We start from the raw sequence: 72,089 nt of genomic DNA on the forward strand, positions 1-72,089 counted from the left end.
TAAAGTAACTGTGTTCAAGAATCAACATACTGAACTAGGAGAATTAATAACACTATCTAAATTCTGAGTTCCTATAGATGCCAATCATTCTAAACTTCAAAGGATAAAGTGAGATGCCAAAACTGTTCAGAAGCAAAAAGCTAATAGCCCCGCTCATCTAATTAAGACTGATCTTCAAAGATATTTTTGGAATTCATTGTATATGCTCTTCTTTTTATCCTATTTGATTTTCAATTGCTTGGGGACAAGCAATAATTTAATTTTGGTGTTGTGATGAGCGGATAATATATACGCTTTTTGGCATTATTTTTAGGTAGTTTTTAGTATGTTTTAGTTAGTTTTTATTATATTTTTATTAGTTTTTAAATAAAAATTACATTTCTGGACTTTACTATGAGTTTATGTGTTTTTTTCTCATTTCAGGTATTTTCTGGCTGAAATTGAGGGACCTGAGCAAAAATCTGATTCAGAGGCTGAAAAAGGACTGCAGATGCTGTTGGATTCTGACCTCCCTGCACTCGAAGTAAATTTTCTGGAGCTACAGAAGCCCAATTGGCGCGCTCTCAATTGCGTTAGAAAGTAGACATCCTGGGCTTTCCAGCAATATATAATAGTCCATACTTTGCCCAAGATTTGATGGCCCAAACCGGCGTTCCAAGTCAGCATAAAAATTCTGGCGTCAAAACGCCAGAACTGGCATAAAAGCTGGAGTTAAACGCCCAAACTGGCACAAAAGCTGGCGTTTAACTCCAAGAAAAGTCTCTACATGTGAAAGCTTCAATGCTCAGCCCAAGCATACACCAAGTGGGCCCGGAAGAAGATTTCTGCATTAATTACCTATTTCTGTAAACCCTAGGCTACTAGTTTTCTATAAATAGGACCTTTTGCTATTGTATTTTCATACTTTTTTAGATACTTTTGATCTTGGAAAACTTTTCATCTTTGGGGAGGCTGGCCATTCGGCCATGGCTAGACCTATTGTTCTTATGTATTTTCAACGGTGGAGTTTCTACACACCATAAATTAAGGTGTGGAGCTCTGCTGTTCCTCATGGATTAATGCAAAGCACTACTGTTTTCTATTCTATTCACGCCTACTTCTTCTCTAAGATATACACTCGTTCTTCACCTTGATGAATGTGATGATCCGTGACACTCATCATTATTCTCAACTATGAACGCGTGCCTGACAACCACTTCCGTTCTACATGAAAACAAGCTTGAATGTGTATCTCTTGGGTTTCTAATCTCATATTAGAACCTTCGTGGTATAGGCTAGAACTATTGGCGGCCATTCCTGAGATCCGAAAAGTCTAAACCTTGTCTGTGGTATTCCAAGTAGGATTTGGGAAGGGATGACTGTGATGAGCTTCAAACTCGCGAGTGTTGGGCGTAGTGACAGACGCAAAAGGATCAATAGATCATATTCCAACATGATCGAGAACCGACAGATGATTAGCCATGCGGTGACAGTGCATTTGGACCATTTTCACTGAGAGGACGGGAGGTAGCCATTGACAACGGTGAAACCCAACATACAGCTTGCCATGGAAAGGAGTATGAATGATTGGATGAAGACAATAAGAAAGCAGAAGTTCAGGAGGAACAAAGCATCTTCATACGCTTATCTGAAATTCTCACCAATGAACTACATAAGTATCTCTATCTTATTTTCTGTTTTATTCATATTTTAATTATCAATTCTCCATAACCATTTGAATCCGCCTGACTGAGATTTACAAGATGACCATAGCTTGCTTCAAGCTGACAATCTCCGTGGGATCGACCCTTACTCACGTAAGGTTTATTACTTGGACGACCCAGTACACTTGCTGGTTAGTTATGCGGAGTTATGATAAAGAGTTGAGATTACAATTGTGCGTACCAAGTTGTTGGCGCCATTGATGATCACAATTTCGTGCACCAACAGGTGAGGAGCATACAAAGTTATCTTGAATATTTCCTTTTTTTTTTTTTGTAAAGATAATCCTGTGGGGATTACCTGAACGGCTAATAGGTGTGCCCAACTTCGATTGGCAAGTTCACTTGCTTCATTTGAGTTTGGAAAAAGCAAATGATCTAACTAGGCAAGGCCTCGGTTGTGGCGTAAAAAAGGAGTGAAATTCAGTTGTTCATTCTCAAAATTTTTACAAGAATGAAAAATGGTGAAAACAGTCCAAAACCTATCCTCGTCTGATTGTACATTTGGGAAATTGGGTTTGTATGTAGATAATTAAAACCCTTCAATATACTGCTTGTCAGTATGACCACTCTCGGGTTTGGTCATAAAATTCTCAAAGATGGCATTGAGCTAAAATTGAAGAAGCCATAGAGGGCCTCCTGCACTTATTATTTTGTTATCTCGTAGGTCACAAACAAATTGGCCAAGTTCTTCGAAGATGTGCCCCAAAAGAAGCTTAGCCAGGTTGAAAGTTTTACCTTCGTGGAGAAGTATAGCCAAAGAGAGGTAAAGTTTTGACATTTGGACGCTATGAGAACAAAATAGAATTGCATTTAACCAGTAGAATAAGAAAGCTACATGTTCATTATTGGTGATTCTTATACCTTCTCTACCATGTTATGGGTGATGAAATCACTGTAAGAACTACTCAGAACGACGTTGTATTGACGTTCAGGTCGCATTTCAGAAGTATAATCTGGTGAATTGATGGGAAGTCCAGTGATTGCGGCTACATCGAGAAGAGACATTCCAATCATTCCATAAGGAAGGTAGAAATTATTGGTGGTTCTGTTCCAGAAGCATGTAACAGCCCCGGTCATCCAAGGATGTGTAGTCAAAGAAAAATGAGAGAGTCTCAGCAGTTCATGAATCCCTAGAGCTCCCCAACTGGCACTTTTGGTGGGTTCGAGACGTCGGTACCAGGCTGTAAAGTCATATCCCCGTGGATTGATTTTTGGGTTATTTCTGAACGTCTTTTGGTTGATAAAATGTGAAATATTGAAAGATTAGTTTATTAGCAAATCTTCCCCTTCAGCATTGGGAAAAGAAAGAGATTTTCTGTTCACCTTTTCCAGAGATTCAATTGGTCCGAGGAAGCAATGTGTGTCAGTTTCGATTGTGAAAGGAATTAAAATCCTATTATCACTAGACTGAATGTGAGGATCATCAATGATTTCATCATCAATCTGATTGAGAATGCGAAGAGCTGGTGGAGGTGGTGGTGTTGATGCATGGCCTTTACCTTTGTCAGAAGATGTGATTTGTGAGGAAGAGCCAGCCATTCTCAGATTGAAAAGTTTTGTGAAGAGATTCAAGGTTGTAAAGAAAGCTTAGAGAATGATGGAATTCAAGAAAATTGAATGAAGGTAAGAATGGTGGATCTAAAGTGTTATTGTAACCGTTACTATAGAAGAAAATGCAAAAAGAGGTAACTTCTTGAGGAAGATGGAATGGTGGAGAGAGAAGGCGTGACTCTTGGGAGACGTGTCGAGTGGACTGGTGATAATGGAAGGTTTAAACGATAATTATTATTAATTTGAAAACTGACGTTTTTGGATTAAGTGCTTTGCTTTTCGATAATGATTCCAAAGGAAACCACATTAATCCAAGGGGGCAATTTGTTAATCGAAAAATTAATTTCGATCGGAAAGAGTCAAATCGAGAAATGTTAAGTATAGGTTTTTCGAGAAAATGTGCTTAGGAGGCTAAGTTTGGGAGTTGCTGACGTTGGAATTGTTTCCAATTGCTTTGTCGAATCGAAGAAGCTAAGTCGAGAGGGAGATTCGATTTGAAGGAGGACTTTCAGAGATTTAGTCGAGTGGTCAACGAAGTGAGAAGGTTAATGGATAATTAGTCACATAGGGAATATCTATAATCGTGTAGCGAAAACAGTTACCAAGGGCGGTTGTGTTTCAAAGTTGTAATTTATTTTAATTATAATTAATTGTAATTAATGTGATCCAATTAACCGTTATGTAAGGTTAGCCTATAAATACTAGGAAATTTCAGTGAAAAGGTGTTGGAACTTTTACTCGGAAAAACACTCAAGCACACTCACATCTCAGGGAATTCCTAAGTCTGCAATCGAGTAACTTTTCTGTAGGGTTCCTTCTACCTTCTTTATTCTTTCAAATTATTTTCCTGTAAATTTAACATTTCAATTGATTTTATCTATTAAGTGTTCTTTGCTTTTATTGTTGAATTTATCTTTCTACGTTTAAATTTTACATGTTGAAGTCCTTTGATTCAAACGAAGGCAATTTATTGTTTTTTCTTTAATTTCTTTAAAAATTGTTGTTTTAGTTTTCAAAACTTTAATTTCTGAGTTTTATTTGTCAATTCATAAATTTATTTTATTTTAATTTTCAAATTTAGTCTGATCGAAGATGCTTTGATACGCTTCTAGAAAATTGGTACTTGCACAGAGTAGTAGGTTTCGCTCCTAGATCATTAGATATCGAACCACCATCGATTTGCTAAAAATCGACAAAACACACTCAATCCAGCTTCTCTAAACTCCAAACACACCCTTACTTTTTTGGTTTTTTTTTTTTTTTTTTAATTTCCTTTCATTTTACGTCCTCTTCTGTTTTTAGGGATGTTGTTTCCCTTATTATTAACTGCCGAGAGCACTGAACAAACCGCGACGAAACAATACATTTAGCTGCTGTGGGAGTGTGGGCCGGGTCATGTATACCGTCGTAGCAATTGTCAGTAATTGATAAATCGCAACGCTTTCGAAACAGCCGCTAATAAACTGCTGCCATAGGATTTCTTGGAGTGAATCTAGTTTCCATGTATGCACCGATTTAAAAGATGCCTTTCTATTACCCGAGTCATTCCAAGGTAAGAAGTGAAGCGATTACAATGCGCATATATGTCATTTCTTTATTATTCTATTTGAAACTTATATTATTTCGTTTGCGGGGGGAGATACTAGGTTTTCTTCAAATGGATAAAGGTCAAAATGGGATTGTAAATCACAAGATTCGAGAGCCATTCGTCTATAGTATATTGGTTACTCTCTTCTATCCTATCTGATATAAAAAAAAAAAGTAAAAGAAATAAATTAGGATAAGAATTGACTAAACATTTTTCTATTTGGATTAGGTTATTGACACGAATGTCGTTTATATTTGGTGAAGGCATTTACATTGTTGTCGCCATCACCACCGTTCACCAAACGTAATATTTGTATGTTAAATCCAAATGTCTTAATAACCCAAACGTAATATGTGTTTGTTAATGATTATCTTCTTGGATGATAATAACCCAAATGTTTTAGTCACCCAAAAAAAAAAAAACCTAATGTTTGATCAACTTGCTTCTACTTCGTAGTAGGCTTAAAAATAAACAATCCACCAATCATATATACATTGGACTCAAATTATTTGTTTAAAATTTTAGCACGCATGTAATATAAAATATTGAACTAAATAAAATCCATTTATCATTTTGATAGAAAGTCATTCTTTACACAATTGATTGAAAATTTAAAGAAATTATAAAGATAAGAAAAATACTACGGTGCTCTATAAAATTACAGGATCGAGTATTTTTATGGTATATCAGTATATGTGATTTATAAATAATTATTACATATTTTATTAATTAAATTTAATTCACTTTCAAAGTTTAAATTTATTAAAAATGAATATTAAAATATTGATTAGATCAAAGAACTTAACTTTAAAAAACAAGCATTGCCTCCTGATTCTAACAATTTTAAATGGCTACAAAAATCTCAGAAGAATAATATATAAAGAAGTATTGAAATCACAATTAAGAACATTAAAACAACATATACATTCTTCAGTTTAATTTGTCTAAGACCGAACACATCATAGTTACATATACCTTTTGGTAACAAGATTAACACAAGCTTTTTTTTTTATTTATTTTTTTGGAGCATCATAAACCAATATTTACACTTTGCACAAATTTATACCACTAACCAAAAAGCATGAATTGAGGACCCCTTTACTTTCTTCCCCAACATTTCTATCTTAAGAAACAAACTTGGAACACTTGAATTAAGCCTTCATCTTCATCTTCATCTTCATATTTACGCGGCGATTCGACGGTGTGTCAATCCTTGATGAGAAGATTGGACACTAGAAGAAGAAATGACCTGGGTAACACTAGAAGTAGAAGCAGAAGTAGGGTTTTGAAACCTACCCGAATCACCCGGTAGCCTCATGTATGAATACGAAGGTGAATCACAAATCCATGTTCCTGAAGCAACACCTTCATTACCATACTTGTATTGCATTATAGCCTTGTAAACAAAAGGAATAAGACCCTCCATTTTGAAAAATGTGATGTGTCAGGTAGTTTGAATAGAAATCAAAGAGAATTTGAAAGGTTTATTCTTTGATTTGGAGTGTGTATGAGTTAATTGGAGAATGAGAACATTTATTCTAGTATATATAAATGGATTAGAGAGTGACGATGACGTGGCATAATAGAGTTTTTTTAATTTTTTATTTATATATATTAGATAATTAGAGTCCACGTTTTCACGCAAGGGATGGAAGCAAGAAATTTTCAACGCGAACTCACCATAGATGACCTTTGAAAGCTATGTGCAAACCAACAACGCCTATCTTCATAGAAGCACATACCACTAATTGGAAACAAATTAATTATCATGTTTTCATTTATTTATTAATTCTTTAAACTACTTTTGGAATAGATATACAATTTCATATTATTACTAATATTATCACATGGTTTCAAAAACGAATTTTCCCCTATATTTTCTTCTAAGATAATTGGGAATAAATAGTTACAATTTTTTTAAAGCTAGTTAGGAATAAATTACAGATGAGGCAAATTTCAGAAAGTAAATTCTATTTTTTGTTTTTTTCTTTATTATAGGTTAGCTGGTTTTGTTTGATGGGTTTGAGCTTTCGAAACAAGATTGGATGGTTTGGGATTTGATAAGTCATCCTTTATTATTTTTATTTATTTTATTCCTCCCTATCCTATGAGTCTAGACAGTCCACTGGTATCTCTTGAAACCTGGGTATTAATTTTTTAATTCTAATATTCTTCTTGGGTTCTAGCTGTTTGTTTACATGTTGTTTTTAAGTAGGTAGATTTTATGGTGTTTATAATTTAATGTTTAATTTTTATTTAATTTATATTTTACGATAAAATTTAAAAAATTAATAATTATTTGTTTTTATATTTTTAAAATTAAATATTAATTTTTAATTTTTTTAATAAATTAAACAAATACTTTTAAACATCATAATAATCACTTCGCTCTTAATAAGGTGCCTGATAATAAATGAATAATGGTGGCCGCCACCTAGCTATATGTATCTCTGTGCTTGATGGCTGATATAAAATCTTTTATAATTTATATATTAATCATCATGTTTTGCATATTGCTTATAGGGCCACACGGCTACACCTAACTCAGAGAATTATTTTATTAAGAGCTGATTTAGTTGTACTATCATCACTAGATGTGATACAATTTTTCTTTTTATTGCTTGTGACTCACTTTTGAGTTTTCTTCCCCTAATGGTGTATATGCTTTTTCTGTCCATGATATGATGCCCTTTATTTTATTTTATTTTATTTTTTCTATTTTATTTTTTCTAATGCGATCTTTAATTTATTTTCCTATTGCATCGAGTCTTATCTTCTTTAAGTTGTATCACTTGTAACTAGGGTTAGGAAGCGAGAAAGTCCATCCCATTTCATTTTATTTCGCTTACATTTTGTTTGGATAGATAATAGAAAATGGAAGAAAAGAAAATGAAAGAAAAAAAATGAGAGGAATGAAAATAGAAGAAAAAATGGATTATTTTATGTGTTGTTTGGATAAAGAGAAAATAAATGAAAAGAAAATAGAGAAAAAAATTTTTTTTGTTTGGATAGAAAAAAAAGTGAGAGGAGAAAAAATTATAATAGAAGAAATTACATTAATACTCTTATATCTTTTATTTTTTTAATTAATCAAAGGATAAATTGGTAATTTTATACTTATTACATATTTTTCTTCCATTTTCATCTCATCCTTGAGAAGAAAACATTTTTATGGGTCCCACATCAATTTTTTTCTTTCCACTCTATTTTCCTTCCTCATCCAAACAACAAAAAACTCACATTTCCATCCATTTTCTTTCTTCACATTTTCTTTCCTTCCATATTCACCCCATCCAAACAATGTGTTAAAGTCTATTTTATAGAGGATTGACCTATTTCATTTTGTTTAGTGAGCCGATTTTAAAATTCTATCCCATCATGTTTAATTGTGGAATAGCAGACTAAACCTACCAAATTTTCTTTTTTTTTTATTATTATTAATTATTAAATAATATATATAATTTTATAATTATTTTAATAAATTTATAACTTCTAAAACATAAAAAAAATTATAATTTTTATATTCAAAAATATTAAAGTGTTTGTAATTATAAATACCTAATAAATATAATTATAAATATTGTCTCTAAAACAAAATAAATATAATTATAAATATTGTCTTTAAAGCAAAATAAATATAATTCAAAACACTCAATTTTCATCTTCATTTTTTTTGTAAGTTGGGTCGGAAGAAGTTGGGTTTTGGCAAAAAATTGCAAAAGTACCCCCTTACCAAAAAAATAATAAACCCGGCGGAAAAGTCCGCTCTACCCTGTCAAAGCCCGCCAAAATCCGCGGTTTAAGTGGTACGAGTTAGGCGTGATTTTGCTATTTGGCAGTCTCAATCTTTTAGTTCGACCAGTCTTTTTTGGCGGGTTACGCAGGCCGACTCGGCAAGTTTAGACTTGTTTGCCATCCCTACTTCTAAGCTATGATAAAAAAAATTAAGATTTATTTTTATAAATAATTAAATATCTTTTTATAAAAATGTTTAAGATAAATCATATATATTATTTTTTATTTTTTTTACACAAATATCTCTTCATCATAAAATTATTCTTTAATTGTTTTGCTACCAAATTCAGCATGTCAAGTAAAGAAGATTAAAAAAAAAAACACGCATACACATACTTTACGACGATCCTTATCAATTCTCTCTCACTCTAATAATAACCAAAGATATCAATTTCATATGAGAGAAGATTTGCAAAGGAGGTTATTAGGAGTCAACCACAAAATTATGTACACTTGAATAAACCATATTTGAATTAATAATTAGATTGTAAAATGTAAACTCAAATATGAAACACCATCTATCTCTCTACACCAAACATTAGAAACAAAGGAAATATTTTAATGTTGGACCATCTCTTAATATTTTTTTTTTTGTAAATAATCATGAAATTAAATAATCGCATATTGCTGACTTTTTAAGATTGAATAACTTTATAATTAGAAGTTATACTCATTTGAAAAATACGGAGTCACTCTTTAATTTGATAATTTAAAGAAATAATTTTTTTTTTTGGAAAAGTCTAGGGGCCAGCAATTTTTGTGTTTTCTGGCCAGCACTTAACCATCAAAACAAAAGTGAGTGATTTCCCACCATTAGATGTAATCTCACACCATTAGAAACGTTATTGATGGCCAATTGATGGTTACAAAACACCAAAATTACTGGCTCCCTAGCATTCCTCTTTTTTTTTTTCATGATTGATTACCATGGATGTATTCCCTTCTTGAAAAGGATAGTGTGATTAGTGAGGAGATTTCGAGAACTTCAAACTTAATTATGCAAGACTAGTTAGTTATTTGCTAGGTCAGTTAGTTACTTTTGGTGGTTAATTTTCTGTCAAGGATTGACCGAGTCTGAGACTTGCTATGTATATATATGTGCTGTGCATAGAGGTTAAGAGTTCAGTTTTCGTTTTTTGATGAGTTACTTTGCACTGCAAGCAATTCTTTTTTTCTCAGTTTTTAAACTCTGCTTTTCTTTCCTTTTCTGTTTCATTTTCTTTTCTATTTATTCCTTTATTCAATTCTATTAGAAAGTTTGCATGATATCAAGAGCTTAAGGCAAAAGATTCATAGCTTCTTCTAATGAAGATTCTAACAATTCAGTTGTCAATAATAATCTCTTTACAAATATTCAACCAACCATTCTTGCTCAATTTCTGCAAATTTCTTTTAAATAAAGACCTTTCAATCCAATTGGTGATAAACTTGAAGAAAACAATCAGAAGACATGGCAATAATAAGCAATTTTGGCCATAAAAGGCCAGAAATTTGAAGACTACTTGTATTTTGATCGTGTTCCACCTCAATTTGACTCTCCTGAAAATCAAGCAGTTAGGATTGAGACTCAGTAGTACAAAAATTGGGACAGGATGATTACAATCTGGTTTCTTGGCTTCTTGCTTCAATAGATCCGGTCTTCAAATACAAGATGGTGAGATGCAATTACAGCTATAAAATTTGGGGAAGGATTGAATATTACTTCTCAAAATCAATAAAGTGCAAAATCAAACAATTGAAAGTACAATTAAAAATCATAAAAAAGAATGGTAATACAACTACGGATTATATTTTCAAGATGAAAGCTGTAGCAGACTTTTTGGCTGCATTAGGTAATCCTCTTACTCATGATAAACACATTGATGCAATTTTAGAAGGTCTTAGTGAGGACTATCAAGTGATGCTAACCACTGTCACTTCAAAGCCTGAGCTATATAGTCTATCTGAGGTTAAAACCATGGTACTTACTCATGATGATATGGTTCAAAAATTTTGAAAGCCTGAGAGAATTTTTCGTTCTGGCCAATTATACTCACACTTCTTTTCCCTTTATGCCAAATTCAATATGAGGCACTAATTCTCAAAGAAGAGGTAGGTCTGGAGGTCGATTTGCAGAGGAGGGAGATCTTTTTATCAGTCTCCAAGGCCACAATGTCAAGTTTGTGGTCGCATTGACCATATAGCTTGGCATTGCTTCCATATATTCAACTACAAAATCCCTCATCTATCAGTGAATCAAGATACTCGAGGAACTCATACCTCTTTTACAGCATCTGGTTCCACTTCATCTACTCAATCAACCTCCATCCACTTCATCCACACCTCCTCTAGCAACATCCATTTTCATAATCCTACTGCCTACATTGTTGTTCCGTCTACCGTCTCTGATCCGTATTGGTATCCAGACACTGGTGCATCTCACCATGTTACACTTTATTAGTCAAATCTAATTGCATCTTCTGAATATTCAGGTCTTGGATCAGTTTAAAATTGGGAATGGTACAAGTATTCTTATTAAACACATTGGTCATTCTTTTCTTTGTGCTTTAAAAGATGGTTTTCATACAAAAGCTTGTTCATACTCCGCACATCATTCAAAATCTGATAAGTGTTTATAAATTTGCATAAGATAACTATGTTTTCTTCGAATTTCATGCTCATTACTGTGTTGTTAAATGTCAATTCACTAAAGAAGTTCTTTTGCAGGGTTTTAGATGTAGTACCCTACCACACAAACCTTTACGCCTAGGATGTAAATCAAAGACTGTGAGGTGCTACGACATCTAAAAATAAAATACATACATATATAACAAGGATAATATAGCTAGGAGCCTTGAAAGAAAAGGATGAGATCAAAATAAAACTGAAGATGCATCGCTCACGAAAAACGATAAGACTAAAAGCTTATACAGAAAACCAAAAGACAAATATATAGAGTTCAAACGGATAAGTATAATCAAGTTCTAAACTCGACCTGTGAAGCAAAGGCCGGCCAAAGGATACGTATACATATATACACGCCAAAATGTTTCCCAAAAGACAAAAATATAAATCCTATTTCTCCAAGTCAACCTCTAAGAGGGACAAAATACAATATATATACTGTGGAGAATATATATATATATATATACACATAACCTAAGTACAAAATATAACAGCCCAAGATGAAATCTTCACTTGCACGGAGAGTCTCCAGACGCTCAACGAGGTGCCTCTCGACCAGCATATGGAATGAGAACCGGGGGTTCTCAGTATGGTAAAGGTGCCCAGATAGATAATATATAAGGTTTCGGAAAAGGCTGAGGCATTCTTAGAAATTTGACACTCAGATTTTGACTTAAAGATTATACTAAACCAAAAATTTTTTGGTAATCTATATAAGGGATTCCAGTTCTAAGCTAACTATTCACTTTCTGTCTCCTTCAAATCTTCCAACCACTATGTATAGAACAACCCTCATCACACCTCCACCACATGAGGAGTCTCCAGAATACAGACACATACAAAACAGACAAAGAAAGCACAGGTATAGATAGCAGTTACAGCAAATAGATCAGGTAGCAGTTAACTACAGATAAGCAATTAGGCAAGCCAAAACAAAGGCAAACTCATACAAAATATACAAATGCATATGATGAATGTCTAATCCTACTTGCTGTAAGCTCACGTTCGGTTGAACTGCCAGAACTCGACACATCTGGTAGCTAATCTGGATATGGTCTCTTGGTTGCGCATCCCCAGAAAAATCATAAACGAAGGAGAGTGCCTTTTCACCTTCTCCTGGAGGTACCTCGAAGGAGTGTGTCTTTCCACATCAAAGGAGTGTGCCTTTCCACCTTGCAACCAGAGAAAAATATGGAAAAAATAATACGAAGGAGAGTGTCTTTCCACCTTTCCCACATCCATACCATGATAAGAAAGGGAATCCTTTATCCTCAACTTGCCAAACTCGTGAGCGGGACAAAACCACCGTCCTCACTACGGACAGGATAAAACCTCTGTCCCCATAACGACACCACAACCACGAGCAAGCGGGATGGAACCTCCGTCCTTGCCTGGTGCAAGCGCCAACACAATTTTTTAGGTAACGCACAAGCGGGATCACACCCAGACCTCGCCATGTCAGCCAATCCGGCCATACTCAGTCATCGCCAATCATAACATTCACATATCAGCCAATCCGGCCATACTCAGTCATCGCTAAACTCAACATTCAAGTCTTATCTCAATTTAGTATTTCGTAAACTCATTACTCATAGGCTTTCATCAAAATTCATTAGCTGAAGTCTACAATCTCACCCAAAATGTCAATCTAATTTGATCCATAAGTTCTCACTCATTTCCATGCCTAAAAACAGGTTGTCGGACCTTAAACAAGGGTTACGGAAGTTTACAAGTTTGCCGAGAAGGTCAAATAATTAAAAACAGTGTTTTAGTGCAAAACAGGGAATCATGCATACGCATCATTGCTGTGCGTATACACGCACTAGATGAGCTTCCCTTTGTGTGCATAGACATCATGGTGTGTGTACGCACAACTTGTAAAATCCCCAAGGTGTACGTGCGCACACCCCTCGTGCGTATGCACGAGTCTTTCCAAATGCCCTGATCTGTGCGTGTGCATGATAGTGTGCGTATGCACACATACCAGAATTCCTGGTTTTCTACAAAATTTTGTTTTTATACCAAAAATTCATATACACATAACTTTTTCGTTAAAAATAATTTTTAACCCGTTTTTCAAACGTTATAAGCTTCTCGGACCCAATTTTCATTTAAAATAAGCTTCACAAAATTTGGGAGTCCGAAAGCCAGGTTTTGACTCATTGAAGTTGGTCAAAAACAAGTTTTCACCAAAAGTTGCTAAGAACCCCCCAACTTCAAAACACTCAAACTAAACCAAATCAATCATACCAAATTTCAATACTTATACACTCCTACACATTGTGCATCATTCCTCACTTCTCAATTATTCCAACACTCAAACCATTAGACCTGAAATTTACCAACCCATTCCAAAAATTCTCAATTCTCAATAACCATTAACCTAAGTTTTCACGCAACATTATATATTAACTACGAGAAACCAAAACTATACCTTGGTCGATTCCTCCCTAGTCACAAAACACCTCAAGACCTCTTGTCACACAAGCCTCCAAGTTCCAATGTCACCAATTCAACTAGTTCAGCCACCAAAGCTACTTCCAAGCACACCGCTTCATCAATTTGACTTCAATTTCGCATATATTCAACCTAATTTTATATAATTTCATATGCATACATGGTACACGAAATTGTGATGTCCAGGCTCAAACAATCCCTAGCAACGTGAGTAACTTAGTACGCGTAATCGTGATTACACTTTAATGATGTAAAATTCTTGGCTCTTTCTTTCCCTAGCAATGGCGCCAAGAACATGGTGCCAATACCATGGTTCACAACTTCGATACAACTAACCAGCAAGTGCACTGGGTCGTCCAAGTAATACCTTACGTGAGTAAGGGTCGAATCCCACGGAGATTGTTGGTATGAAGCAAGCTATGGTCACCTTGTAAATCTCAGTCAGGCAGATATAAAGTGATAATGGTGTTTTCGAATATGATATAATAAAATAGGGATAGAGATACTTATGTAATTCATTGGTAGGAATTTCAGATAAGCGAATGGAGGTGCTTCCGTTCCTCTGGACCTCTGCTTTCCTGCTATCTTCATCCAATCAGTCTTACTCCTTTCCATGGCTGGCTTTATGCAAGGGCATCACCCTTGTCAGTGGCTACATCCCCTCCTCTCAGTGAATAATATGCTCACGCACCCTGTCACGGCACGGCTATTCATCTGTCGGTTCTCGATCATGCTGGAATAGGATTCACCCTTCTTTTGCGTCTGTCACTAACGCCCAGCACTCGCGAGTTTGAAGCTCGTCACAGTCATTCAATCATTGAATCCTACTTGAAATACCACAGACAAGGTTTAGAATTTCCGGATTCTCTTGAATGCCGCCATCATTCTAGCTTACGCCACGAAGATTCCGGTTAAGAGATCTAAGAGATATTCATTCTAGCTTATTTCATGTAGAACGGAAGTGTTTGTCAGGCATGTGTTCATAGGGGAGAATGGTGATGAGCGTCACACATAATCATCACCTTCATCACGTTCTTGGGTGCGAATAGATATCTTAGAAGCGAAATAAGATGAATTGAATAGAAAACAGTAGTACTTGCATTAATCTTTGAGGAACAGCAGAGCTCCACACCTTAATCTATGGAGTGTAGAAACTCTACCGTTAAAAGTACATAAGTGAAGGTCCAGGCATGGCCGAGATGGCCAGCCCCTTATTGTGATCTAAGATAGCATACAACTGATCAAAGATACCTAATACAATAGTAAAAGGTCCTATTTATAATAAACTAGCTACTAGGGTTTACATGAGTAAGTAATTGATGCATAAATCCACTTCCTGGGCCCACTTGGTGTGTGTTTGGGCTGAGCCTGAGTGTTTCACGTGTAGAGGTCTTTCTTGGAGTTGAACGCCAGCTTTTGTGCCAGTTTGGGCGTTCAACTCTGGTTTTGGCTCCTTTTCTGGCGTTGGATGCCAGGTTTGGGTAGAAGGCTGGCGTTGAACGCCAGTTTACGTCATTTATTCTTGGCCAAAGTATGGACTATTATATATTGCTGAAAAGCTCTGGATGTCTACTTTCCAACGCAATTAGAAGCGCGCCATTTCGAGTTCTGTAGCTCCAGACAATCTACTTTGAGTGCAGGGAGGGCAGAATCCAACAGCATCAGCAGTCCTTCTTCAACCTCTGAATCTGATTTCTGCTCAAGTCCCTCAATTTCAGCCAGAAAATACCTGAAATCACAGAAAAACACACAAACTCATAGTAAAGTCCAGAAATGTGAATTTAACATAAAAACTAATGAAAACATCCCTAAAAGTAACTAGATCCTACTAAAAACATACTAAAAACAATGTCAAAAAGCATATAAATTATCCGCTCATCACAACACCAAACTTAAATTGTTGCTTGTCCCCAAGCAATTGAAAATCAAATAGGATAAAAAGAAGAGAATATACTATAAATTCCAAACTATCAATGAAACATAGCTCCAATCATATGAGCGGGACTTATAGCTTTTTGCCTCTTGAATAGTTTTGGCATCTCACTTTATCCATTGAGGTTCAGAATGATTGGCATCTATAGGAACTTCAGATTTCGAATAGTGTTATTGACTCTCCTAGTTCAGTATGATGATTCTTGAACACAGCTTCTTTATGAGTCTTGGCCGTGGCCCTAAGCACTTTGTTTTCCAGTATTACCACCGGATACATAAATGCCACAGACACATAATTGGGTGAACCTTTTCAGATTGTGACTCAGCTTTGCTAAAGTCCCCAATTAGAGGTGTCCAGGGTTCTTAAGCACACTCTTTTTTTTTTTTGCTTTGGACCTTGACTTTAACCGCTCAGTCTCAAGCTTTCACTTGACACCTACACGCCACAAGCACATGGTTAGGGACAGCTTGGTTTAGCCGCTTAGACCAGGATTTTATTCCTTTAGGCCCTCCTATCCACTGATGCTCAAAGCCTTGGGATCCTTTTTATTTTCCCTTGCCTTTTGGTTTTAAGGGTTATTGGCTTTTTCTGCTTGCTTTTTCTTTTTCTTTCTATTTTTTTTCCTATTTTTTTTCGCCCCCTTTTTTTTTCTTCTTTTTTTTTCTACAAGCTTTGTTCTTTGCTGCTTTTTCTTGCTTCAAGAATCATTTTTATGATTTTTCAGATTATTAAATAACATGTCTCCTAGTCATCATTCTTTCAAGAGCCAACATATTTAACATTCTTAAACAACAACTTCAAAAGACATATGTACTGTTCAAGCATACATTCAGAAAACAAGAAGCATTGTCACCACATCAATATAATTAAGCTAAGTTCAAGGATAAATTCGAAACTCATGTACTTCTTGTTCTTTTGAATTAAAACATTTTTCATTTAAGAGAGGTGATGGATTCATAGGACATTCATAACTTTAAGACAAAGTTACTAACTACTAATGATCATGTAATGAAGACACAGACATAGATAAGCACGTAACACGAAAAACAGAAGAAATAAGAACAAGGAATGAATCCACCTTGGTGATGGTGGCGTTTCCTTCTTGAGGAACCAATGATGTCCTTGAGCTCTTCTATGTCTCTTCCTTGTCTTTGTTGCTCCTCCCTCATTGCTTTTTGATCTTCTCTTATTTTATGAAGCATGATGGAGTGCTCTTGATGTTCCACCCTTAGTTGTCCCATATTGGAACTCAATTCTCCTAGGGAGGTGTTGATTTGCTCCCAATAATCTTGTGGAGGAAAGTGCATTTGAGGCATCTCAGGGATCTCATGGAAATGAGCTTCATACGCCTCTTGAGCTCCATGAATGGGCTCTCTTGCTTGCTCCATCTTTTTCTTAGTGATGCGCTTGTCCTCTTTAATGAGGATATCTCCCTCTATGTCAATCCCAGCTGAATTACATAGGTGGCAAATGAGGTGAGGAAAGGCTAACCTCGCCATGGTGGAGGACTTGTCAGCCACCTTGTAGAGTTCTTGAGATATAATCTCATGAACTTCCAACTCTTCTCCAATCATGATGCTATGGATCATGACGGCCCGGTCTATAGTAACTTCAGACCGGTTGCTAGTGGGAATGATTGAGCATTGAATGAACTCTAACCATCCTCTAGCTACAGGCTTGAGGTCCAATCTTCTTAGTTGAACCGGCTTGCCTTTGGAGTCAATCTTCCATTGAGCTCCTTCCACGCATATGTCCATAAGGACTTGGTCCAACCTTTGATTAAAGTTGACCCTTCTAGTGTAGGGGCGTTCATCTCCTTGCATCATGGGCAAGTTAAACGCTAACCTCACATTTTCCGGACTAAAATCTAAGTATTTCCCCCGAACCATTGTAACATAGTTCTTTGGATCCGGGTTCTTACTTTGATCATGGTTCTTTGTGATCCATGCATTAGCATAGAACTCTTGAACCATTAGGATGCCGACTTGTTGGATGGGATTTGTTAGAACTTCCCAACCTCTTCTTTGAATTTCATGTCGGATCTCCGGATACTCATTTCTTTTGAGTTTGAAAGGGACCTCGGGGATCACCTTCTTCTTGGCCACAACATCATAGAAGTGGTCTTGATGGGCTTTAGAGATGAACCTTTCCATCTCCCATGACTCGGATGTGGAAGCTTTTGTCTTCCCTTTCCCTCTTCTAGAGGATTCTCCGGTCTTAGATGCCATCAATAGTAATGGAAAAACAAAAAAGCTATGCTTTTACCACACCAAACTTAGAATATTGCTCGCCCTCAAGCAATAAACAAAAGAATAGAAGAAGAAGAAGAAGAAATATGGAGAGGGAGAGGGAGATGTGGTTTCGGCCAAGAGGAGTGTAGAGGGGTGTGTTGTGTGAATTTGAAGAAGAATGGAGGGCTTTATATAGGGTAGGGAGGTGGGGTATTGGTTCGGCCATATGGGTGGGTTTGGGTGGGAAATTGGTTTTGAATTTTGAAGGTAGGTGGAGTTTATGAGGTAGGTTTATTGGGAAGAGTGGGTGGATGTGAGTGGTGAAGGTTTAGTGGGGAAGAGAGATTGAGGTGATTGGTGAGGGGTTTTTAGGGAAGAGTGTTTATGGGGTTGTGTGAAAGAGAGTGGTGAGAAGAAGTGAGTGGAGGTAGGTGGGGATCCTGTGGGGTCCACAGATCCTGAGTGGATCCTGTGGGGTCCACAGATCCTGAGGTGTTCAAGGATTTATATCCCTGCACCCATTAGGCATGTAAAAATGCCTTTGTACTCAACTCTGGGCGTTCAGCGCCAGGTTGGTGGCCATTTTGGGCGTTCAACGCCCATTTGTGTGCCATTTCTGGCGTTGAACACCAGAACCATGCCTGTTCTGGCGTTCAGCGCCCAGAAGCTGCCCATTTTGGGCGTTCAGCGCCAGAACCATGCTCTGTTCTGGCGCTGAACGCCAGACAGATGCTCCTCCAAGGTGTGATTTTTCTTCTGCTGTTTTTGATTCCGTTTTCAATTTTTCTATTTATTTTGTGACTCCACATGATCATGAACCTACAAAGACATATAATTAAGAAAAATATAGTTAGATAAATAGAAATTGGGTTGCCTCCCAACAAGCGCTTCTTTAATGTCAATAGCTTGACAGTGGGCTCTCATGGAGCCTTACAGATGTGCAGAGTTTTGTTGAGACTCTCCAACACCAAACTTAGAGTTTGGTTGTGGCCTCCCAACACCAAACTTAGAGTTTGACTGTGGGGGCTTGGGTTGACTCTGCTTTGAGAGAAGCTTTTTATGCTTCCTCTCCATGGTTGTAGAGGGAGATCCTTGAGTTTTAAACACAAGGGAGTTCTCATTCCATTGAAGGACTATTTCATCTCTGTCAACATCAATCACAGCTCTTGCTATGGCCAGGAAAGGTCTTCCTAGGATGATGGATTCATCCTCTTCCTTTCTAGTATCCAGGACTATGAAATCAGCAGGGATGTAAAGGCCTTCAACCTTTACTAACACGTCCTCTACTTGTCCATAAGCCTGTTTTCTTGAGCTGTCTGCCATCTCTAGTGAGATTTTAGCAGCTTGCACCCCATAGATTCCCAGTTTCTCTATTACAGAGAGGGGCATGAGGTTTATCCCTGAACCAAGGTCACATAGAGCCTTAAAGATCATGGTGCCTATGGTGCAGGGTATTATGAACTTTCCAGGATCCTGTCTCTTCTGAGGCAATGTCAGTTGATCCAGATCACTTAGTTCATTGATGAACAAGGGAGGTTCAACTTCCCAAGTATCAATGCCAAATAATTTGGCATTCATCTTAATGATTGCACCAAGAAACTTAGCAGTTTGCTCTTCAGTAATATCCTCATTCTCTTCAGAAGAGGAATACTCATCAGAGCTTATGAAGGGCATAAGGAGGTTCAATGGAATCTCTATGGTCTCTAGATGAGCCTCAGAGTCCTTTAGTTCCTCAGAGGAAAGCTCCTTGTTGGTCACTGGACGTCCCAGGAGGTCTTCCTCCTTGGGATTCACGTCCTCCTCTCCCTCATTGGGTTCGGCCATTTTGCTTATTTCAATGGCCTTGCACTCTCCTTTTGGATTCTCTTCTATATTGCTTGGGAGAGTACTGGGAGGGATTTCAGTGATCCTTTTACTCAGCTGGCCCACTTGTGCTTCCAAATTCCTAATGGAAGATCTTGTTTCATTCATGAAACTCACAGTGGCCTTAGATAGATCAGAGACTAGATTTGCTAAATTAGAAGCATTTTGTTCAGAGTTCTCTGTCTGTTGCTGAGTTGATGATGGAAAAGGTTTATTATTGTTAAACCTGTTTCTTCCACCATTATTAAAGCCTTGTTGAGGCTTTTGATCCTTCCATGAGAAATTTGGATGATTTCTCCATGTTGAGTTGTAGGTGTTTCCATAAGGTTCACCTAAGTAATTCACCTCTGCTATTGCAGGGTTCTCAGGATCATAAGCTTCTTCTTCATAAGAAGCCTCTTGAGTACTGTTGGATGCAGCTTGCATTCCATGCAGACTCTGAGAGATCATATTGACTTGCTGAGTCAATATTTTATTCTGAGCCAATATGGCATTCAGAGTATCAACTTCAAGAACTCCCTTCTTCATAGGCGTCCCATTATTCACAGGATTCCTTTCAGAAGTGTACATGAACTGGTTATTAGCAACCATGTCAATGAGTTCTTGAGCTTTTGCAGGCATTTTCTTTAGGTGAATGGATCCACCTACAGAAGTGTCCAGTGACATCTTTGATAGCTCAGATAAACCATCATAGAATATATCCAGTATGGTCCATTCTGAAAGCATGTCAGAAGGACACTTTTTGGTCAACTGTTTGTATCTTTCCCAAGCTTCATAGAGGGATTCACCTTCTTTCTGTCTGAAGGTTTGAACATCAGCTCTAAGCTTGCTCAGCTTTTGAGGAGGAAAGTACTTGGCTAAGAAAGCCGTGACCAACTTATCCCAAGAGTTCAGGCTGTCTTTGGGTTGAGAATCCAACCACAATCTAGCTCTGTCTCTTACAGCAAAAGGGAAAAGCATGAGCCTGTAGACTTCAGGATCTACTCCATTAGTCTTAACAGTATCACATATCTGCAAGAATTCAGTTAAGAACTGAAAAGGATCTTCAGATGGAAGCCCATGAAACTTGCAGTTCTGCTGCATCAGAGAAACTAACTGAGGTTTCAGCTCAAAGTTGTTTGCTCCAATGGCAGGAATGGAGATGCTTCTTCCATGTAAATTGGAATTAGGTGCAGTAAAGTCACCAAGCATCTTCCTTATATTATTATTATTTTCGGCTGCCATCTCCTCTTCCTGTTCGAAAATTTCTGAAAGGTTATCTCTGGATTGTTGTATTTTAGCTTCTCTTAATTTTCTTTTCAGAGTCCTTTCAGGTTTTGGATCTGCTTCAACAAGAATGTTCTTATCCTTGCTCCTACTCATATGACAAAGAAGAAGACACAGAAAAGTAATAATAATAATGGAGATCCTTTATACCACAGTATAGGGATCCCTGTGTGAGTGGAAGAAGAGGGGGAGACAAAGAATGTAATATAATGGAAGAAACACAACTGTGAGGATGGAAGAGATGTGAGATGAGATGTTAGGATATGAATGAATAAATAGAATAAGATGGGAGAGAGAGAATTTTCGAAAAAAATATTTTTGAAAAAGAGTTAGTGATTTTTGAAAATAGTTTTTGAAAAATCTTAGTAATTTTCGAAAATTAAGATTTAAAATTTAAAATAATAGTTAATTAAAAAGAAATTTTGAAAAAGGGGGAAGATATTTTCGAAAAATGAGAGAAAGAGAGTTAGTTAGGTGGTTTTGAAAAAGTTAAGAAACAAACAAAAAGTTAGTTAGTTAGTTGAAACAAATTTTGAAAAGGTAAGAAGTTAGGAAGTTAGAAAAGATATTTTGAAAAGATATTTTTGAAAAAGATAAGATAAGAAGATATTTTTGAAAAGATATGATTGAAATTAGTTTTTGAAAAAGATTCGATTTTTAAAATCTCAATTAATGACTTGATTCACAAGAAATCACAAGATATGATTCTAGAACTTAAAGTTTGAATCTTTCTTAACAAGTAAGTAACAAACTTGAAATTTTTGAATCAAAACATTAATTGATTATGTTATTTTCGAAAATTTGGTATAAAAATAAGAAAAAGATTTTTGAAAAATATTTTTGGAATTTTCGAAAATAACTAAGAATTTTGAAAAAGATTTGATTTCTGAAAAAGATTTTGAAAAAGATGAGATTTTCAAATTGAAAAATTGATTTGACTCATAAGAAACAACTTGATTTTAAAAATTTTTTGAAAAAGTCAACTCAAATTTTCGAATTTGATGAGGAGAAAAAGGGAAAAATATTTTTTTTTATTTTTGAATATTTATGATGAGAGAGAAAAACAAGAAAAATGATGCAATGCATGAGAATTTTAGATCAAAACATGTGATGCATGCAAGAATGCTATGAATGTCAAGATGAACACCAAGAACACTATGAATGTCAAGATGAACATCATAGACACAATTTTGAAAAATTTTTTTTGCAAAGAAAACATGCAAGACACCAAACTTAGAATTCTTTAATGCTTAGACACTAAGAATTCAAGAATGCATATGATAAACATGAAAAGACACAAAACAAAAAATCATCAAGATCAAACAAGAAGACTCACCAAGAACAACTTGAAGATCATGAAGAACACTATGAATGCATGAAATTTTCGAAAAATGCAAGATGCACATGCAATTGACACCAAACTTATAACATGACTCAAGACTCAAACAAGAAACAGAGAAATATTTTTTATTTTTATGATTTTCTAATTTTTTTGGATTTTTTTCGAAAATTATATGAAAAAGAAAAATAAGGATTCCAAAATTTTTAATATGAATTCCAGGAATCTTGCATTCTTAGTCTAAAGCTTCAGTCCAGGAATTAGACATGGCTCACTAGCCAGCCAAGCTTTCAATGAAAGCTCCGGTCCAAAACACTAGACATGGCCAATGGCCAGCCAAGCTTCAGCATGTAACACCAGAGTATATTGCTCTTGATAACAAATTGCTACTCATTACTTATCAAATATGTAACTTGCCTCTGATGGTTTGGAAGCCCCAGTCCAAAAGAATTTAGACATGGCTTTACAGCCAGCCAGGCTTCACATGCTTCATGAAACACTAGAATTCTTTCTTAAAAATCTTGAATAAAATTTTTGAAAACATTTTTATTTTTCTCGAAAACAGATGAGAAAGTTTTGAAAGATTTTTGAAAAATTTTTGAAAACAAAACAAAAAAGAAAATTACCTAATCTGAGCAACAGGATGAACCGTCAGTTGTCCAAACTGAAACAATCCCCGGCAACGGCGCCAAAAACATGGTGTTGTTGTCGGGATTGGGATCTCAGACGATTCTTGGCGCCAAACAAGAACAATTAAGTCCCCGACAACGGCGCCAAAAACTTGGTGCACGAAATTGTGATGTCCAGGCTCAAACAATCCCTGGCAACGTGAGCAACTTGGTACGCGTAATCGTGATTACACTTTAATGATGTAAAATTCTTGGCTCTTTCTTTCCCTAGCAATGGCGCCAAGAACATGGTGCCAATACCATGGTTCACAACTTCGATACAACTAACCAGCAAGTGCACTGGGTCGTCCAAGTAATACCTTACGTGAGTAAGGGTCGAATCCCACGGAGATTGTTGGTATGAAGCAAGCTATGGTCACCTTGTAAATCTCAGTCAGGCAGATATAAAGTGATAATGGTGTTTTCGAATATGATATAATAAAATAGGGATAGAGATACTTATGTAATTCATTGGTAGGAATTTCAGATAAGCGAATGGAGGTGCTTCCGTTCCTCTGGACCTCTGCTTTCCTGCTATCTTCATCCAATCAGTCTTACTCCTTTCCATGGCTGGCTTTATGCAAGGGCATCACCGTTGTCAGTGGCTACATCCCCTCCTCTCAGTGAATAATATGCTCACGCACCCTGTCACGGCACGGCTATTCATCTGTCGGTTCTCGATCATGCTGGAATAGGATTCACCCTCCTTTTGCGTCTGTCACTAATGCCCAGCACTCGCGAGTTTGAAGCTCGTCACAGTCATTCAATCATTGAATCCTACTCGGAATACCACAGAAAAGGTTTAGACTTTCCGGATTCTCTTGAATGCCGCCATCATTCTAGCTTACGCCACGAAGATTCCGGTTAAGAGATCTAAGAGATATTCATTCTAGCTTATTTCATGTAGAACGGAAGTGTTTGTCAGGCACGTGTTCATAGGGGAGAATGGTGATGAGCGTCACACATAATCATCACCTTCATCACGTTCTTGGGTGTGAATAGATATCTTAGAAGTGAAATAAGATGAATTGAATAGAAAACAGTAGTACTTGCATTAATCTTTGAGGAACAGCAGAGCTCCACACCTTAATCTATGGAGTGTAGAAACTCTACCGTTAAAAGTACATAAGTGAAGGTCCAGGCATGGCCGAGATGGCCAGCCCCCTATTGTGATCTAAGATAGCATACAACTGATCAAAGATACCTAATACAATAGTAAAAGGTCCTATTTATAATAAACTAGCTACTAGGGTTTACATGAGTAAGTAATTGATGCATAAATCCACTTCCTGGGCCCACTTGGTGTGTGTTTGGGCTGAGCCTGAGTGTTTCACGTGTAGAGGTCTTTCTTGGAGTTGAACGCCAGCTTTTGTGCCAGTTTGGGCGTTCAACTCTGGTTTTGGCTCCTTTTCTGGCGCTGGATGCCAGGTTTGGGTAGAAGGCTGGCGTTGAACGCCAGTTTACCTCGTCTATTCTTGGCCAAAGTATGAACTATTATATATTTCTGGAAAGCCCTGGATGTCTACTTTCCAACGCAATTGGAAGCGCGCCATTTCGAGTTCTGTAGCTCCAGACAATCCACTTTGAGTGTAGGGAGGTCAGAATCCAACAGCATCAGCAGTCCTTCTTCAACCTCTGAGTCTGATTTCTGCTCAAGTCCCTCAATTTCAGCCAAAAAATACCTGAAATCACAGAAAAACACACAAACTCATAGTAAAGTCCAGAAATGTGAATTTAACATAAAAACTAATGAAAACATCCCTAAAAGTAACTAGATCCTACTAAAAACATACTAAAAACAATGTCAAAAAGCGTATAAATTATCCACTCATCAATACACAATTTTAAAATCCTAACCTCATAAAATTACAAGATTCAAAAGGGTTAATGGTTTCTTACCTCATTCATTGATGATTGGGGTAAAACCTAACAATTATCCAATGTTAGATTGCACTTAAACCACAAAAATCATCAAAATCTCTTAATATCCAAACCAAAAATGTGGAAAAGAGAGAAACTGAGAACTGGACATGAAAATTAAATATCCCTACCACTTTTTTGGATTAGAATAAAAAAGCTTAACAAGACGAATACGTAGCCACAAACGGTGCGGCGATTGAAACTTCGGTTGAATGTTATGGGCGATTGAACGTTGGTGTGAATAGTGGACTAAGGGTTTGGTTCCCCCCTTCCCAAACTCAGCGTGTTTCACTATTTGGAGTGTGAAAGTGAGGCTGAAACCTCATAATTGGACTTATATATGTTGGGCCTTGGGCCCAATTTAAGTCCGGTCCATTCGGTTTAGCTCGTTGGTCCAATTTCGGGCCAAAACCTTTAAAATTAGTGTTTAATTTATATTTTAATTAACTTTACTTCTTCAAATTATAAAATTTAATTTTTTTATTTCTTGAACTCATAATTTATTTATTACTTAATTATTTCTTAATTTACCGGTACGTGTCTTTACGCATTTTTCGAAATAAACTACATTCCCTCGCTTGGAAAAATCCTCCGAGTAAAAAAAAATCACCATTAACTTTTTTCAAATTATAAAACCTAATTTTTCCAATTCTTTTTTTTTTCCATATTTAATGAATTACTTATTTGATTATTATTTAACCGAGTTTTACATTAGACAAAAAGGTATATACCAATTTTCTGATATTGAAGTGTTACAAAACACTTCTTCAGTTTTTGCTCTTTGTGTTACTACTTGTTCTTCTCTTGATCTATGGCATAAATATCCTAGACATTCTGCACTCAAGATTGTAAAGTTCATAATGAATAAATATAACATTTCAGTGAATAATAAAATGTCTAATCAGACTTTAAGAGTTTGTGAAAATTGTGCTCAAGTTGAATTACATAGATTGCCTTTTCTTCACTCTACTTCTGTTTACAATTTTCCATTACATTTAGTTTACACTGATGTATAGAGACCATCTCTAGTGATATCTCATATGGATTTTAGATATTATATTACTTTTATAGATGTCTTTTCTAGATATACATGTACATGTCTTTTAGTAAACAAGTCACAAGTTTTCACTATTTTCATTCAATATAAGAATTATATAGAAAACTTAACTGACTGTAAAATTAGAGAGCTCCAATATGATAATGGATCTAAATACACCTTACACTCTTTTAATTCTTTCTTGCTAGATCATGGTATACAACAAAGGTATTCATGTCCTTATGTGCCATAGCAAAATGGTCGTGTAGAGAAGAAACATAGACATCTTAGTGAAATGAGCTTGTCTATATTGTCCACTGCATTCATGCCCATCACTTTTTGGGATGAGGCTGTGATCACGTCTACATATTTGATTAATGGACTCCCTACACAAGTTCCTACTAACACCATTTGAATTGCTAATGAAATAACAACCAGATTATCTTTTTCTTCGGATCTTTGGTAGTGCTTATTTTTCTCATTTAAGACCATATAATCCAACTAAACTTGATTATAGGTCTCATAAGTGTGTTTTTATTGGATATGCTCTTAATTATAAAGGATATAAATGTGACAATGACCAATTTACATAGGTTAGGAATTTGATTATCAAAATGGAAATTGGAGTTGTAAGTATAGCCCTAACCCAACAAATTGGCCATCAATCAAATGTTATCATAATACAAAATAAATTATAACCGAGTGTATTTAGCTCCCGGGTCGTCTTCCCTAGGAGTTGCAATAAAATGTACATTTATTGGCTATGAAGGAGAGAGCATGGGGGATTGGGAAATGAAAGTAAGAGAGCAAGTAATGTAAATAGCAAGGAATTAAAGCAAGCATGCAAGAAATTTAAAAGAAAGCAATTAAAGAAATCTTGGTAAGAAGTGGGTAATCTAGGTTTCCTATCCTAGTTGTGGACCACAAACATAGCAATTGAATGGAATCAATCCAAACTAGTCAATCCTCCTTGAGAATTAGTCAAAAAGCCATAATTGGACTCAATCCATAAGTCCTAGTCAACTCACTAATGACTTAGTGAAAGACTAGCGTCAATAAAAACCAAACCAATTAACTATTCTCACACAATGCAGAATGGACATCAACAACTCAATTCCACCCAAACACCCAATTTCTCAACCAAGAGTGTGGAAACTAAACATGTAAGAATTTAAACATCAAAGCAATAAAAGTCAAAGGAATTAAATACAAGTAAAGGAAGCTTAAAATGCAAGAAACCTCTTGGCAAGTGATGAGCGGATAATTTATACGCTTTTTGGCATTATTTTTAGTATATTTTTAGTAGAATCTAGTTACTTTAGGGATGTTTTCATTAGTTTTTATGTTAAATTCACATTTCTGGACTTTACTATGAGTTTGTGTGTTTTTCTGTGATTTCAGGTATTTTCTGGCTGAAATTGAGGGACTTGAGCAAAAATCAGATTCAGAGGTTGAAGAAGGACTGCTGATGCTGTTGGATTCTGACCTCCCTGCACTCAAAGTGGATTTTCTAGAGCTACAGAACTCAAAATGGCGCACTTCCAATTGCGTTGGAAAGTAGACATCCAGGGATTTCCAGAAATATATAATAGTCCATACTTTGGCCGATTTTAGACGATGCAAAAGGGCGTTGAACGTCAGTTCTACGCTGCAGTCTGGAGTTAAACGCCAGAAACACGTCACGAACCAGAGTTGAACGCCAAAAACACGTTACAACTTGGCGTTCAACTCCAGAAGAAGCCTCTACACGTGTAAACTTTAAGCTCAGCCCAAGCACACACCAAGTGGGCCCCAGAAGTGGATTTATGCATCATTTACTTATCTCTGTAAACCATAGTAACTAGTTTAGTATAAATAGGACCTTTTACTATTATATTAGGCATCTTTTGATCATTTTTAGATCTCTAGACCTCCATGGGAGGCTGGCCATTCAGCCATGCTTACCCTATTATCACTTATGTATTTTCAAACGGTAGAGTTTCTACACTCCATAGATTAAGGTGTGGAGCTCTGCTGTTCCTCATGAATTAATGCAAAGTACTACTGTTTTTCTATTCAATTCAACTTATTCCACTTCTAAGATATTCATTCGCACTTCAATATGAATGTGATGAACGTGACAATCATCATCATTCCCCCACGAACGCGTGCCTGACAACCACTTCCGTTCCACCTTAGATTGAATGAATATCTCTTGGATCTCTTAATCAGAATCTTCGTGGTATAAGCTAGATTGATGACAGCATTCATGAGAGTCCGGAAAGTCTAAACCTTGTCTGTGGTATTCCGAGTAGGACTCAGGGATTGAATGACTGTGACGAGCTTCAAACTCGCGAGTACTGGGCGTAGTGACAGACGCAAAAGGATAGTAAATCCTATTCCAGTATGATCGAGAACCTCTAGATGATTAGCCTTGCAGTGACAGCGCATTAGACCATTTTCACAGAGAGGATGGGATGCAGCCATTGACGACGGTGATGCCTCCAGATGATTAGCCATGCAGTGACAGCGCATCAGACCATTTTCACATAGAGGATGAAAAGTAGCCATTGATAACGGTGATGCCCTCACATAAAGCCAGCCATGGAAAGGAGTAAGATTGATTGGATAAAGACAGCAGGAAAGAAGAGAGTCAGAGGAACGAAAGCATCTCTATACGCTTATCTGAAATTCTCACCAATGATATACATAAGTATTTCTATCTTTATTTTCTATTTATTTATTATTATTATTCGAAAAATCCATAACCATTTGATATCCGCCTGACTGAGATATACAAGATGACCATAGCTTGCTTCATACCAACAATCTCTGTCGGATCGACCCTTACTCATGTAAGGTTTTATTACTTGGACGACCCAGTGCACTTGCTGGTTAGTTGTGCGAAGTTGTGAAGTTATGTTTGGACCATGGTATTGTGCACCAGTTATTGGCGCCATTGCCAGGGAGAGAACGAACAACAAATTTTACAACCTCAGAGTAACAATTTCGCATACCAAGTTTTTGGCGCCGTTGCCGGGGATTGTTCGAGTTTGGACAACTGACGGTTCATCGTGTTGCTCAGATTGGGTAATTTTCTTCTTATTTTATTTTCAAAAAATTTTCAAAAATTTTTTCAAAAATATTTTCTTCTTTTTTTTTGTTTTTCCCAATTAATTTTCGAAAAAAAAATTTCAAAAAAATTATATTTTTCTTCAGAATTTTTAAGAATGAATTCTAGTGTTTCATGAAGCATGTTGAAGCCTGGCTGGCTGTAAAGCCAAGTCTAATTCTTTTGGATAGGGGCTTCCAACCGTCAGCATAGAGGCAAGTTAATTTGAATATCAGCTATTGCATGCCTGATTTATATCCTAAAGCTGACTGGCTATTAAGCCATGTCCAACCCTTTGATTGGAACTTTGGGCTAATATTGAAAGATTCCTGGAATTCTTCTTAAAGATTTTAGAATTCTTATTTTCTTTTTCACATTAATTTTTGAAAAATCCAAAAAAAAAATCATAAAATCATAAAAATCAAAAATATTTTGTGTTTCTTGTTTGAGTCTTGAGTCAATTTTTAAGTTTGGTGTCTTGCATGTTTTCTAAAAATTTTATGCATTTTTCGAAAATTCATGCATTCATAGTGTTCTTCATGATCTTCAAGTTGTTCCTGGCCAGTCTTCTTGTTTGATCTTGATGTTTTCTTGTTTTGTGTCTTCTCTTGTTTTTCATGTGCATTTTTGCATTCATAGTGCCAGAACATGAAAGATTTCTAAGTTTGGTGTCTTGCATGTTTTCTTTGCATTGAAAATTTTTCAAAAGTATGTTCTTGATGTTCATCATGATCTTCAAAGTGTTCTTGGTGTTCATCTTGACATTCATAGCATTCTTGCATGCATTCATTGTTTTGATCCATAACTTTCATGCATTGAATCTTTTTCATGTTTTTCTCTTTCATCATTAAAAATTAAAAAAAAAATAAAAAAAAATATCTTTTCCTTTTTCACTCATAAATTCGAAAATTTGAGTTGACTTTTTCAAAACTTTTTAAAATTTAGTTGTTTCTTATGAGTCAAATCAAATTTTCAATTTAAAAATCTCATCTTTTTCAAAATCTTTTTCAAAAATCAAATCTTTTTCATTTTTCTTATTTATTTTCGAAAATTTTAAAAATATTTTTCAAAAATCTTTTCTTAATTTTATCTTATAATTTTCGAAAATATTCTCATTAATTAATGTTTTGATTCAAAAATTTCAAGTTTGTTACTTGCTTGTCAAGAAAGATTCAAACTTTAAGTTCTAGAATCATATCTTGTGATTTCTTGTGAGTCAAGTCATTAATTATGATTTTAAAAATCAAATCTTTTTCAAAACTAATTCCAATCATATCTTTCTATCATATCTTTTTTTTAAAAAAAAATCTTATCTTTTTCAAAAATTTGATTTTCAAATATCTTTTCTAACTTCTTATCTTCTTATCTTTTCAAAATTGATTTTCAAATCTTTTTCAACTAACTAATTGACTTTTTGTTTGTTTCTTATCTTTTTCAAAACTACCTAACTAACTCTCTCTCTCTAATTTTCGAAAATATCTCCCTCTTTTTCAAAAATTCTTTTTAATTAACTAATTGTTTCAATTTTTATTTTAACTTGATTTCATTCCTAATTTTCGAAAATCACTAACCCCTTTTCAAAATTTTATTTTCGAAAATCCTCTTTCTCTCTCATCTCCTTCTATTTATTTATTCATCTACTAACACTTTATCTCACACAAATTCGAACCCCCTCTTCCATCTGTGTTCGAATTTTCTCTACTTCCCTTCTTTACATTACATTCTTTTCTTCTTCTACTCACACAGGGGAACCTCTATACCTGGGCAAAAAGGATCCCTATTATTATTATTTTTCTGTTCCCTCTTTTTCATATGAGCAGGAGCAAGGATAAGAACATTCTTGTTGAAGCAGACCCTGAACCTGAAAGGACTCTGAAGAGGAAACTAAGAGAAGCTAAAATACAACAATCTAGAGATAACCTTACAGAAATTTTCGAACAAGAAGAGGATATGGCAGTCGAAAATAATAATAATGCAAGGAGGATGCTTGGTGACTTTACTGCACCTAATTCTAATTTACATGGAAGAAGCATCTCCATCTCTACCATTGGAGCAAACAATTTTGAGCTGAAACCTCAATTAGTTTCTCTAATGTAGCAAAATTGCAAGTTTCATGGACTTCCATCTGAAGATCCTTTTCAGTTCTTAACTGAATTCTTGCAGATCTGTGATACTGTTAAGACTAATAGAGTAGATCCTGAAGTCTACAGGCTCATGCTTTTCCCTTTTGCTGTGAGAGACAGAGCTAGATTATGGTTGGACTCTCAACCTAAGGATAGCCTGAACTCTTGGGATAAGCTGGTCACGGCTTTCTTAGCCAAGTTCTTTCCTCCTCAAAAGTTGAGCAAGCTTAGAGTGGATGTTCAAACCTTCAGACAGAAAGAAGGTGAATCCCTCTATGAAGCTTGGGAGAGATACAAGCAACTGACCAAAAAGTGTCCTTCTGACATGCTTTCAGAATGGACCATCCTGGATATATTCTATGATGGTCTGTCTGAATTAGCTAAGGTGTCATTGGATACTTCTGCAGGTGGATCCATTCACCTAAAGAAAACGCCTGCAGAAGCTCAAGAACTCATTGACATGGTTGCTAATAATCAGTTCATGTACACTTCTGAGAGGAATCCTGTGGGTAATGGGACGCCTCAGAAGAAGGGAGTTCTTGAAATTGATACTCTGAATGCCATATTCGCTCAGAACAAAATATTGACTCAGCAAGTCAATATGATTTCTCAGAGTCTGAATGGAATGCAAGCTGCATCTAACAGTACTCAAGAGGCATCTGCTGAAGAAGAAGCTTATGATCCTGAAAACCCTGCAATAGCAGAGGTGAATTACATGGGTGAACCATATAGAAACACCTATAATCCCTCATGGAGAAATCCCCCAAATCTCTCATGGAAGGATCAACAAAAGCCTCAATAAGGCTTTAATAATGGTGGAAGAAATATGTTTAACAACAGTAAACCTTTTCCATCATCCACTCAGCAACAGACAGAGAACTCTGAACAAAATACCTCTAATTTAGCAAACTTAGTCTCTGATCTATCTAAGGCCACTGTAAGTTTCATGAATGAAACAAGGTCCTCCATTAGAAATTTGGAGGCACAAGTGGGCCAGCTGAGTAAAAGGATCACTGAAATCCCTCCTAGTACTCTCCCAAGCAATACAGAAGAAAATCCAAAAGGAGAGTGCAAGGCCATTGATATAACCATCATGGCCGAATCCAAAGAGGAAGGGGAGGACGTGAATCCCAAGGAGGAAGACCTCCTGGGACATCCAGTGATCAATAAGGAGTTTTCCTTTGAGGAACCAAAGGAATCTGAGGCTCATCTAGAGACCATAGAGATTCCATTGAACCTCCTTATGCCATTCATGAGCTCTAAAGAGTACTCCTCTTCTGAAGAGAATGAAGATGTTACTGAAGAGCAAGTTGCCAAGTTCCTTGGTGCAATCATGAAGCTGAATGCCAATTTATTTGGTAATGAGACTTGGGGAGATGAACCTCCCCTATTCACCAATGAACTGAATGCATTGGATCAACTGAGATTGCCTCAGAAGAAACAGGATCCTGGAAAGTTCCTGATACCTTGTACCATAGGCACCATGACCTTTGAGAAGGCTCTATGTGACCTGGGGTCAGGAATAAACCTCATGCCACTCTCTGTAATGGAGAAACTGGGAATCTTTGAGGTACAAGCTGCTAAAATCTCATTAGAGATGGCAGACAATTCCAGAAAACAGGCTTATGGACAAGTAGAGGACATATTAGTAAAGGTTGAAGGCCTTTACATCCCTGCTAATTTCATAATCCTAGATTCTGGGAAGGATGAAGATGAATCCATCATCCTTGGAAGACCCTTCCTAGCCACAGCAAGAGCTGTGATTGATGTTAACAGAGGTGAACTAGTCCTTCAATTGAATGAGGACTCCCTTGAGTTTAAAACTCAAGGACATCCTTCTGTAAACATGGAAAAGAGGCACAGTAAGCTTCTCTCAAAACAGAGTCAACCAGAGCCCCCACAGTCAAACTCTATGTTTGGTGTTGGGAGGCCACAACCAAACTCTAAGTTTGGTGTTGAACTCCCATATCCAAACTCTAAGTTTGGTGTTGGGGAGTCTCAACAATGCTCTGAACATCTGTCAGACTCCATGAGAGCCCACTGTCAAGCTATTGACATTAAAGAAACGCTTGTTGGGAGGGAACCCAATTTTTATTTAATTATATTTTTTATTAGTTATATGTCTTCATAGGTTCATGATCATGTGGAGTCACAAAAACAACTGAAAAAATTGAAGAAAAATCAAAAACAGCAGAAGAAAAATCACACCTTGGAGGAAGGACTTACTGGCGCTTAAACGCCAGTAAGGAGCATCTGGTTGGCGTTCAACGCCAGAACAGAGCATGGATCTGGCGTTGAACGCCAGAAACAAGCAGCATCCTGGCGTTCAGACGCCAGAAATGCACACTGAGGAAGAGCTGGCGCTGAACGCCAGAAACAAGCATCTGGCTGGCGTTCAACGCCAGAAATATGCTGCATCTGGGCGCTGAACGCCCAGAACAAGCATCAATTCGGCATTTAAACGCCAGAATTACATGCAAAGACATTTTACATGCCTAATTGGTGCAGGGATGCAAATCCTTGACACCTCAGGATCTGTGGACCCCACAGGATCAACTCAGCATCTGTGGACCCCACAGGATCCCCACCTACCACCACTCACTCTCTTCCCTCTTCTCAATGTTCATCCTCTCTTCCCAATAAACACTCTTCCCCAAAACTCTTCACCAATCACCTCAATCTCTCTTCCCTATCACCACTTCACCACTCACATCCATCCACTCTTCCCCATATACCTACCTCATAAACTCCACCTACCTTCAAAATTCAAAATCAATTTCCCACCCAAACCCACCCTATATGGCCGAAACCAACCCCCCTCCCCTCCCTATATAAAGCCCTCCATTCTTCCTCATTTTCACACAACACAACCTTCTCTTCCCCTTCTTGGCCGAATACACCTCTCCCTCCTCTCCTCCATATTTTCTTCTTCTTCTTCATCTATTCTTTCTTCTCTTGCTCGATGGCGAACAATATTCTAAGTTTGGTGTGGTAAAAGCATAAGCTTTTTGTTTTTCCATTACCATTGATGTCACCTAAGACCGGAGAATCCTCTAGAAAAAGGGAGAGGGAAGACAAAAGCTTCCACCTCTGAGTCACGGGAGATGGAAAGATTCATCTCCAAAGCCCATCAAGACCACTTCTATGATGTTGTGGCCAAGAAGAAGGTGATCCCCGAGGTCCCTTTCAAGCTCAAGAGAAATGAGTATCCGGAGATCCGACATGAAATCCAAAGAAGAGGTTGGGAAGTTCTAACAAACCCCATCCAACAAGTCGGCATCCTAATGGTTCAAGAGTTCTATGCCAATGCATGGATCACTAAGAACCATGATCAAAGTAAGAACCCGAACCCAAAGAATTATCTCACCATGGTTCAGGGGAAATACTTAGATTTTAGTCCGGAAAATGTGAGGTTGGCGTTTAACTTGCCTATGATGCAAGGAGATGCACGCCCCTATACTAGAAGGGTCAACTTTGATAAAAGGTTGGACCAAGTCTTCATGGACATATGTGTGGAAGCAGCTCAATGGAAGATTGACTCAAAAGGTAAACCGGTTCAACTTAGAAGACTGGACCTCAAGCCTGTGGCTAGAGGATGGTTGGAGTTCATCCAACGCTCCATCATCCCCACTAGCAACCGATTTGAAGTTACTGTTGATCAGGCCATCATGATTCATAGCATCATGATTGGAGAGGAAGTAGAAGTTCATGAAGTCATCTCTCTTGAACTCTACAAAATAGCCGAAAAGCCCTCTCCTTGGGCAAGGCTAGTTTTTCCTCATCTTATTTGCCATCTATGTTACTCAGTTGGAGCTTTCATAGAAGGAGACATTCTCATTGAGTAAGAGAAGCCCATCACTAAGAAAAGGATGGAGCAAACAAGAGAGCCCACTCATGGAGCTCAAGACACACGTGAGGAAGCTCACCATCAAAAAATCCCTGAGATACCTCAAGGGATGCACTTTCCTCCACAGAATTTTTGGGAGCAAATCAACACCTCCCTAGGAGAATTAAGTTCAAACATGGGACAACTAAGGGTGGAACATCAAGAGCACTCCATCATCCTTTATGAAATAAGAGAAGATCAAAAAGCAATGAGGGAGGAGCAACAAAGACAAGGAAGAGGCATAGAAGAGCTCAAGGACATCATTGGTTCCTCAAGAAGGAAACGCCACCATCACTAAGGTGGACTCATTCCTTACATTCTCTGTTTTTCATTTTCTCTATGTTAAGTGCTTATCTATGTTTGTGTCTTATTACATGATCATTAGTAGTTAGTAACTATGTCTTAAAGTTATGAATGTCCTATATGAATCCATCACCTCTCTTAAATGAAAACTGTTTTAATTCAAAAGAACAAGAAGTACATGAGTTTCGAATTTATCCTTGAACTTAGTTTAATTATATTGATGTGGTGACAATACTTTTTGTTTTCTGAATGAATGCTTGAACAGTGCATATGTCTTTTAAAGTTGTTGTTTTAGAATGTTAAATATGTTGGCTCTTGAAAGAATGATGACAAGGAGACATGTTATTTGATAATCTGAAAAATCATAAAAATGATTCTTGAAGCAAGAAAAAGCAGTGAATACAAAAGCTTGCAGAAGAAAAAAAATAGAAAAAAAATAGCGAAAAAAAAGAGAGAAAAAACAAGCAGAAAAAGCCAAAAGCTCTTAAAACCAAAAGGCAAGAGCAAAAAGCCAATAACCCTTAAAACCAAAAGGCAAGGGTAAATAAAAAGGATCCCAAGGCTTTGAGCATCAGTGGATATGAGGGCCTAAAGGAATGAAATCCTGGCCTAAGCGGCTAAACCAAGCTGTCCCTAACCATGTGCTTGTGGCGTGAAGGTGTCAAGTGAAAACTTGAGACTGATTAAAGTCAAGGTCCAAAGCAAAAGAAGAGTGTGCTTAAGAACCCTGGACACCTCTAATTGGGGACTTTAGCAAAGCTGAGTCACAATCTGACAAGGTTCACCCAATTATGTGTCTGTGGCATTTATGTATCCGGTGGTAATACTGGAAAACAAAGTGCTTAGGGCCACGACCAAGACTCATAAAGTAGCTGTGTTCAAGAATCAACATACTGAACTAGGAGAATCAATAACACTATCTGAACTCTGAGTTTCTATAGATGCCAATCATTTTGAACCTCAATGGATAAAGTGAGATGCCAAAACTATTCAAGAGGCAAAAAGCTACAAGTCCCGCTCATCTGATTGGAGCTATGTTTCATTGATAGTTTGGAATTTATAGTATATTCTCTTCTTTTTATCCTATTTGATTTTCAGTTGCTTGGGGACAAGCAACAATTTAAGTTTGGTGTTGTGATGAGCGGATAATTTATACGCTTTTTGGCATTGTTTTTACTATATTTTTAGTAGAATCTAGTTACTTTAGGGATGTTTTCATTAGTTTTTATGTTAAATTCACATTTCTGGACTTTACTATGAGTTTGTGTAATTTTCTGTGATTTCAGGTATTTTCTGGCTGAAATTGAGGGACTTGAGCAAAAATCAGATTCAGAGGTTGAAGAAGGACTGCTGATGCTGTTGGATTCTGACCTCCCTGCACTCAAAGTAGATTTTCTAGAGCTACAGAACCCAAAATGGCGCGCTTCCAATTGCTTTGGAAAGTAGACATGCAGGGCTTTCCAGCAATATATAATAGTCCATACTTTGGCCGAGTTTAGACGACGCAAAAGGGCGTTGAACGCCAATTCTACGCTGCAGTCTGGAGTTAAACGCCAGAAACACGTCACGAACCAGAGTTGAACGCCAAAAACACGTTACAAATTGGCGTTCAACTCCAGAAGAAGCCTCTGCACGTGTAAACTTCAAGCTCAGCCCAAGCACACACCAAGTGGGCCCCAGAAGTGGATTTATGCATCATTTACTTATCTCTGTAAACCCTAGTAACTAGTTTAGTATAAATTGGACCTTTTACTATTGTATTAGGCATCTTTTGATCATTTTTAGATCTCTAGACCTCCATGGGAGGCTGGCCATTTGGCCATGCTTACCCTATTATCACTTATGTATTTTCAAACGGTAGAGTTTCTACACTCCATAGATTAAGGTGTGGAGCTCTGCTGTTCCTTATGAATTAATGCAAAGTACTACTGTTTTTCTATTCAATTCAACTTATTCCACTTCTAAGATATTCATTCGCACTTCAATATGAATGTGATGAATGTGACAATCATCATCATTCCCCCACGAACGCGTGCCTGACAACCACTTCCGTTCCACCTTAGATTGAATGAATATCTCTTGGATCTCTTAATCAGAATCTTCGTGGTATAAGCTAGATTGATGACAGCATTCATGAGAGTCCGGAAAGTCTAAACCTTGTCTGTGGTATTCCGAGTAGGACTCAGGGATTGAATGACTGTGACGAGCTTCAAACTCGCGAGTACTGGGCGTAGTGACAGACGCAAAAGGATAGTAAATCCTATTCCAGTATGATCGAGAACCTCTAGATGATTAGCCATGCAGTGACAGCGTATTGGACCATTTTCACAGAGAGGATGGGATGCAGCCATTGACGACGGTGATGCCTCCAGATGATTAGCCATGCAGTGACAGCGCATCGGACCATTTTCACAAAGAGGATGAAAAGTAGCCATTGATAACGGTGATGCCCTCACATAAAGCCAGTCATGGAAAGGAGTAAGATTGATTGGATGAAGACAGCGGGAAAGCAGAGAGTCAGAGGAACGAACGCATCTCTATACGCTTATTTGAAATTATCACCAATGATATACATAAGTATTTCTATCTTTATTTTCTATTTATTTATTATTATTATTCAAAAACTCCATAACCATTTGATATCCGCCTGACTGAGATATACAAGATGACCATAGCTTGTTTCATACCAACAATCTCCGTGGGATCGACCCTTACTCACGTAAGGTTTTATTACTTGGACGACCCAGTGCACTTGCTGGTTAGTTGTGCGAAGTTGTGAAGTTATGTTTGGACCATGGTATTGTGCACCAGTTATTGGCGCCATTGCCAGGGAGAGAACGAACAACAAATTTTACAACCTCAGAGTAACAATTTCGCATACCAGCAAGTAATTGAGAACTAAGGCTACCTATCCTAGTCATTGACCACAAACATATGATGATTATGAAGAGTTAATCCTACTTAGTCAACCTTACATCGAAGATAAGTCAAATAGACATAGTTAATTTCAATCCCTAAGTCCTATGTCAACACTAAGGGGTCACATAGAGTCAAGGGAAACCAAATCAACTAACTACTCTAATGTATCAAACAAGAATGGACATCAATGACTCAAGAAACACCAAAGTTAACAATTTCAAGCCAAGAGTGAAGAAAAACTATGTAAAAACTAAGCCAAGCATTTTATCAAACACTTGGTGTGTATGAAAATAAAATAATATTAAAATATATTAAAATAAATTCTAAAACTACTAAAGGAAGAAAGTAACAATGACAACTAGAGAAAGCAATAAATGACATGGAAACATAAATTTTCATTAATTGGAATTAAAATAACAAAAGTGTTCATAACACATAAAAATGACATAAAAGAGGAAATAACAAAAAAGATGAAGAAGATAAAGACAAGAAAGCATAGAAACATAAATGAAACTACATTAAAACAAGAATTAAATGCTGAAATTAAAGAAAATTAAACTAAGAAAACCCTAATTCTAGAGAGAGGGGGGGAGCTTCTCTCTCTAGAAACTAAGAGAAAAGCATGACAAAAACTACACCTAATTGCCCCCCTTCATTCCTCTTCACTTTGGCCTTAAATAGCTCCAAAAAATGAGTTGGACTGGGTTTTGGAGGCCCAGAATTCGCCCCCAGCGATTTGCAATTAATGACCTACGCATATGCACGCGTGCGTACGCATGACCTACTATGCGTACGCACGGTTGCGCAGAATTCCATCGTGCATACGCACGACATTTGGTGCGTACGCATCCTTGCACGAAGTCACCGTTGTGCGTACGCACGCATCACGGTGCGTACGCATCATTGCAGCAGCTTCCAAATTTATTTTCTTCATGATTTCTCCCCTTTTGAATGATCTTTCTTCACTTCTTTAACCCAAACTTGCCTTGAAAACCTGAAATTACTTGACAAATACGTCAAGGCACCAAATGGGATCAAAGTGAATAAAATTTAGCAATAAAAAGGCCTAAAGAGCATGTTTTCACTTTCAAGCACAAGTTAGGGAGGAATATCAAAAGCATGCTATTTAGATGAATAAATGTGGGTTTATGTGATGAAATCCACTCAAATCAAACCAAAATATATTGTAAAATATGGACTCATCAATTCTCCCACACTTAAACCAAGCATGTCCTCATGCTAAACCAACCAAAGGAGATGAATGAAGGGGTAATTATTAATGCAACTACCTACATGCATGTAACTATACTAAATGCTATCTATATATATACACTATGATTCCTATTGAGTTTGGCAAAAACAAATAAAAGAATCTCAATCAATCTAAAGTAGGAGCTTAGGGCCAAGACAAGGAAAATATAGCAATATGATCAATGTCCAAAGATTGATTTGAAATTTTCAAAATTAAGTTCCACAACTTGCAAGAAGATACAAAATAAGCAATGAAAACATAGAATTGAGCAATTGAAACCCTCACTGGATGTGTTTACACTCTTAATCGCTCAAAAGTGTTTAGGGTCAATCACTCGATTCCTCCTTTAATCATGTTACTTAAAGATTTGCAAGTCGTCTAACAATCAACTAATATTTGATGAATGAATGCAAATATCACGAGGACTTTTGTGGGTTGTAATGGGGCTTAGGTAAGGGTAGAATTAATATGGTTAAGTGGGCTATTAGATTGGATCTTTGATTAGCTCAAGCATCCCATCTAATCCTATATACATAACAAAACAATCCTAGCTACCCATTTATCCGTTTCTCACATTCACTCATGCATTTCCTTTTCAATACAACCACATATGCATCTTTTATTTTCATTCTTATTATCATTTCTTTTCTTTTCTTTTTCTTTTTTTTATATCTATATACAAAGTATGTACATCAAACTTTCTTTCTTTATCATATAAGAGAGATGCATATGTTTTGAGTAATGAATGCATGAGTGTTTACCCATTTTTCCACATATTCTCAATGAACATCCAAAGTAACTTTCTACCAATATTCCCAAAAATTCCCCCCACACTTGATTAACACACACACACACACACACACACTCAAACCCAAGCTAATCAAAGATACAATTCAAGGACAATATTGGTTTTTTACTTAGGGTAAATGATGTGCTTAAAATTAGAACAAAGGGGAATTAAAGGCTCAAAAGTGGCTTACAATGGTAGATGTAAAGGGTTGGCCATATGGGTTAGTGAGCTATACAAAGATGGCCTCAATCATACTAAATGCAATCCAAAACAACAAATATAGGGCATATAGACTAAAGCAAATCTAAGATCACAATCATAAAAGGAGTTTATAACACATAAGAACAAAATTTGTGATTGAAAATATGCAACCACACACTTTAAGCTCAAATCTCACTTGGTAATTGTTCAAGCTCTTTTCTATGTTCCATGAAAAGATACTTCAAGTAAGTTCAAAAATAATTTTCAAATCTAATCAATGGAATGCCCAAAAAGAGATTTCTTGAAAATTCTTTGTTATTTTACCAAAACTTATTTACTATACGTATGTATGTATGCATGTATGTATGTTGTGATGGATGCAATTCCAAAATCTTTCCTAGTTCTATTCCTAATTTTCAACAAGCAAAAATTAACATGAACAATTAGGACAAAATTGACTAGGCATTGTACTATTCACATCATCCAATCACAACTTCTATCTATAAAATATATACTAAGGAAAAAATACAAAAATGCAACATGGAATAGCTAGAAATAAACTATGATATATATACCAAGGAAAATGCAATGCAACAATAAAAAACACTCCAAATATATACAAGAAACCTACTAAAATAAAATAAAGTGCAAAGTGTTTGGGAAAAGAAAGTTTACACCCCCAAAATGACGAATCCTCCCCCACACTTAAGCATTGCACGGTCCTCCGTGCACAAACAAAATCCAGGGAGAATGTCTCTCAAGAGCTCCACCTTTGGTTGGCGGATGCGGGGGCTTGGGTTGTGTGGAGATTGCCGAGTCCATGTATGCTCGGCATCTCCCTCCTCAGTATCCTCCTCCTCTCTCGGCTCTTTGCCTTTATGTCTCATCCTCAAAAAGAAGAGAAAAGTATAGTTAGGACTCATAGGGCAAGTAGCACAAAATGGTAAAAGGGAAGAGTGAATAAGCATCTAATTGAGGAAGTTTGCATAGTGGTATGGAATACACACAACGGCTGGCTAACGTGGCATCCACACAATGAAAAAGTAAGCATGAGTTCCTCAACTAAATGGCCTAAGAAGCAAGCAATAAATGAGCATCAATCAAACACAAGCAAACTTAGGCAATTGCAACAAGAGTGAATTGAATTAAGAATATTGGATATTGAAATTGTGCAAGTGAAAGCTCAAGAGTGATATAAAATAGTACAATAAACAACACCTGATCCATTAATGAAAAGGAAACTACTTATTCATCATGAAACACAAGGAAAAAGTCACATGGTATAGGTACTTGTTACAAAAAGTGATACACTTGATAGCAATCAAGTTAAGTCACTCAAACAAATGCAAAGCATTAAAAAGAAACAAGTACCAGGCATGTGATCTATATGATATGAAAATCAAGATGAACAAGTAATTTCAACTCAATTCACCAAAGTGAAAGTGCACAATTCAAGATGCCAAATAAGGATAAAGTTTAATGCATATGGTAGCTACAACATATGAATCAAACTCACATTTCATCTAGGCATTTAAACAAGGCTTTTAACGCTCAGTGCACATATTTATCAAACTTGAAACCAAATTCAAACAAGAAGCAGCCCAATCAATGTTAAACAAACACTTGCAACTTATTTATTTGTCAAACAACTAAACTAAAGCTAATATAATTACCAAAATAAAAATAAATTGCAAACAAAACAAAGTAAAACAAGTAGAAAAGAAGGCAAAAGCAAAAGAAGAGAGGGGTGGAAGAGAGAATAAGTAGAGAGAAGAGGAGAAAAGAAGTATAAGGGTGAGAAAATAGGGGCGTGCGTACGCACGGGCATGTGTGCGTACGCACTTAGCGAATCAGGGGAGGTGTGCGTCCGCACCAGGTGTGCAAACGCTATCATCAAAGAGGGAATCAAGATGCGTGCGTATACACCTAGGTGTGCGCACGCACAGAAGATAAAGAAATGGAGGGTGAGCAGATGCATAAGTGTGTGTGAGCGCTCTGAACCGAGGAGAAATTAAGGAGTGTGCGTGCGCACTAGCCTGTGCGCACGCACAGAAGACTCTTTTTTTTAGGGTTGGATCATATGTGCGCGCGCACACAGGTTTGTGCGTGCGCACAGAAGCAAGAAGGGGCAGGAGTTCACGCGCACAAGCTGTGCCAACGCTCCCACCAGAGTGGTTGCAAGTTGGTGTGCGGACGCACACGTCTGTGCGGCCGCACAGAGGGTGCGAAAAAGGGTATGTGTGCATACGCACGAGTGGGTGCGCACGCACAGGTCGCAGAAAGCAGGGGAGCGCGCGTGCATAAGGCGTGCTGGCCCCGCGAACAGAGGGCAAAATCATGCGTGTGCGTCCGCACAGGTCGGTGCGCACGCACAGGAAGTAGAAAATAGATGTTCTGTGCGCACGCACAAGTACGTGCGTACGCACAGATGCCCTATTTTGCAAAAATTTTTTTCTTCAAAATTCTAAGGGACCAAGCCTTAGTTCAATAAAAACTCAACACCAAAACTTGCAAGAACCCATAAATTCATGATCCAAGCCAAAATTAACATAACTAACTCAAAATTAAACTAATTCTAAGCTAAACAAGCATAACAAAAAGCAAATAAGTCAAAATATGTACAAAAGAGAAGAGTTAGAACCATGTTACCAAGCACTTTAATTTAATGTCTTTAAGTTAGACAATTGGGAGAGCCCTTGCTATGGTGGCTTGTGCTTGACTTTCCCACCAAATGCGTGAATGTCCAATGTCCTCCGGGATCCCAATCCTAACCATCAACAAAAACAACAAAAAAGCAAGCTATTTACATATTAAAATATATACAATAGCCACTAACTTTACACCATTGCAACTCCCCGGCAACGGCGCCAAATTTGATAAGAGAATTATTGCCGATTTATAATTAATCAAAACAAGAATCAATTCGTTAGTAGTATAGTCCAAACCAACAATGAATTCTCAAGATCAAATATTAAACCCAATACAAAATAACCGAGATTATTTAGCTCTCGGGTCGTCTTCCCTACGAGTTGCAATTAAGTGTAATGTCATTGGCTATGAGAGGGAGAAGCATGAGGAATTTGGAATGAAAGCAATAGAGCAAGGGAATGTAAATAGCACGGAATTGAAACAAGCATGCAAGGAATTAAATGGCAATTCTTGGCAAGAAATGGGTAATCTAGGTTTCCTATCCTAGTTGTGGACCACAAAGATGGCGATTGTGTGGAATCAATCCAAATTAGTCAATCCTCCTTGAGAATTAGTCAAAAAGCTATAATTGGTCTCAATCCATAAGTCCTAGTCAACTCACTAATTACTTAGTGAAAGACTAGCGTTAATAGAAACCAAACCAATTAACTATTCTCACACAATGCGGAATGGACATCAACAACTCAATTCCACCTAAACACCCAATTTCTCAACCAAGAGTGTAGAAACTAAACATGCAAGAATTTAAACATCAAAGCAATAAAAGTCAAAGCAATTAAATGCAAGTAGAGGAAGCCTAAAATGCAAGAAACCTCTTGGCAAGTAATTGAGAACTAATGCTACCTATCCTAGTCATTAACCACAAACATATGATGATTATGAAGAGTTAATCCTACTTAGTCAACCTTACATCGAAGATAAGTCAAATAGGCATAGTTAATTTCAATCTCTAAGTCCTATGTCAACACTAAGGGGTCACATAGAGTCAAGGAAAACCAAATCAACTAACTACTCTAATGTATCAAACAAGAATGGACATCAATGACTCAAGGAACACCAAAGTTAACAATTTCAAGCCAAGAGTGAAGAAAAACTATGTAAAAACTAAGCCATGCATTTTATTAAACACTTCGTGTGCATGAAAATAAAATAATATTAAAATGCATTAAAATAAACTCTAAAACTACCAAAGTAAGAAAGTAACAATGACAACTAGAGAAAGCAATAAATGACATGAAAACATAAATTTGCATTAATTGGAATTAAAATAATAAAAGTGTTCATAACACAAAAATGACATAAAAGAGGAAATAACAAAAGAGATGAAGAAGATAAAGACAAGAAAGCATAGAAACATAAATGAAACTACATTAAAACAAGAATTAAATGCTGAAATTAAAGGAAATTAAACTAAGAAAACCCTAATTCTAGAGAGAGGGGGAGCTTCTCTCCCTAGAAACTAAGAGAAAAGCATGAGAAAAACTAAACCTAATTGTCCCCCTTTCATTCCTCTTCACTTTGGCCTTAAATAGCTTCAGAAAATGAGTTGGACTGGGTTTTGGAGGCCCAGAATTTGCCCCCAGCGATTTATAATTAATGACCTACGCATATGCACGCGTGCGTACGCATGACATTGGTGCGTACGCATCCTTGCACGAAGTCACCGTTATGCGTACGCACGCATCACGGTGCGTACGCATCTTTGCAGCAGCTTTCAAATCTCATTTTCTTCATGATTTCTCCCCTTTTGGATGCTCTTTCTTCACTTCTTCAACCCAAACTTGCCTTGAAAACCTGAAATCACTTGACAAATACATCAAGGCTCCAAATGGGATCAAAGTGAATAAAATTTAGCAATAAAAAGGCCTAAAGAGCATGTTTTCACTTTCAAGCACAAGTTAAGGAGGAATCTCAAAAGCATGCTATTTAGATGAATAAATGTGGGTTTATGTCATGAAATCCACTCAAATCAAACCAAAATATATCATAAAATACGGACTCATCAAAATGCTTGTCACCAAATGGTAAAGTTTATGTTACTCGAAATGTTCTTTTGATGAAAATGTTTTCCTTTATAATTCTCTTTATAATACAAAACATACTAAAAAGTCCACTAAATACTATTATAAATGAGATATCTTTTATTCCCTCTAATTCTATGGTATCTATGCCTAACAATTCTATTGACATTGTTACTTCTAATATAAGAAACAACAATATTCAGTCTATATCTGACTTTTCTTCAGAATCCAATGATAAAACTATACCAGATAACAATACTAGCTTTCATAATTTACCATCTCATGATATTGTTCATCCAATTTCAGGGATAGAGATTGTGCTACCTCCCAGTGACACTTCTCAACAAACTCAGAATAGGTCACAAATCTCCATTCCCATCAATAATAAACATGTCATGTAGACCAAGTCCAAAACTGGCTCATTAAAGCCAAAATTGTTCATTGCTGCTCAAGATTAACAAGAACAATCTCCTAAGACAGTTACTATTTCATTACAAATCCCCCATTGGAAAAAGGCTATGCAGGATGAATTCTGATGCTTTGATTAAAACCTGAAATTCAGTATAAAAACCAAAAGGGGCCAAAGTTATAGGATGCAAATGCATGCATACTATAAAATGACACCCTGATGGCTCTATACATAAGTAAAAAAGCCAGGTTAGTTACACAAGGCTTTCATCAATAAGAAGGCTTTGATTTTGATCAAGTTTTAAGTCTTATTATAAGACCTACCACCATTTAGGTTATTCTCAGCTTGGCTCTTTCAAAAGGTTGGACAATTAGGTAATTTGATATCGATAATGCCTTTTTGAATGAGGATTTACATTAAATTGTTTATTTGAAACAACCTATTGACTTTGAGTGTGATGCTGATTCAAAGGTTTGTAAATTGAAAAAAAAAATCTCCTATGGTTTGAAACAAGATCCTAGAGAGTGATTTTTGAAGTTAAGCTCCACTCTAATATCCTTTGATTTTAATAGTGCAAGATTAGATTCTTCCTTGTATAAGAAAAAATCAGGATCAATCATATACATATTATGCTATGTAGATGATAGAATTATTATTGGTAATTGTTCAACAAAGGTTTCAAATTTGATACAGCAGCTAGATAAAGTCTTTTCTTTAAAAGATTTGGGAAAGTTGAGCTACTTTCTTGATATAGAAGTGGTTAAAACTGGTTCACATCAACTACACCTCTCTCAAACTAAGTATATTACTGATTTGCTCTCTAAATTAGGCATGACAAATGATATTCCTATGCCTATGGCCTATGGTTTCTTCTTTACATCTTTTGTCTATGGGGTCTAAAAAATTCGAAGATGCAAAGCTTTATAGGATGGTAGTTAGTTCTCTTTAGTATTTGTGTGACAAGGCCAGACTTTACTGTCAACAAAATTAGCCAGTTTAGGCATGCTCCTCCTTTTGCACATTGGAAGGTAGCAAAGAGAGTGTTGAGGTACCTTCAAGGCACTAAGAATTTTGGTTTGTTGATTCATAAGTTTCTGGACAATCGATTGTATGAATTTAGTGATTCTGATTGGATAGAAAATATTGAGGATCGAAGGTTAGATTTGGGTTATTATGTTTATTTAGGATCTAATTCAATTTCTTGGTCATGTAGAAAACAAGCATCTGTCAACATATCTTCCACTGAAGCTGAATTTAGAAGCTTGGTAACTTGTGAGGCAGAGATTGTGTGGTTGAGAAACTTTCTTGAAGAGCAAGATGTAAAGGCTGCAGATCACTCCAACCATTTTTTGTGACAACCTCAGCACTTGTTTGTTGATGGCTAACCAAATTATGCATGATAACACGAAGCATTTTTTAGATTGAAGTGCAACTTATTAGAGATAAACTGCAAAAATAAAAGCTACAAGTTGTACACATTCCCTCTACAGATCAGATGGTAGATTGATCTTCTAACAAAGTGATGCGCGAGCATCTTTATTTTTTTTCATGATTTTTATTTAATTTGCTAAGAATTCCTGTTGGATTAGCAATGATTTCATGGTTAATTGAGCATTACTTTGAGTTAGTTGAATTCATTGATTACAGGAGAATTTGGATGAAAATTGACAAGGAACAAAGAGAAAACAGAGGATAAGAGCCATCGAATACAAAATGTTAGAAATCAAGCTTTGCGTGCAACATGGGAGAGTGCAACGTGCCGTGAAACCAATCAAGTCTCCCAAGGGCATTCGACACTTTAGTGTGGGACGTAGGAGCATTGGCGTGCAATGCCAAAAGGGAAGCCGTGCGTACGCATAACCCATGCGTACGCACAACAAGAGGATTTTGAGGTGTCATGCGTACGCACAACACCTGGTTCGCATGGGACGTGAGTTTTTCTAAATGCAATGCTTGGAGCAAAATAGAAGGCCAAAATTGAAGGAACTCAAAGCCACATTCAACGTGCGATACTCCACGTACCACGTGAGCAATCTGATGCGCGGGAATTTGCACAACACAAATCCCATTTCGGCAAGTATACCGAATCGTCAAGTAATAACTCACAAGAATGAGGTCGATCCCACAGGGATTGATGGGATTGAGCAATTTTAGTTAGGTGATTTGTCTAGTCAAGCGAATATTGAAAGGTCTTGGTGAAATTTAATGAACAGAATATGAATTGCAGAAACTTAAAGTGCTGGAAGTAAATGACAAAATGTAAATTACAGAAATGTAAATGGCAGGAAACTAAAGAACTAAAACATAAATAGCAAGAAACTTAAATGACAAGAAAGTAAATGCAAGAACGTAAATGACAATGGAAAGTAAATTGCATTAAATGTAAAGGGGATTTGGGTGCTGGGAATTAAAGAAAGCAATAAATTCAAGGCAATTAAAGTAAACTCAAGGCAATTGAAGTGAAGAATAACAAAGAGAAAGATTCATTAGGGATTGGAGATATCATAATCCATCATGAATCAATGGGTCTCAACTTCATTCTCAATCATATGAAGTAGATCTATGGCAGATTGTAATTAATTGAGTCCCAATTCCTTGGCAACTCGATTTCTCTAAACACAATCAATTTGCTAATTCCTTGATCTAATTGTCATGAGAAGAGGTTAAGTGTATTTCTGCTATCCATAAGCCACACAATTTCTCAAGATCTTAATTCCTCCCGAATGGTGTTGATCAAGAGAATTGTGAGAGAAAGAGCTTCAATTCTAATTCCTATGATTCCCCTTCCGAGGCTCACATAGGAATTCAATGGATTTAAACCCTCTTCCGAAGTGAGTAAATCAAATCAAAATATAAGTTATCTCTTAGCTACAACAAGCGAATTGAGAAGAAGAAGAATTTCATTCAATCATGTGAATTACAATAGACCTCCTCCCCCTAATGATATGGGGTTTAGTTCATCATTGCTCAGCAAAATCAAAAGAAAAAGAAAAGTACATGAAAGTAAAATAAAGTCCAAAGAAAATGATCTCAAGGTTTCCCAATTAGGGTCCCTGCTTCCCAACCTTTCTTCTAACTTCAAAATCTATCCTATTTATACACTCTCCAGATCAATATTCAAGTCTTTGGATGTGGGCTTTGGCCTTAGTTAAAGCAAGTTAAGAGTGGCTCTTTGTGGAATTGGCCTTGGCGTTAGTCACCAACGTTAGTGCACTAACGGTGGCACTAACGTTGCATGCATAAGCCACTTTGGGCGTTGCCACTGGTGTTGGTCACCAACGTTGGTGCACCAATGTTCCTCCTGTTGTGCGTACGCATCATGCCTTGTGCGTGCGCACACTTGCAAATTTTCCTTTTGTGCGTGCGCACAATGCCTCATGCATACGCACACTAGCAATTTTTCCAACTCCAACTTGAGAATTTATTGAAGACATTGGTGTGCTAACTTGAAGTAACGTTGGCACACCAACGTTAGCACCATATTTTGCTAACAACATTGATGAGCCAACTTTGGGCCACCAACGTTGCTCCTTATGCTTGGCACGTTAGTGGACAACGTTGGTGAGCCAACTTTGGCCACCAACGTTGCCTCCTTTCTCCCTTGGTAACGTTGATGGGCAAAGTTGGTGAGCCAACTTTGGCCACCAACGTTGCCTCCTTTCTTCCTTAAGAACGTTGATGGGTAACGTCGGTGAGCCAACTTTGGCCACCAATGCTGCCTCCTTTCTCCCTTGGCAACGTTGATGGGCAACGTTGGTAAGCCAACTTTGGCCACCAACGTTGCCTCTCCTTCCTTGAGAACATTGATGGGCAACGTTGGTGAGCCAACTTGGGCCACCAATGTTGCCTCCTCTTTCTTTGCAATGCTGATGAGCAACATTGGTGATCCAACTTTGGCCACCAACGTTGCTTCTTCTGCTTCTTCTCTGCCCTTCCTTTGCTTCTCTTTACCTATCATCAACCAAACAAATACATCAAAGCTTTACCATAATCACAAGATAATCCATTATTCATAGCATCAAGTAGTTCTTGCATTAATCTCATGAAAATGCTCATAAATAACAATGTTTGATTGAATCGAGACATGCATACATTTTTCATCCAAATGCTTACTTATTGCCTAAGAAGGTGCATGAAACCAAGTAAAAACTAATGAAAAAGGCTTGTGAAACTAGCCTAAGATGCCTAGGCATCACAATCCAGAAAGTAAATTAAAAGAAGAATGGGCTTCACGTGCGACGTGAATCTTTCACGTGCGACGTGAATCCTTCACGTGCCACGTGAAACTCTAATCACTCTCCAGGGGCCTCAATTTACCTACTAAGTCTTTCAATTCTTCAACAATTATCTGATTCACTTAAGGCTCAACCTAAGCTCACTAGTCACAGCTTTAATTGGGGATTTGCAAGAAGATAAGATTGAAAGCTTTGCTAGAAGGAAACATTTATGAAGAAAATCTGATTTTGTTTTGATTTTGATTCAGTTTTAAGTTTTTGAATTTAAATTTTATTAGGGTTAGTATTTAAGGGGAGAAGGAAAACGTTTTGAGGGACTTTTTTCTTCTCTTCTTCGGCACTTTTTACCTTTGATAATTCTAGGATTTCTCTGAAAAACATGAGCAACTAATTTTTCTTGGTTAAGGTTAGGAGCTCTGTTGATTCCATGTATTAATACAATAGTTTTTCCTACTTTGATTTGTGTATTGATATTCTCTTAAGAAAAGGTTTTCGTTCTTCATCTAAAAGGGTTTGAATGTGTCGGAAAATAATTCTTCTCTGACTTGAATTCTTTTAACTTCTTTCAAAAGTTGATTAATTGAATTAAGCTTGAAAACCAATTCTCACAACTCTTAAGTTTTGAAAATAGACTTAATAAGTGACATTGAATTAACTAGGGTAGATTCTTATGAATTGTGTGGCTTATGAATCAGTGAACGCGCTTAACTCTTTTCTTAAGTAATTGACTAAGAAATTAGTGATTGATTAGGTTAAAGAGAAATTGAATTACTAAGGAATTGGAATTTAATTATTAATGATTTGCTATGGAAATATCTTTGCATGATCAAGGTGGAAAGTGAAATTTATTATCCGGACGTCTCAACATCTCTAAAACCTTAACTCTTTTAATCATATTACCTTTCAATATTCACTGTTTTCTTTTGTTACATTGTTGTTTATGTTCAAGCTTTTCAAGAACCTAATTTTGATTGTCTGACTAAATTAATCGATTGACTATTGCTTGCTTAATTTGTTAATCCTCGTGAGATCGATACTCACTTACTGTGAGTTTATTACTTGGTACGACTCGATGCACTTGCCGGTAGTATTGTGGTGTAAAACCTGCATCACAAAACTTTTAACAGTGGCTTCCTTCGATCGTTTGAGCTCCAAACTTTGAGTTTGCAGCAGACTACACTCGAGTTTGAGGGGTGGTGTAATGGATAGTGTGATTAGTGAGGAGATTTCGAGAACTTCAAGCTTGATTAAGCAAGACTAGTTAGTTATTTGCTAGCCTAATTAGTTACTTTTAGTGGTTAGCTTTCTATTAAGGATTGACTAAGTATGAGGCTTGCTATGTATATATACGTGTTGTGCATAGAGGTTAGGGGAGTTCAATTGAGTTCAATTTTCGTTTTTGATGAGTTATCTTGTATTACAAGCAATCCTTCTTTTCTTAAATTTAAACTCTGCTTCTCTTTCTTTTTCTATTTCATTTTCTTTAATTTTTTTATCATTCCTTTATTCAATTCTATTAGAAAGTCTTCATTCCGGTCCAATATAATGGTCCAAAAACCAAAAGTTACATATATTAGAAAAAGTGATAAATAAACTTTGGTAATTTTTAAAATTGGATTGTATGAACAAACAAACTTATTTCTAAATAAACAAATATTCATTCGTACTTAATGTTTAGTCAATTATCACAATAGAAGTATTATTAAAAATAAATAATGTCATCATAATATTAGACATATGCAATTACTTTATAAAATATCAAATTCATTATTTTAAAGACATTTTGAAATGGAGATCGAGAATATTACATTTGGTTGTTTTTGTTTTTCCCTCCACACATGTTAGTCTAGTTTAACCCCATCGTATAGTGCCAGTTGACATTACATAATTCACAATACATTTTATTTGTGACAATTTATAAAACCCACACAAGTAACTAACAAAAAGTCCCAAGTTTACTTTACAAGAGTGCCTTATTAAAGTTTTTTCTTAGTGCTCTGTTAGAATTTTTGTAGTCCAAACCTTATTTCTTGATCGTGAGGAACTCAATCCTAATGTTCATCAAGGTGGGGAGATTAATGATGGGGTAATCCTGCTTGGAGAAGAAGACATTTCTTCTTCAGGGTAATTGAAGTGGGGCATAATCAATTTCTATTCTTCTTTGATCTTAGGCTGATCTAGTTAGAATTGAGGTTTTTTAAGAATTATGTTTTATATGTTAGGAGATGGAGAAATGGACTGCATTCTAAGTCTTTAAACTTCATAAATCATCTTGTAATTTGATCTAATAGAAATCCTTAGTCTTGTATGCTTCATGTTTGTTTAATAAGTTTGCCTCCATCAATTTCCCACTCCACTGTCTCAATCGTATGTGAAGTCATGGCTTGCATCATAAGGAACATAAAATAGTGGAGTTTAAAATTGTCTTAATAATCTTGATTTATATATTTCATTTTATTTTTACTTTTTTTATCTCCTTTGAAAAAGAATTCGATGGCTGCTGGTGCTACTTATCAAAAGCCATAAACTATGTGCACACCATGAGTTTTTGAGGGTTGTGTTAGGTTACGATGGAAAAATAGGCCATATGTGATGTCAATAGTCTAAGATGATGTAACAGTTTCCTTTGAGCTTAACTAACTTGCAAAGTAACGACTTTAGGCAACAGTATTATAATATATTTTATATGAAAAAGTGAAAACTGATTCTTTGTCAAATTTATCAAAGCCCAAGTGCCACGGATTGTACCTTTTAGTTATTTTTCGTAGTACAAATAATTAGAGGTTGGTTTTATCCTTGAAAATATTATAAACTTCGGCTTGGGGATAAGGGATAACTCATCATACATATGGCACTATATTAAAGTTGCACTACAAAAGAGTTGACAACGGAAAGCTTTTATTTATTTTTTATACCAAAAATAGGGAGATTCGAATTCGCGACTTTTTAGATGAGTATGGAAAGACTATGCTATTTGAAGTATAACTCATTGACGACAATATAAAGCTTTTAAATATACCGATATATTAGTATTTCATTATATTTTAATTGTTAATCTTAATTATATATATTAAATATTTTTTATAATTAAAATTAACAGTTAAAAATGACTGAAATATATCGATATATTTAAAAGTTTTCATTAACATAGGCCTTCTAATACCTATAATCAATTTTAATAACACATAAAAATTATAAATATTAGTTTGAAAGATTTTCACATGTACCAATGTATTTGATTGGTACACTGGTATATAATAAATCTAAAATGTTGATATATTTAATTAAATATGATGATGGTTCTGATGTTTAAAAAAATTGTTTACGTAATTACGTGAGTCCGTAACTTATGGTGAGTACCTCATTTTGATGGCGTGGTTATGAGCGCAGTCAATAAACGAGTCATGTATAGCTAGTAGGGCAATGGGTCGCCGTGTCTCATACTCTTATTAGTGGCTAGGCCTTCGTATAATGAACAAGCATGAGTTTGCCTCTAACTTTTAGAAAGTACTAGTGAAGTGCCCGTGCAATGCACGGGTATGATAATTTTAATGAAAAATAAAGTTATAATTAAATCATGGATATCTTATGATAAAAGTGTCTCTGTTAAATAATAAGCAAAATATATTGTAATTGTAATAATATAATGAACATGTGATGAGCGGATAATTTATACGCTTTTTGGCATTATTTTTAGTATGTTTTTAGTAGGATCTAGTTACTTTTAGGGATGTTTTCATTAGTTTTTATGTTAAATTCACATTTCTGGACTTTACTATGAGTTTGTGTGTTTTTCTGTGATTTCAGGTATTTTTTGGCTGAAATTGAGGGACTTGAGCAGAAATCAGATTCAGAGGTTGAAGAAGGACTGTTGATGCTGTTGGATTCTGACCTCCCTACACTCAAAGTGGATTTTCTGGAGCTACAGAACTCGAAATGGCGCGCTTCCAATTGCGTTGGAAAGTAGACATCCAGGGCTTTTCAGCAATAAATAATAGTCCATACTTTGGCCAAGAATAGATGACGTATACTAGCGTTCAACGCCAGCTTTCTACCCAAATCTGGCGTCCAGCGCCAGAAAAGGAGCCAAAACCAGAGTTGAACGCCAAACTGGCACAAAAGCTGGCGTTCAACTCCAAGAAGGACCTCTACACGTGCAACACTCAAGCCCAGCCCAAACACACACCAAGTGGGCCCCGGAAGTGGATTTATGCATCAATTACTTACTCATGTAAACCCTAGTAGCTAGTTTATTATAAATAGGACCTTTTACTATTGTATTAGGCATCTTTGATCAGCTTTTGATCTTTGATCAGTTGTATGCTATCTTAGATCACGTTTGAGGGCTGGCCATCTCGGCCATGCCTGAACCTTCACTTATGTATTTTCATACGGTAGAGTTTCTACACTCCATAGATTAAGGTGTGGAACTCTGCTGTTCCTCAAAGATTAATGCAAAGTACTACTGTTTTCTATTCAATTCATCTTATTTCACTTCTAAGATATCCATTCGCACCCAAGAACGTGATGAAGGTGATGATTATGTGTGACGCTCATCATCCTTCTCCTTTATGAACGCGTGCCTGACAAACACTTCTGTTCTACATGAAATAAGCTAGAATGAATATCTCTTAGATCTCCTAACCAGAATCTTCGTGGCGTAAGCTAGAATGATGGCGGCATTCAAGAGAATCCGAAAAGTCTAAACCTTGTCTGTGGTATTCCGAGTAGGGTTCAATGATTGAATGACTGTGATGAGCTTCAAACTCGCGAGTGCTGGGCGTTAGTGACAGACGCAAAAGGAGGGTGAATCCTATTCCAGCATGATCGAGAACCGACAGATGAATAGCCGTGCCGTGACAGGGTGCGTGAGCATATTATTCACTGAGAGGAGGGGATGTAGCCACTGACAACGGTGATGCCCTTGCATAAAGCCAGCCATGGAAAGGAGTAAGACTGATTGGATGAAGATAGCAGGAAAGCAGAGGTTCAGAGGAACGAAAAGCATCTCCATTCGCTTATCTGAAACTCCTACCAATGATTTACATAAGTACCTCTATCCCTATTCTATTATTTATTATTCGAAAACACCATTATCAATTTATATCTGCCTAACTGAGATTTGCAAGGTGACCATAGCTTGCTTCATACCAACAATCTCCGTGGGATTCGACCCTTACTCACGTAAGGTATTACTTGGACGACCCAGTGCACTTGCTGGTCAGTTGTATCGAAGTTGTGACAAATTATGAATGTGTAATCACGATTACGCGTACCAAGTTGCTCACGTGCCAGGAATAGTTTGAGCCTGGACATCACAATTTCGTGCACCAAGTTTTTGGCACCGTTGTCGGGGATTGTTTAAGTTTTCGGCAAGCTTTTGGTCCGGTAACATCAGTGCCAAGTTTGGATCCGGCAACAACACCAAGTTTTTGGCGCCGTTGCCGGGGATTGTTTGAGTTTGGACAACTGACGGTTCATCTTGTTGCTCAGATTAGGTAATTTTCTTTTTATTTTATTTTCAAAATTTTTCAAAAATATTTCTAAAATTTTCTCATCTGTTTTCGAAAATAATAAAAATGTTTTCAAAAATATATTTTTCTTCAGAATTTTTAAGAATGAATTCTAGTGTTTCATGATGATTTGTTGAAGCCTGGCTGGCTGTAAGCCATGTCTAATTTTTGGACTGGGGTTTCAACTTACCATCACAAATGAAGAGATTCTCACACACTTAGTTGCTCTATACATGAAAAGTATCCATATCTGCTGAAGCTTGGCTGGCCATTGGCCATGTCTAGTGTTTTGGACTGAAGCTTTCATTAAAAGCTTGGCTGGCTAGTGAGCCATGTCTAATTCCTGGACTGAAGCTTTAGACTAACATGGCAAGATTCCTGGAATTCATGTTAAAAATTTTGGAATCCTTAATTTTTCTTTTTCATATAATTTTCGAAAAAATCCAAAAAAATTTAGAAAATCATAAAAATCAAAAATATTTTTTTGTTTCTTGTTTGAGTTTTGAGTCATATCATAAGTTTGGTGTCAATTGCATATGCATCTAGCACTTTTCGAAAATTTCATGCATTCATAGTGTTCTTCATGATCTTCAAGTTGTTCTTGGTAAGTCTTCTTGTTTGATCTTGATGAATTTTTGTTTTGTGTTGTATAGTGTTTATCATATGCATTCTTGAATTCTTAGTGTCTAAGCATTAAAGAATTCTAAGTTTGGTGTCTTACATGTTTTCTTTGCATAAAAAATTTTTCAAAAATATGTTCTTGATGTTCATCATGACATTCATAGTGTTCTTGGTGTTCATCTTGACATTCATAGCATTCTTGCATGCATTCATTGTTTTGATCTAAAAATTTCATGCATTGCATCTTTTTTAGTGTTTTTCTCTTGCATCATAAAAATTCAAAAATAAAAAAAAAATATATATATATCTTTCCCTTTTTCTCTCATCAAATTTGAAAAATTGGATTGACTTTTTCAAAAATTTTTAAAATCAAATTGTTTCTCATGAGTCAAATCAAATTTTCAATTTGAAAATCTTATCTTTTTCAAAATCTTTTTCAAAAATCAAATCTTTTTCAAAATTCTTAGTTATTTTCGAAAATTCCAAAAATATTTTTCAAAAATATTTTTCTTATTTTTATACCAAATTTTCGAAAATAACATAATCAATTAATGTTTTGATTCAAAATTTGAAGTTTGTTACTTGCTTGTTAAGAAAGATTCAAACTTTGAGTTCTAGAATCATATCTTGTGATTTCTTATGAATCAAGTCATTAATTGTGATTTTAAAAATCAAATCTTTTTCAAAAACTAATTTCAATCATATCTTTTCAAAAATATCTTCTTATCTTACCTTTTTCAAAAATATCTTTTCAAAATATCTTCTCTAACTTCCTAACCTCTTATCTTTTCAAAATTTGTTTCAACTAACTAACTAACTTTTTGTTTGTTTCTTAACTTTTTCAAAACTACCTAACTAACTCTCTCTCTCTAATTTTCGAAAATATCTTCCCTCTTTTTCAAAAATTTCTTTTTAATTAACTAATTATTCTTATTTTTTTATTTTTGATTTTAAAAATTTTCGAAAATTACTAACATTTTTCAAAAACCATTTTCGAAAATCACTAACTCTTTTTCAAAAAAAAAAAAATTTTCGAAAATTCTCCCTCTCCCATCTCATTCTATTTATTCATTCATATCCTAACATCTCATCTCACATCTCTGCCATCCTCACAGTTGTGTTTCTTCCATTATATTACATTCTTTGTCTCCCCCTCTTCTTCTACTCACACAGGGATCCCTATACTGTGGTATAAAGGATCTCTATTATTATTATTATTATTTTTCTGTGCCTTCTTCTTTGTCATATGAGCAGGAGCAAGGATAAGAACATTCTTGTGGAAGCAGATCCAGAACCTGAAAGGACTCTGAAGAAAAAATTAAGAGAAGCTAAAATACAACAATCCAGAGATAACCTTTCAGAAAATTTTGAACAGGAAGAGGAGATGGCAGCCGAAAATAATAATAATGTAAGGAAGATGCTTGGTGACTTTACTGCACCTAATTCCAATTTACATGGAAGAAGCATCTCCATTCCTGCCATTGGAGCAAACAACTTTGAGCTGAAACCTCAATTAGTTTCCCTGATGCAGCAGAACTGCAAGTTTCATGGACTTCCATCTGAAGATCCTTTTTAGTTCTTAACTGAATTCTTGCAGATATGTGATACTGTTAAGACTAATGGAGTAGATCCTGAAGTCTACAGGCTCATGCTTTTCCCTTTTGCTGTAAGAGACAGAGCTAGATTATGGTTGGATTCTCAACCCAAAGACAGCCTGAACTCTTGGGATAAGCTGGTCACGACTTTCTTAGCCAAGTACTTTCCTCCTCAAAAGCTGAGCAAGCTTAGAGCTGATGTTCAAACCTTCAGACAGAAAGAAGGTGAATCCCTCTATGAAGCTTGGGAAAGATACAAACAGTTGACCAAAAAGTGTCCTTCTGACATGCTTTCAGAATGGACCATCCTGGATATATTCTATGATGGTTTATCTGAGCTATCAAAGATGTCACTGGACACTTCTGTAGGTGGATCCATTCACCTAAAGAAAACGCCTGCAGAAGCTCAAGAACTCATTGACGTGGTTGCTAATAACCAGTTCATGTACACTTCTGAAAGGAATCCTGTGAACAATGGGACGCCTATGAAGAAGGGAGTTCTTGAGGTTGATACTCTGAATGCCATATTGGCTCAGAATAAAATATTGACTCAGCAAGTCAATATGATCTCTCAGAGTCTGCATGGAATGCAAGCTGCATCCAACAGTACTCAAGAGGCATCTTCTGAAGAAGAAGCTTATGATCTTGAGAACCCTGCAATAGCAGAGGTAAATTACTTAGGTGAACCTTATGGAAACACCTATAACTCAACATGGAGAAATCATCCAAATTTCTCATGGAAGGATCAAAAGCCCCAACAAGGCTTTAATAATGGTGGAAGAAACAGGTTTAACAATAATAAACCTTTTCCATCATCCACTCAGCAACAGACAGAGAACTCTGAACAAAATACTTCTAGTTTAGCAAATCTAGTCTCTGATCTATCTAAGGCCACTGTAAGTTTCATAAATGAAACAAGGTCTTCCATTAGAAATCTGGAAGCACAAGTGGGCCAGCTGAGTAAAAGGATCACTGAAATCCCTCCTAGTACTCTCCCAAGCAATACAGAAGAGAATCCAAAAGGAGAGTGCAAGGCCATTGCCATAAGCGCCATGGCCGAACCTGTAAGGAGAGGAGAGGACGTGAATCCCAAGGAGGAAGACCTCCTGGGACGTTCAGTGATCAATAAGGAGCTTCCCTCTGAGGAACCAAAGGACTCTGAGGCTCATCTAGAGACCATAGAGATTCCATTGAACCTCCTTATGCCCTTCATGAGCTCTGATGAGTATTCCTCTTCTGAAGAGAATGAGGATGTTTCTGAAGAGCAAACTGCCAAGTTTCTTGGTGCAATCATGAAGCTGAATGCCAAATTATTTGGCATTGATACTTGGGAAGTTGAACCTCCCTTGTTCATCAATGAACTGAGTGATCTGGATCAACTGACATTACCTCAGAAGAGACAGGATCCTGGAAAGTTCATAATACCCTGTACCATAGGCACTATGATCTTTAAAGCTCTGTGTGACCTTGGTTCAGGAATAAACCTCATGCCCCTCTCTGTAATAGAGAAACTGGGAATCTATGGGGTGTAAGCTGCTAAAATCTCACTAGAGATGGCAGACAGCTCAAGAAAACAGGCTTATGGACAAGTAGAGGACGTGTTAGTAAAGGTTGAAGGCCTTTACATCCCTGCTGATTTCATAGTCCTGGATACTGGAAAGGAAGAGGATGAATCCATCATCCTAGGAAGACCTTTCCTGGCCACAGCAAGAGCTGTGATTGATGTTGACAGAGGTGAAATATTCCTTCAATGGAATGAGAACTCCCTTGTGTTTAAAACTCAAGGATCTCCCTCTGCAACCATGGAGAGGAAGCAGAAAAAGCTTCTCTCCAAGCAGAGTCAACCAGAGCCCCCACAGTCAAACTCTAAGTTTGGTGTTGGGAGGCCACAACCAAACTCTAAGTTTGGTGTTGGAGAGTCTCAATAAAGCTCTGCATATCTGTGAGGCTCCATGAGAGCCCACTGTCAAGCTATTGACATTAAAGAAGCGCTTGTTGGGAGGCAACCCAATGTCTATCTAATTCTTATTTTTATTGTTGTTTTTCATGTTTTCTTAGGTTCATGATCATGTGGAGTCACAAAATAAATATAAAAATTGAAAACGGAATCAAAAATAGCAGAAGAAAAATCACACCCTGGAGGAGCATCTGTCTGGCGTTCAGCGCCAGAACAGAGCATAGTTCTGGCGCTGAACGCCCAAAATGGGCAGCTTCTGGGCGCTGAACGCCAGAACAGGCATGGTTCTGGCGTTCAACGCCAGAAATGGCACACAAATGGGCGTTGAACGCCCAAAATGGCCACCAACCTGGCGCTGAACGCCCAGAGTTGGGTACAAAGGCATTTTTACATGCCTAATGGGTGCAGGGATGTAAATCCTTGAACACCTCAGGATCTGTGGACCCCACATGATCCACTCAGGATCTGTGGACCCCACAGGATCCCCACCTACCTCCACTCACTTCTTCTCACCACTCTCTTTCACACAGCCCCATAAACACTCTTCCCCAAAAAACCTTCACCAATCACCTCAAACTCTCTTCCCCATCACCTCTTCACCACTCACATCCATCCACTCTTCCCCATAAACCTACCTCATAAACTCCACCTACCTTCAAAAATTCAAAACCAATTTCCCACCCAAACCCACCCATATGCCGAACCTTAACCCCCCCTTCCCTATATAAAGACCTCCATTCTTCATCAAATTCACACAACACACCCCTCTACACTCTCCTTGGCCGAAACCACATCTCCCTCTCCCTCTCCATATTTCTTCTTCTTCTTCTTCTATTCTTTTGTTTATTGCTCGAGGGCGAGCAATATTCTACGTTTGGTGTGGTAAAAGCATAGCTTTTTTGTTTTTCCATTACCATTGATGGCACCCAAGACCGGAGAATCCTCTAGAAGAGGGAAAGGGAAGACAAAAGCTTCCACATCCGAGTCATGGGAGATGGAAAGATTCATCTCCAAAGCCCATCAAGACCACTTCTATGATGTTGTGGCCAAGAAGAAGGTGATCCCTGAGGTCCCTTTCAAACTCAAAAGAAATGAGTATCCGGAGATCCGACATGAAATTCAAAGAAGAGGTTGGGAAGTTCTAACAAATCCCATCCAACAAGTCGGCATCCTAATGGTTCAAGAGTTCTATGCCAATGCATGGATCACCAAGAACCATGATCAAAGTAAGAACCCGGATCCAAAGAACTATGTTACAATGGTTCGGGGAAAATACTTAGATTTTAGTCCGGAAAATGTGAGGTTGGCGTTCAACTTGCCAAACATGGAAGAGAACGCACGCCCCTACACAAGGAGAGTCAACTTTGATCAAAGGTTGGACCAAGTCCTTATGGACATATGTGTAGAAGGAGCTCAATGGAAGGTTGACTCCAAAGGTAAGCCGGTTCAACTAAGAAGATTGGACCTCAAGCCTATAGCTAGAGGATGGTTGGAGTTCATTCAATGCTCAATCATTCCCACTAGCAACCGGTCTGAAGTTACTATAGACCGGGCCATCATGATCCATAGCATCATGATTGGAGAAGAGGTGGAAGTTCATGAGATTATATCTCAAGAACTCTACAAGGTGACTGACAAGTCCTCTACTAGGGCAAGGTTAGCCTTCCCTCACCTCATTTGCCATCTATGTTACTCAGCTGGAGCTTTCATAGAAGGAGACATTCCTATTAAGGAAGAGAAGCCCATCACTAAGAAGAAGATGGAGCAAGCAAGAGAGTCCATTCATGGAGCTCAAGAGGCGCAAGAAACTCATTACCATGAGGTTCCGGAGATGCCTCAAATGCACTTTCCTCCACAAAATTATTGGGAGCAAATCAACACCTCTCTAGGAGAATTGAGTTCCAATATGGGACAACTAAGGGTGGAACATCAAGAGCACTCCATCATGCTTCATGAAATAAGAGAAGATCAAAAAGCAATGAGGGAGGAGCAACAAAGACAAGGAAGAGACATAGAAGAGCTCAAGGACATCATTGGTTCCTCAAGAAGAAAACGCCACCATCACTAAGGTGGATTCATTCCTTGTTCTTATTTCTTCTGTTTTTCGTTTCTATGTTATGTGCTTATCTGTGTTTGTATCTTCATTACATGATCATTAGTAGTTAGTAACTGTGTCTTAAAGTTATAAATGTCCTATGAATCCATCACCTCTCTTAAATGAAAAATGTTTTAATTCAAAAGAACAAGAAGTACATGAGTTTCGAATTTATCCTTGAACTTAGTTTAATTATATTGATGTGGTGACAATGCTTCTTGTTTTCTGAATGTATACTTGAACAGTGCATATGTCTTTTGAAGTTGTTGTTTAAGAATGTTAAATATGTTGGCTCTTGAAAGAATGATGACTAGGAGACATGTTATTTGATAATCTGAAAAATCATAAAAATGATTCTTGAAGCAAGAAAAAGCAGCAAAGAACAAAGCTTGCAGAAAAAAAAAAAAAGAAAAAAAGGGGCGAAAAAAAAATAGAAAAAAAAAATAGAAAGAAAAAGAAAAAACAAGCAGAAAAAGCCAATAACCCTTAAAACCAAAAGGCAAGGGCAAATAAAAAGGACCCCAAGGCTTTGAGCATCAGTGGATAGGAGGGCCTAAAGGAATAAAATCCTGGTCTACGCGGCTAAACCAAGCTGTCCCTAACCATGTGCTTGTGGCGTGTAGGTGTCAAGTGAAAACTTGAGACTGAGCGGTTAAAGTCAAGGTCCAAAGCAAAAGAAGAGTGTGCTTAAGAACCCTGGACACCTCTAATTGGGGACTTTAGCAAAGCTGAGTCACAATCTGAAAAGGTTCACCCAATTATGTGTCTGTGGCATTTATGTATCCGGTGGTAATACTGGAAAACAAAGTGCTTAGGGCCACGGCCAAGACTCATAAAGAAGCTGTGTTCAAGAATCATCATACTGAACTAGGAGAGTCAATGACACTATTCAAAATCTGAAGTTCCTATAGATGCCAATCATTCTGAACCTCAATGGATAAAGTGAGATGCCAAAACTATTCAAGAGGCAAAAAGCTATAAGTCCCGCTCATATGATTGAAGCTATGTTTCATTGATAGTTTGGAATTTATAGTATATTCTCTTCTTTTTATCCTATTTGATTTTCAGTTGCTTGGGGACAAGCAACAATTTAAGTTTGGTGTTGTGATGAGCGGATAATTTATACGCTTTTTGGCATTGTTTTTAGTATGTTTTTAGTAGGATCTAGTTACTTTTAGGGATGTTTTCATTAGTTTTTATGTTAAATTCACATTTCTGGACTTTACTATGAGTTTGTGTGTTTTTCTGTGATTTCAGGTATTTTCTGGCTGAAATTGAGGGACTTGAGCAGAAATCAGATTCAGAGGTTGAAGAAGGACTGCTGATGCTGTTGGATTTTGACCTCCCTGCACTCAAAGTGGATTTTCTGGATCTACAGAACTCGAAATGGCGCGCTTCAAATTGCTTTGGAAAGTAGACATCCAGGGCTTTCCAGCAATATATAATAGTCCATACTTTGGCCAAGAATAGACGACGTAAACTGGCGTTCAACACCAGCTTTCTACCCAAATCTGGCGTCCAGCTCCAGAAAAGGAGCCAAAACCAGAGTTGAACGCCCAATTTGGCACAAAAGCTGGCGTTCAACTCCAAGAAGGACCTCTACACGTGCAACACTCAAGCCCAGCCCAAACACACACCAAGTGGGCCCCGGAAGTGGATTTATGCATCAATTACTTACTCATGTAAACCCTAGTAGCTAGTTTATTATAAATAGGACCTTTTACTATTGTATTAGGCATCTTTGATCAGCTTTTGATCTTTGATCAGTTGTATGCTATCTTAGATCACGTTTGAGGGCTGGCCATCTCAGCCATGCCTGAACCTTCACTTATGTATTTTCATACGGTAGAGTTTCTACACTCCATAGATTAAGGTTTTGGAGCTCTGCTGTTCCTCAAAGATTAATGCAAAGTAATACTGTTTTCTATTCAATTCATCTTATTTCACTTCTAAGATATCCATTCGCACCCAAGAACGTGATGAAGGTGATGATTATGTGTGACGCTCATCATCCTTCTCCTTTATGAACGCGTGCCTGACAAACACTTCTCTTCTACATGAAATAAGCTAGAATGAATATCTCTTAGATCTCCTAACCAGAATCTTCGTGGCGTAAGCTAGAATGATGGCGGCATTCAAGAGAATCCGGAAAGTCTAAACCTTGTCTGTGGTATTCCGAGTAGGGTTCAATGATTGAATGACTGTGACGAGCTTCAAACTCGCGAGTGCTGGGCGTTAGTGACAGACGCAAAAGGAGGGTGAATCCTATTCCAGCATGATCGAGAACCGACAAATGAATAGCCGTGCCGTGACAGGGTGCGTGAGCATATTATTCACTGAGAGGAAGGGATGTAGCCACTAACAACGGTGATGCCCTTGCATAAAGCCAGCCATGGAAAGGAGTAAGACTGATTGGATGAAGATAGCAGGAAAGCAGAGGTTCAGAGGAACGAAAAGCATCTCCATTCGCTTATCTGAAATTCCTACCAATGATTTACATAAGTACCTCTATCCCTATTCTATTATTTATTATTCGAAAACACCATTATCAATTTATATCTGTCTAACTGAGATTTGCAAGGTGACCATAGCTTGCTTCATACCAACAATCTCCGTGGGATTCGACCCTTACTCACGTAAGGTATTACTTGGACGACCCAGTGCACTTGCTGGTCAGTTGTATTGAAGTTGTGACAAATTATGAATGTGTAATCACGATTACGCGTACCAAATTGCTCACGTGCCAGGAATAGTTTGAGCCTGGACATCACAATTTTGTGCACCAACATGTTAACAAAAAGGTTTACGAAGGCTAACTTTATAATCATGTATAAAATAATAACTTGATAGACGACGAAAAAGTTGTTATTATTATATATTGACAACAAAATTTTGGAATTATACATGGTCACTGAGGTTCTTAAATACTTTTCTATAAACAACATTGATGGTATTACCTTTCGTCTTGAATGAATTATTCTCAATTAATACCCTTAAACCGGATTTTGATTTTACCCTTGATAGAGCAACATATAATTGACCTACGGGTAAAAACAGGTTTCGATAAGTACAATCCCACAGTTGTTAAAGTTTGACCCTGAGACTTGTTAATAGTCCTAGAAAATGAAATAACTAATGGAAATTGCCTCGTTTGAAACCTAAAGAGAATAGTAGCATTGTTGGGTATCATGTTCATCCGTGGTATCAAAACCACTTGACTTGCTTTATCTCCTGTTAATGTGATACATTCAATAACATGATTACCTAACCTGCGTACCTGTAATCTTGTGCCATTGCATAGCCCATTTGATTGATCAATGTTTCGTAGTAACATTACTGGTACACCTTCTTTAAGAGTCAACACGTGAGGAGGCAAGCCTAAATAATTTATAGAATTGAGAACATCTGAAGTGATTGTATCTAATTCAGATTCCATGTTACCTTCCTCTACGCACAATGAATAAGAGCTAAGGTAGGTCTTCTCCTCTCTAATTAAAGATTTCATTATGTGCTTGTTAACATCATTGACAATATCAAGTGTAGGGGCAAGTATTGTTCTATCTCTAAAGTACGACCCATTGTTTAAATTTAGCAACAAATTTGGATACACAAAATTAACCAAAGAATTGAAACCATCTTCATTGTCATGAATAAGTATGTCTTCAGGTATGTTAACTTCGCTTTCTCCATCAGTAGAATCACCTGCCAAACCATCACCAATAGTCAATAGTCACTCAGCAAATTGTAAAATCTGTCTTAGTTGAGTGTGGTTAGCTCCAACAGTAAGCCGCATGTTGGTTGTTAGCTTCAAAACTGTGCAGAATTCCAAGAGATATGATGAATTTATCGAAGACTGCACAATGTCTTGACGTGAGCCCATCGGTATGACTGGAAGAATCTGCCTAAAATCACTGCCTAACAAAACAACCTTGCCACCAAAAGGTAGATATGGATTATAACATTTCTCATACCTCAGAATATCCCACAACCATTTGTGCAATGCTTCATAACATAGCTTATTCAACATTGATGCTTCATCCCATATAATAAACTTCGCTTTACATACTGATGAGCGGATAATTTATACGCTTTTTGGCATTGTTTTTAGTATGTTTTTAGTAGAATCTAGTTACTTTTAGGGATGTTTTCATTAGTTTTTATGTTAAATTCACATTTCTGGACTTTACTATGAGTTTGTGTGTTTTTCTGTGATTTCAGGTATTTTCTGGCTGAAATTGAGGAACTTGAGCAAAAATCATATTCAGAGGTTGAAGAAGGACTGCTGATGCTGTTAGATTCTGACCTCCCTGCACTCAAAGTGGATTTTCTGGAGCTACAGAACTCAAAATAGCACGCTACCAAGATGAACCTCCCTTGTTCACTAATGAACTGAGTGATCTGGATCAACTGACATTGCCTCAGAAGAAATAGGATCTTGGAAAGTTCTTAATACCTTGTACCATAGGCACCATGACCTTTGAGAAGGCTCTATGTGACCTTGGGTCAGGGATAAACCTCATGCCCCTCCCTGTAATAGAGAAACTGGGAATCTATGGGGTGCAAGCTGCTAAAATCTCATTAGAGATGGCAGACAATTCAAGAAAACATGCTTATGGACAAGTAGAGGACGTGTTAGTAAAGGTTGAAGGCCTTTACATCCCTGCTGATTTCATAGTCCTGGATACTGGGAAGAATGATGATGAATCCATCATCCTTGGAAGACCTTTCCTAGCCACAGCAAGCGCTGTGATTGATGTTAACAGAGGTGAATTAGTCCTTCAATTGAATGGGGACTCCCTTGAGTTTAAAACTCAAGGACATCCTTCTGTAAACATGGAAAAAAGGCACAGTAAGCTTCTCTCAGAACAGAGTCAACCAAAGCCCCCACAGTCAAACTCTAAGTTTGGTGTTGGGAGGCCACAACCAAACTCTAAGTTTGGTGTTGAACTCCCATATCCAAACTCTAAGTTTGGTGTTGGGAAGTCTCAACAATGCTCTGAACATCTGTGAGGCTCCATGAGAGCCCACTGTCAAGCTATTGACATTAAAGAAGCGCTTGTTGGGAGGCAACCCAATTTTTATTTATCTAATTGTTCTTTCATGTTTTATTAGGTTCATGATCATGTGGAGTCACAAAATAAATATAAAAATTGAAAACGGAATCAAAAATAGCAGAAGAAAAATCACACCCTGGAGGAAGACCTTATTGGCGTTTAAACACCAGTAAGAAGCATCTAGCTGGCGTTCAACGCCAGAACAGAGCATGGTTCTGGCGCTGAACGCCCAAAATGGGCAGCATCTGGGCATTTGAACGCCAGAATTGCACCCTGGAGAAGAGCTGGCGCTGAACGCCCAGAACAAGCATGGTTCTGGCGTTCAACGCCAGAAATGGGCAACAAATGGGCGTTCAACGCCCAGAACAAGCACCAATCTGGCGCTGAACGCCCAGAGTTGTGTGCAAGGGCATTTTGCATACCTAATTTGGTGCAAGGTTGTAAATCCTTGAACACCTCAGGATCTATGGACCCCACAGGATCGCCTCAGGATCTGTGGACCCCATAGGATCCCCACCTACCTCCACTCACTTCTTCTCACCCCTCTTTCACACAATCCCATAAACACTCTTCACCAATCACCTCAATCTCTCTTTCCTATCACCACTTCACCACTCACATCCATCCACTCTTCCCCATAAACCTACCTCATAAACTCCACCTACCTTCAAAATTCAAAATCAATTTCCCACCCAAAACCCACCCTTATGGCCGAATCTTACCCCCCTCCCTTCCCTATATAAAGCCCTCCATTCTTCTTCATTTTCACACAACACAACCCTCTCTTCCCCTTCTTGGCCGAATACACCCCTCCCCCCCTCTCCTCCGTATTTTCTTCTTCTTCTTCATCTATTCTTTCTTCTTTTGCTCGAGGGCGAGCAAAATTCTAAGTTTGGTGTGGTAAAAGCATAAGCTTTTTGTTTTTCCATTACCATTGATGGCACCTAAGACCGGAGAATCCTCTAGAAAAGGGAAAGGAAAGACAAAAGCTTCCACCTCCGAGTCATGGGAGATGGAAAGATTCATCTCCAAAGTTCATCAAGACCACTTCTATGATGTTGTGGTCAAGAAGAAGGTGATCCCCGAGGTTCCTTTCAAGCTCATCACCACGAAATCCCGGAGATGCCTCAAATGCATTTTCTTCCACAAAACTATTGGGAGCAAATCAACACCTCCCTAGGAGAATTGAGTTCCAACATGGGACAATTAAGGGTGGAACATCAAGAGCACTCCATCATCCTTCATGAAATAAGAGAAGATCAAAAAGCAATGAGGGAGGAGCAACAAAGACAAGGAAGAGACATAGAAGAGCTCAAGGACATCATTGGTTCCTCAAGAAGGAAACGCCACCATCACTAAGGTGGATTCATTCTTTGTTCTTAAATTCTCTGTTTTTCGTTTTCTTTATGATTAAGTGCTTATCGATGTTTGTGTCTTATTACATGATCATTAGTATTTAGTAACTATGTCTTAAAGTTATGAATGTCCTATGAATCCATCACCTCTCTTAAATGAAAAATGTTTTAATTCAAAAGAACAAGAAGTACATGAGTTTCGAATTTATCCTTGAACTTAGCTTAATTATATTGATGTGGTGACAATGCTTCTTGTTTTCTGAATGAATGCTTGAACAGTGCATATGTCTTTTGAAGTTGTTGTTTAAGAATGTTAAATATGTTGGCTCTTGAAAGAATGATGTCAAGGAGACATGTTATTTGATAATCTGAAAAATCATAAAAATGATTCTTGAAGCAAGAAAAAGCAGCAAAGAACAAAGCTTGCAGAAAAAAAAAATAGGCGAAAAAAATAGAAAGAAAAAGAAAAAGCAAGCAGAAAAAGCCAAAGCTCTTAAAACCAAGATGCAAGAGCGAAAAGCCAATAGCCCTTAAAACCAAAAGGCAAGGGTAATAAAAAGGATCCCAAGGCTTTGAGCATCAGTGGATAGGAGGGCCTAAAGGAATAAAATCCTGGCCTAAGCGGCTAAACCAAGCTGTCCCTAACCATGTGCTTGTGGCGTGAAGGTGTCAAGTGAAAACTTGAAACTGAGCGGTTAAAGTCAAGGTCCAAAGCAAAAGAAGAGTGTGCTTAAGAACCCTGGACACCTCTAATTGGGGACTTTAGCAAAGCTGAGTCACAATCTGAAAAGGTTCACCCAATTATGTGTCTGTGGCATTTATGTATCCGGTGGTAATACTGAAAAACAAAGTGCTTAGGGCCACGGCCAAGACTCATAAAGTAGCTGTGTTCAAGAATCAACATACTGAACTAGGAGAATCAATAACACTATCTGAACTCTGAGTTCCTATAGATGCCAATCATTCTGAACCTCAATGGATAAAGTGAGATGCCAAAACTATTCAAGAGGCAAAAAGCTACAAGTCCCGCTCATTTAATTGAAGCTATGTTTCATTGATAGTTTGGAATTTATAGTATATTCTCTTCTTTTTATCCTATTTGATTTTCAGTTTCTTGGGGACAAGCAACAATTTAAGTTTGGTGTTGTGATGAGTGGATAATTTATACGCTTTTTGGCATTGTTTTTAGTATGTTTTTAGTAGAATCTAGTTACTTTTAGGGATGTTTTCATTAGTTTTTATGTTAAATTCACATTTCTAGACTTTACTATGAGTTTATGTGTTTTTCTATGATTTCAGGTATTTTCTGGCTGAAATTGAGGGACTTGAGCAAAAATCAGATTCAGAGGTTGAAGAAGGACTGCTGATGCTGTTGGATTCTGACCTCCCTGCACTCAAAGTAGATTTTCTGGAGCTACCGAACTCAAAATAGTGCGCTTCCAATTGCGATGGAAAGTAGACATCCAGGTCTTTCCAGCAATATATAACAGTCTATACTTTGGCCGAGTTTAAATGACGTAAAAGGGCGTTGAACGCCAGTTCTATGCTGCTGTCTGGAGTTAAACGCCAGAAACACGTCACAAGCCAGAGTTGAACGCCAGAAATACGTTAAAAACTGGCGTTCAACTCCAAGATTGACCTCTACACGTGTAACATTCAAGCTCAGCCCAAGCACACACCAAGTGGGCCCCGGAAGTGGATTTATGCATCAATTACTTACATCTGTAAACCCTAGTAACTAGTTTAGTATAAATAGGACTTTTTACTATTGTATTAGACATCTTTTGATCATTTTTAGATCTTTGGATGCCTGGTTCTTAGATCATGGGAGCTGGCCTCTCGGCCATGCCTGGACCTTTCACTTATGTATTTTCAACGGTAGAGTTTCTACACTCCATAGATTAAGGTGTGGAGTTCTGCTGTTCCTCAAAGATTAATGTAAAGTACTACTGTTTTCTATTCAATTCAACTTATCCCGCTTCTAAGATATTCATTCGCACTTCAACCTGAATGTGATGAACGTGACAATCATCATCATTCCCTATGAACGCGTGCCTGACAACCACTTCCGTTCTACCTTAGATTGAATGAGTATCTCTTGGATATCTTAATCAGAATCTTCGTGGTATAAACTAGACTGATGGCGGCATTCATGAGAGTTCGGAAAGTCTAAACCTTGTCTGTGGTATTCTGAGTAGGACTCTGGGATTGAATGACTGTGACGAACTTCAAACTCGCGAGTGCTGGGCGTAGTGACAAACGTAAAAGGAGGGTGAATCCTATTCCAATATGATCGAGAACCTCAGATGATTAGCCGTGCTGTGATAGAGCATTTGGATCATTTTCACAAGAGGATAGGATGCAGCCATTGACAAGGGTGATGCCTCCAGACGATTAGCCATGCAGTGACAGCGCATCGGACCATTTTCCAGAGAGGATAAAAAGTAGCCATTGACAATGGTGATGTCCTTACATAAAGCCAGCCATAGAAAGGAGTAGGACTGATTGGATGAAGACAGCAGGAAAGCAGAAGTCCAGAGGGACGAAAGCATCTCTATACGTTTATCTAAAATTCTCACCAATGATATACATAAGTGTTTCTATCTTTATTTTCTATTTATTTATTAGTTATTTTCGAAAACTCCATAACTATTTTATATCTTCCTGACTGAGATTTACAAGGTGACCATAGCTTGCTTCATACCAACAATCTCCGTGGGATCGACCCTTACTCACGTAAGGTTTATTACTTGGACGACCCAGTGCACTTGCTGGTTAGTTGTATCGAAGTTGTGAATGAAAAACGATTTATTAAGACGTGCGTACAGAGTTTCTAGCGCCGTTGCCTGAGATCACAATTTCGTGCACCACATACCAACTTGGCTAACGAAGTACGTTGCTTGATACAACACATAGAGTCTTCATTTAGATCAAGTGGCATCTTAAATCTTGAATGAGCCGTTAGCCGTACGACCATTGGGGAGTAATAAGGATGCAATCCCACTGGATGCCACATTTAGAAAAATTTCACCTCTACTTCGTATAGCAACTGATAGTGTCCTGTAGAGGTACGTCTTTCCAATACCGCCATATCCATATACAAAAAAAGCCTCCAATATCATCATTTACAGTACTAAGGACCTTATCAAATGCTTCACGCTGCTCCAAATTCATGGTGGGTAAATTATTCTCCAACTCCTCCTTAAGCAGGGATAAATCAAAGTTCAGCTCATCCATTATTAGAGGATCATCTATTCCATCTAGAGCATCGATAGTTAGGAGAGGCATCTGATCATACTCCTTAAGCGATGTACCATTAGCTTGTAATTTTTTCTCAATCTTGGAAAGAGTTAGATTAAGAATTTACTCTTCAGAAAGTTGTAACTCTGCAGTACATACAACAACTATTGTTAGTGTGTGTTATGTATATACATAATAATAGAATATAATTAAATATACAACCTTCTGTAAGATACATAAAGGATGTCTTCAGATAATGCATGATAACACTGTTCCCAAACCTTTATAGGACTCGAGATGTTATTTGATAGTAAAAGAACAACAAATAGATCTCGAATGTATCTTGCAGAAGCCCACGTGCTTTCTTCTAACATAGCGTCAATAAATTCTTTATCATCTTGCAACAAACCTAAAGCATAACACGCTTCCTTGAATGTTGAATACACAACACCATCTACTGTTCAAAGATGGATGAAACTCATGCACCCTTTCTGAATGTTCAGAAGAAGTTTGAGGTTCCCATTTCCACACGGAACATGGGTCAACCTACCAATTGAAAACCCTTGCTTCCTTGGCATCCACATTGACATGTGCTCTTTCCATACAAATTTCTTAGGGAATTGGCTGTATGTAAGAGACCGGCCAAAAGGAAAGAACTGATTAGCGAGCATCCATGCTAACAACTTAGTGAGCTTGCCATCCACCC

The 72,089-nt window shown here is 37.2% G+C and overlaps 1 protein-coding gene and 3 non-coding genes across 4 annotated transcripts; 1 reads left to right on the forward strand and 3 right to left on the reverse strand.

The window, feature by feature from the left end:
• Positions 1-5,742: 5,742 nt before the first annotated feature.
• LOC107639404 (uncharacterized) lies at positions 5,743-6,365 on the reverse strand. Its single transcript, XM_016342890.3, has one exon. It carries the CDS (start codon positions 6,266-6,268, stop codon positions 6,026-6,028), a length of 243 nt encoding a protein of 80 aa, XP_016198376.1. The 5' UTR covers positions 6,269-6,365; the 3' UTR covers positions 5,743-6,025.
• Positions 6,366-20,505: 14,140 nt separating this feature from the next.
• Positions 20,506-20,613, forward strand: LOC148568562 (small nucleolar RNA R71). The gene has a single exon (XR_015881853.1). It is a non-coding gene; the product is annotated as a small nucleolar RNA R71 (small nucleolar RNA).
• Positions 20,614-31,451: 10,838 nt separating this feature from the next.
• LOC148568563 (small nucleolar RNA R71) lies at positions 31,452-31,559 on the reverse strand. The gene has a single exon (XR_015881750.1). It is a non-coding gene; the product is annotated as a small nucleolar RNA R71 (small nucleolar RNA).
• Positions 31,560-57,867: 26,308 nt separating this feature from the next.
• On the reverse strand, positions 57,868-57,975 carry LOC148568564 (small nucleolar RNA R71). The gene has a single exon (XR_015881854.1). It is a non-coding gene; the product is annotated as a small nucleolar RNA R71 (small nucleolar RNA).
• Between the last annotated feature and the right edge of the window lie 14,114 nt (positions 57,976-72,089).

This window comes from Arachis ipaensis, chromosome B4 (assembly GCF_059453495.1).
Source record: "Arachis ipaensis isolate K30076 ecotype BB chromosome B4, ASM5945349v1, whole genome shotgun sequence".
NCBI lineage: Eukaryota > Viridiplantae > Streptophyta > Magnoliopsida > Fabales > Fabaceae > Arachis > Arachis ipaensis.

Excerpts from the sequence above, each read along its gene's own strand:
- LOC107639404 (XM_016342890.3), bottom strand. The coding sequence starts at position 6,268 with ATGGAGGGTCTTATTCCTTTTGTTTACAAGGCTATAATGCAATACAAG.